Source organism: Coregonus clupeaformis, chromosome 21 (assembly GCF_020615455.1).
Source record: "Coregonus clupeaformis isolate EN_2021a chromosome 21, ASM2061545v1, whole genome shotgun sequence".
Lineage (NCBI taxonomy): Eukaryota > Metazoa > Chordata > Actinopteri > Salmoniformes > Salmonidae > Coregonus > Coregonus clupeaformis.
The window spans coordinates 47,349,581-47,421,669 of NC_059212.1; the positions used below are offsets into that span (position 1 = coordinate 47,349,581).

General features: G+C 42.6%; 1 protein-coding gene across 1 annotated transcript; it reads right to left on the bottom strand.

Moving 5' to 3' along the window:
* Positions 1-21,446: 21,446 nt before the first annotated feature.
* Positions 21,447-45,655, bottom strand: LOC121535376 (myosin heavy chain, fast skeletal muscle). The gene is made up of 40 exons (XM_041842396.2): positions 45,639-45,655; positions 45,279-45,506; positions 44,759-44,905; positions 43,782-43,938; positions 43,371-43,398; positions 43,004-43,112; positions 42,804-42,896; positions 42,572-42,632; positions 42,304-42,402; positions 41,568-41,671; positions 41,033-41,171; positions 40,727-40,845; positions 40,404-40,553; positions 40,139-40,309; positions 39,611-39,914; positions 37,566-37,630; positions 36,472-36,559; positions 36,245-36,362; positions 35,950-36,073; positions 35,465-35,601; positions 34,544-34,799; positions 34,107-34,349; positions 33,585-33,761; positions 33,341-33,486; positions 32,913-33,003; positions 32,243-32,632; positions 31,995-32,121; positions 31,700-31,818; positions 31,358-31,554; positions 31,050-31,233; positions 30,756-30,921; positions 30,325-30,449; positions 29,845-30,153; positions 29,430-29,633; positions 29,201-29,326; positions 28,881-29,051; positions 26,609-26,713; positions 26,429-26,524; positions 22,256-22,387; positions 21,447-21,589 (listed from the first exon to the last, which is right to left on the bottom strand). The coding sequence occupies exons 2-40, from the start codon at positions 45,492-45,494 to the stop codon at positions 21,569-21,571; spliced, it is 5,814 nt and encodes a 1,937-aa protein (XP_041698330.1). The 5' UTR covers positions 45,495-45,506; positions 45,639-45,655; the 3' UTR covers positions 21,447-21,568.
* Positions 45,656-72,089: the final 26,434 nt, after the last annotated feature.

Consider the following 72,089-nt stretch of genomic DNA (forward strand, 5'->3'; position numbering starts at 1 on the left):
GCTGAAAACTCAGAAATGCATCAGAAATCATCCTTATTTTCAGCATATCAAAAAGCTAGATCCGGATATGGACCTCAGCCAAGGGAAGCAAATCTGGAATCAATATAGCTTCATATATTTTTCAATCTTTACTAATGACATGCCGCTGGCTTTGAGTAAAGCCAGTGTGTCATTTACATTTTAGTCATTTAGCAGACGCTCTTATCCAGAGCGACTTACAGTGAGTGCATACATTTTTCATACTGGTCCACCGTGGGAAACGAACCCACAACCCTGGCGTTGCAAGCGCCATGCTCTACCAACTGAGCTACAGGGGACCATGTACTATGTATGCGGATGACTCAACACTGTACACGTCAGCTACCACAGCGACTGAAATGACTGCAACACTTAAAGAGAGCTGCAGTTAGTTTCAGAGTGGGTGGCAAGGAAGAAGTTAGTCCTAAGTATTTCAAAAACTAAAAGCATTGTATTTGGGACTAATCATTCACTAAACCCTATATCTCAACTAAATCTTGTAATAAATGATGTGGAAATTGACCAAGTTGGGGTGACTAAACTGCTTAGAGTAACCCTGTATTGTGAACTGTCATGGTCAAAGCATATTGATCCATAATAAAGCACTGCTCTGCCTTTTTAACAACACTATCAACAAGGCAGGTCCTACAGGCACAAGTTTTGTCGCACCTGGACTACTGTTCAGTCGTGTGGTCAGGTGCCACGAAGAGGGACCTCTGAAAATAACAATTGGCTCAGAACAGGGCAGCACGGCTGGCCCTTAAATGTACATGGAGAGCTAATATTATGTATTTCAGTCTCTCATGGCTCAAAGTGGAGGAGAGATTGACTTCATCACTACGTGTTTTTGTAAGAAGTGTTGACATGCTGAATGCACGGAGCTGTCTGTTTTAAACTACTAGCACACAGCTCGGACACCCATGCATACCCCACAAGACATGCCACCAGAGGTCTCTTCACAATCCCCAAGTCCAGAACAGACTTTGGGAGGCGGACAGTAGTACATAGAGCCATGACTACATGGAACTCTATTTCACATCAGGTAACTGATGGAAGCAGTAGAATCAGATTTTTTTTTTTAACTGGTAAAAATACACCTTATGGAACAGTGGGGACTGTGAAGAGACACACACAAAGGTACAGACACACTCATACACATGATAAGACACGCACTCTACACACACGTACACATGGATGTTGTATTGTAAATACAGTGGTGTGAAAAAGTGTTTGCCCCCTTCCTGATTTGTTTGTTTGTTTGCATGTTCGCCACACTTAAATGTTTCAGATCATGAACAAATTTAAATATCAGTAAAAGATAACACAAGTAAACACAAAATTTGTAGTTTTGAAATGAAGGTTGTTATTATTAAGGGGAAACAAAATCCAAACCTACCTGGCCCTGTGTGAAAAAGTGGATTTTGGAAAGAAAACATGGGTTTCCCTTGCATTTTCAACTCTGCTGATGGTTTTCTCACTCTGGTATAGACACCTGCGCTCTAGCCGACAGGTCGCAGATACAGTGCGGGTATAACCGTCATCAGTGGGTCCCAACCTTTTTCGGTGACTACCACCAGTACAGTTCCCCATGAACTGCCTCCTCATGTGCGTTTTACCAGTATGCCTACGGTTTCATGAGTCTTCTCAAGTACCCCCAGCCCCTGGTTGGGAACCATTGACCTACATGATGAGATTATTATGGACAAAAGCAAGATTATTTTTATTTGTCAAACGGCAGCCAAGTATCGATGATGATGTCACCAGAATAAGAGACCCTCCATATTTATTGGAAAGGAGCATCAAGCTCATCACCTTGCACTTTCACCACCCTGTGAAGTTCACCATAATTTATTTCATCTGTAGCCTAATAAACTGCACGCTTTTCCGACGAGTCATTGTGGGAGGACCACACAACATGTCATCGCGTGACTCCAAATTGACTTCATATGATGGTTATTATATCAATATTTGCACATAGAAACATTTCCACCAACATTTGTCGCGTAATTAATTTTACTGCCACAAACAGATCCCACCATGTCTATCGTCTTTTGTTTTGTCTACATTTTAAAAGTGTTTTGTTTCCATCAGGCCTTACATTACATTTTTTTATCCGACATGTACTTTACTCGCATAAAAAGGTCTGGCTATGGAAATGCAAAAATCCGGTCTGTTGTTTCCTAAGACCTTTGTTCTGAGAATTCCCCACAATCTCCAAAGTGTTCGCTTTCAATTGCGATCATGGTTATGCATATGTGTAGCGGGTTATAAATATTTGCGGTAGAACTAAAGGATATTCAGGGGATACCTTTTCTTATTTTGCTGGACTGAGTATATTCATTCCTATGCGGTCAGGCATACTGTATATTATGCAGTAGTTGAATTACAATCACGAGTTAGGACACAAGAGGGCGCTATTGTGTTGGAGGGAGTTCTGAACTGGCTTCATTATTAAAACCAAGTCACTTGATGAAGTTGATTCATTCTCATGGGCTTCCTTTTCCCACAGTGTTTCAGGTAAATATTCCTTTATTTGTCCAAACCGAGAGTGTTGAGAATTTATAAGGTGTTCAGGAACATGGTGTGACATTCTTTAAGATGGTTATCGGTAACAGATTTATATTTTTGACCAGAATGCAATGAAGCTAGTAAGCTCAGGAGACAAGATAGCTAGCTATCTAGAGGGGCCGCCAGTGTATCAAGGTATGCGTGTTCATATTCGAGCAACTATTTTGTAATACATATTGCAGTCAATGTATCAGACTGTATAATTGTATAAAAGGGAGAATATGTCATCTCATGGTTCAAGGGTGATGCAGACCGTAGTTGGGCTGGTTTTACAGTAATAGTTGGAGTAAAAGGATCTGTAACCAAACTGTTGCTTAGTAACTCACACACTTCCAGGGTGCACTTCATGTGAAGGCTGCTCTCTGTGATTGACTCCTGGCTCTGGTGCTCATGTCTGCTGTGATGGGACAATTTGTTGCCTAAATATCTCCCTTGGAGTGCCACATTCAAACACATACAAGCACAAACAGATACACACACACACTCTGCAGTGGTAGATGTCTAAGTGGAAAAGCATTATGGGTACTCAGCAGTAAGTGAGTTTCACTTCCCTCTCGCCAAATCAAACTAATTTTTCCTCTCCATCTTTTCAATTCAGCAATAAAGAAACTCCAAGGCCCTGCTTTGAAAAAACATTTCCTAATTCGAGTTCACCATGACAACCATTTATAAAGACGGGTGAAATTGTACAATTTGAATGGACACCCCTAACTGTCACCCCACATTACGCTATCATAGAAAGAAAATGTTGTCCTAGTGACAAAACACATACATTTCCTTCACAATATGAGAGTGAGGTTGGGTTGCACTAACATGGTTTAAATTAATCTAGGATTAGAGCTAATCTAGGTTTTGTAAATCAAGGTTTATAATTAAGCAGAGATGTGTTGCACCACTTAATTTTAAATCTGGATCAGTAAATATATGATTAACGTTTTTAAACTATGATTAGTGACATGTTACACCAATATATATGAGGTATTTCGTGAGTTGAAACGAAGTAGCTAGCCTACTTGACAAATGAGGCCACAAAGTTGCTGTTCCTTGATAAAATAATAACAGTGTAACGTTAGAACTGTCTGCAACTCCATCCTGAAAGGTTTTCATGGGTTGGCTGATTTGAAATAAAATCCGTTATTTACCAGTACTAGACAGAAAACTCATTCGATAGCTAACGTTAGCTACTGTAGCTAGCTAGTTTATAAACCAAGCTATCTAGCATAAAATGTAATGTATTGTCATTACTTAACGTTATTTAGCCGTTTATTATTTGTCCGCTAGCCACCTGATCATGGCACGTCAAAGAAGTTCAAATTTCTCCGCTTATGAAATAGACCTCTTGTCGGAGCTGATGGAGGAATTTAGTAACGTACTGGAGGATAAAAAAAACAGACAACACGACTGTCAAAAAGAAGGAAGACACTGTTGGTGAAACCATACAGGAGAGGAAGTACAGAACCAACGACGCTAGACGGAGAGGAATATGTTTAAGCAAAAGGCAGTTTATTAAACAACAGAGATAGCTGGTACTGCTCAAGCTACATGCATGGACCCATTCAGTTGCCTCTTATCGAGACAGTTGAAAAGGGATCAAAAACAGAGTTTTCAGCATTACTTTATACAATGCAACACAAAGGAAGGGGTCCTTCTTCTAGTCCCTTGATTGGTTCCCGAAGCGTAGGAGGCGGGTCTGCTCTGTCCAGAGTAGAAGCCCCATTTTGTGCACGGCAGAGTCCTCTGCCCTAGGCACCGACCAGTAGAAAGATGTGCAGTTTGTGTGTGTGCGTAACTCGTGAGGCATGAGGATGAGTGTGCGTATGCATGGAGATGTGTGTGTGAATGTGTGTATGTTCTCGTGGGGAGCAACCAGATTGTGGCCTGTGGCGTGGGAGTTGTCCTTGAGAAGATATTGGCTCTGTCCATTGTTCTTGCATAGGAACAGCATTGACTGAAAACAAGCTCCTAACATTAAAATGGGTCATGCACAAGATTTTAGTCAGACCAAGCTATAACATTTTAATATTTACTACGACAAATCCCCCTCTTCACGTCTCCCCAGAGACGTGACCAAGTAACAGTAAAGAAGGAAAACTTGAGACGTGACACAAGCTAACAGTGTAATTGGCAAAATAGGGAAAACTTTATCAGAAGATAAAGTTTTACATTCCCCCTCTTCACGTCTCACAAGAGACGTGACATAAAGCTTAAATGCTGCAATTGGCAAAATAGGGAAAACTTTATCAGAAGATAAAGTTTTACATTCCCCCTCTTCACGTCTCACAAGAGACGTGACAAAAAGCTTAAATGCTGCAATTGGCAAAATAGGGAAAACTTTATCAGAAGATAAAGTTTTACATTCCCCTCTTCACGTCTCACAAGAGACGTGACAAAAGCTTAGATGCTATTCATCATCCAGATATCCTTGGTCAGCATCGTCAATAGCAAGCAAAGGAAACATCTGACCGTTATCTGCAGGATTTGGATCAATAGCGGTGGTTATAATCCTGGTTGTCAGCGTCCGTATGCATGGAATGCAACAGCATCCACAAAGCACTAGAATTGCAGCAAAAACAGAGATGGATACAAGTATAGAAGAAACAAGCGTTTTATATTTACCAAACGCATCCATCCAAGAGTCCCACATTGAAGTATCCACCCCTGAGTGGCTCTTCATTTTACCATTAAGAGTCCTCAAACCTTCTAGAGCAATTGTCAAGCTTCCATCTGCAGCAGTATTATTAGGAATAAAAGTACAACATTGTTCCCCGAACATAGCACACACACCCCCTCTTTCAGCAAGTAACATATCAACAGCAATTCTATTCTGAAAAGCCATTAATGAAGTTGCAGCTAGTTGTCCATGAACAGCCTCAAAACCTTGTTGAGTCCAGTTTTCTAATTTCTGGACATTAATGTATGTAGTTAATTCTATCGACGTTTTTATTAATAGTACAACAGTCAGCACCCAAAAGACACCCCCAAAAACTGTACTCCATGTACCCATGTTCAAGGACAGTTTCACAGACAACAAAGAGAGAGTGTTCTTATCAGCCTGTTATGTGAAACAATCCATATCAGTACAGTGCTCCTCATTAATGCATTCCTTCCAAGCTATTCATCACATACAGATCCAAAAAATAAAACCCAACAATTTTATGGTGTCACTCTAAACAGAGTATAATCACCCTTAAGAATAACAGGATATGGAAATTAAATCACAACATTTAATGTTAATAAAAAATAAAAATAATAATTTTAATCCTCTATTCCTCCCCTACACCTAACATGTACTGAGTTGGCTACCAGCCACCCAGGAATCCTTTACCTTCACATCAGGAAGAATAAACAATCACAGTGGTTAGTAAAAACATAAGGTAATAAATGAGCAAGAACTGAAAATAAATGCGTGTATGTATTTTACTAGGCAAAACATGGATCATCCAGCTTGGTCTCAGAGTCAGTAGCAGAGTCACCTGCATCATCCTGGGCCGGTAACAACAGCATCATACCCGACGCCTGCACCACTCCTACCACTGACCTCCTGAGACAGGGGACGATGCAAGCAGCACAACACATTAACAGCAAAAACACAATCACTAGGGTCAGAAATCCAGTAACCACCATAGAAGAGTACTCACCAAACCAGTCACTCAGCCAGGAAATAAGGCAACATCCACAAAGAACAAGTATACCCATAGAGGCCATAACTTCACCCAGAATAGTCACAACAATAGTTTTCCATTTACCAAATATGTTATCAAACCAACCGTTTATGGAGCTATCAATACCAGAGTTCTCAACCAGTTCGTTCTCCAGCGTGGTGATGGTCACTCAAGCGCTTTGGTCACGGGGCCCGTCCGGTGCTATATTGTTGGAGATGAAAGTACAACACATATATCCAAACAGAACACAAACCCCGTCCCGCTCAGCCAAAAGCATATCTAAAGCTATTCTATTCTGCCATGTCATTAAGCTAGTTGCCGCTGTCTGCTCAGCTAATCCCTTTATTGCATCACGAGTGTGGTTAATAAATCTTTTGCTGGTTATATTAAATATAATTTATCCAATTTACATTTTTATTAATTGTTTGACCACCAGAAAATACTTGATTCAAACCCAGCTGCGATCTGATTGTGGATCCCATCAATATATATCCTTTCATCAAAGGATCCCGGGAGGAGGTCCTACTTTCTATGTGACAACTCACCAGTCTCTGACACGTTTGATTGTTTGCTTATGTAGGTGAGTTCACAATCAGTTATCACCACACATCCATCAGATGTCAGCACGGGTCTGGTTTTTTGGCTCCTATAATCCTCTGGCTGCAACAAAGAGGAGAGATTAATCATGGTCTCTTTTAGTTGTGATATTCTCTGTGTGGGAGCAGGAGCTAAGATGCCCTACCCTGTATCCTATCCTTACTAGTCCTAGAAAAACAATTTAGAATCCCCTGTGACTTCAAACTGAGGCAACCCAGGTCGGGATGATTTTGTTATCGGGGGAAACAGATAGTGCAAGTTACCATAAGACTCTTTCACCACATTCCCAGGTGGCTTGCATGGAGGAAAAACCTGACAGAGAGTTAAAGCCTGTCAAGGGGAACGGAGTAGTTGTTATCCCTGGTTTGGCTGTCCTACAGGCAAAACAGTCCTCTTTAGACATAGTTTTTTTCCGTATACTGAATCCATTCCAACCACAGGTTAAGATTTCTATACCCCGTTTCCACCTGTACTACTTCCTCCAGGTCCATAGTTTTGCACTATCTTTATCACAGCCCCGGTCTCACTACCTCCCTCAGAGAGGTTTACTCTAGAATTTCCCCTTTCCCTACGTCTAGCTGTCTCCTATGCCTTTTCAACTTGTGTTAGGTTAACTACCACTTCTGGCTGAAACAGGAGGGTCCGTGTGTGTTAGGAATATGGCCCCCACAATCAGACAGCTACCTACCGTCGGGAGACCTGTGAATCCCCCACCCTTGCCCTGAGAACATGTCAGATGCCAGAGGCCAACCCATTGCTTTACCTTCTATCGAACTCACACAGGGATGATCAGACAGGGTAAGGGAATCTTCGTTAAGGAGGCAACCCCCGAACCATAGTGGTGATCGGATCTTTCTCCTAACTCTGTGTTTGTTCGTCAGGTGTAGCTGGTTTTGTACAGTGTGTGACATGCACCCAGATGGATCTCTCAGCTATTCTGCTGGCAAAGGCAGTACTTGGTAGGGCCCCTTCCCGCCAGGCCTGATTCAGTCTCCTGGTTAGATAGAGTGGGTCACCTTCTCCTTTAGTTCACCTGTGGGGCACAAAACCTCTGACATACAGGTGTGGTTAATAAACTATCATACATGTTTTTTTTTTAAAGTATTTTGTCCTCTCCTTCGTATATATTTAATATTTAATCCAACCATCCCCCCTCTTTGACACATGATTTGGCCATGTGTCAATATTACCACCTACCTAAACAATCACTTTAGTTAATATTGGTATTTCATTATCCAATTGCCATTCCTCCACTCTCTCTTCTGTTATTTATGGTTCAAATCAAATATATTATTACCAAATTATAATATTCTTCACAATTTTCACAGTACTATAAATTACCCTCAACTTAGTAAAATAAACTATCTTAAAGTCTTCCTCTCATGCCTTTAGAATGTACTAGTGTGGATGATTAATTAACACCAGAATGTTAAAACAGAGTTCAGAGGCCATTGAAATCATTTAACGAACTGTTTAATCCCATAGTATACTAAACAATTACCATTATTCTAAATATTTCATAAATGTTAGTTATCCCAAGTGTTCATTAAGTCCTCATGACATTCATTCTCATAAGAAATCATATATACCCCAAACTCAGCCAAAACCTAAAAAATCCATAAAATTCACTGTGTGCACCTTTAAGACCTATAACCCTTGACCTGCTGAAAACCCCCCAAAATTGAAACAACAAGGCTTTATAAACATCATACTAGGTGTGTTGTTTTCTATTTGAAAACCCCAATTAAAAAACAACAACCAAACAGCCAGGTCATGAGGACTCCTGATTTCTCTCTTCCCCTTCTGCCTACAGTTTCTTAACTGGTGCCCTTTCCTTGCAGTAACTCCACGGTTCCTCACATTCTCTAGCAAAATGTCCCGTTTTGTCACAATTGTAACACTTCCACTCACTCCTGTCTCCACTATTACTATTTCCTTCTTGTCTGTCTTTGCTACCGTAACCTCTCTTCTCTCCTAGGTATTGACTAATAGTCTCACTGTCTCTAATTCAACACAAAACCCCATCATCCAATTAATTTTCATACCCATTACTGTCAATGCCAAATTAGGTTTCTCTGTTCCTGTTGAAGTGCTAAGTCAATAGTAGCCAATTCAAACACCTCACAATTTGGATCAAAGGGTTCCTTAGTCTTCCCCCCACTAGAGTCTACTATTTCTCCCTCAAGGACTAGTCACGCCTTATCTTCCTCTTTCTCACACTCAAAGCTGGGGGATGGACTTCTCTCTCCTCTCTCCTGTCTGATGGATTGCATGTCTCTCTGAGACTATTACACAATTCAGTTATTTTCCCAACATACTCTCCGTAATCGGCCCATGGCAAAAGTGTCCTATGGGCATCCCCTGAAACCCACTGCCCTCTAACGGCAGCCCAAACCTTACTATTCCTGTCATGGGGTGGGTCATTCTTTCTACCGCTCTGGCCACGTCCTCTGTGTTCATGGCCTGTCTGCTAAATGGCATATTATTATTATTACTGTATACATCTAAGGTTGCTGGGGCCCCTATCATTCCCCGCCAATAGATTAGGTAAGGCTATCAGTGGGTACTGGCCCCCTCCTACTCTCTCTCTCTCTCACTGCTTATTTCTCCTTTACACACCTTATGTATCTGTTTAAGCATGGATTCGAGTTTATCTGCGTCCAGACGTCCCTCAAAACCATACCTCTCCCTCCACCTCGTTATATAATGGAGATTTCTTCTATCTCTGGATTCCATTTTAATTACATCAAGCATTTCTCGTCCCCAGTAAATTCTGGGACCTCTTGTGAGGATTTCCCCCCCCATGGTTGGTACTGTTAAAAATCCCTTAGCCACCTCTTCTATATTACAAGTAAATTTAAAGTAATTCAAAATAGCTTCACACAACAACCCCTCATAAGGAGTGCCCAGCAGGAGTCCAATTCCTATCAGAAAACATACATACAAACATTCAGACACTCCCAATCTCTCCCAGGGGGAAAAAGTTATTCTTCACCCTGAGTGAGATTGTTGTTCCCATTAGGGTTTCTTCATTGTGTTGTCAGGATTGGTTCTCGCTGCTCAAATCAGCTCTTACTTCAGACAATGGTCTGGAAGGAGTGGGGGCTGGAGTACAGTGTGTTAGATGGTGCCAGGGTGCGCCTGATTTACCTCTGACCTGGACTGAGTGTGAAGTAACCTCCTTCACTTCGTACGGTCCAGTCCACCTGGGTTCCAGCCACTTTCTCTTGTGGACTTTAACCCTTACCCAGTCTCCCACGTTTACCTTCAGCGGCAGCGTACTTCCCGACAACTCCCCCTCTTGGGCCTTCTGCACCTGAGAAGAGAGTGCTGCAGAAAATTCCGTCAATTTCTACACATAATCAGTCATTTCTATCTGTTGTACATCAAGGGCGGGCATATGACCTCCCTCCCTTGGTGGACCTGGCATTACTCTCCCTGTCATTCGTTGTTCTAAGTATTCATTGAATTTGGGTATGGTTATGTTTGGTCCTGCCATCTTGCTTTCTCTATCTTGGATGTATTATCGGTATCAAATACAGACTTATCTCATGTACGACACCCTCGTATATAAAGAGGCTGATTGTTTTTATATTATGTGTAGTGCAATCATTATCATAAAAGTCAGAATTCCAGTCACATATACCAATGCAGTAATTTCTACACACAGCACACACCACACTTTAGTTATCTCACGCTTGTTCTAGAATCATTGCACAACTTCAATATCAGTCTCCCCAGTCCCTGGTTCCTGAAACCCTAGGTCAAATTCACTCAATTCCACAGATTGGTGTTCGGTCTCATAAGTCTCACTATAACTTCCCATCATCCATTACACGTTTAAGATATAACACAGACACGTTAAAATATAAAACACAGCAAATTCCACATAGATCTATACTATGATTCCACTATGCCTTCACATAGATTTAACTTCCACATAGATCTATACTATGATTCCACTATGCCTTCACATAGATTTAACTTCCACATAGATCTATACTATGATTCCACTATGCCTTCACATAGATTTAACTTCCACATAGATCTATACTATGATTCCACTATGCCTTCACATAGATTTAACTTCCACATAGATCTATACTATGATTTCCACTATGCCTTCACATAGATTTAACTTCCACATAGATCTATACTATGATTTCCACTATGCCTTCACATAGATTAATTAATATAAATCACAGTACGAGATATCTCATGTATGCCTTAATTCATTTAGGATGGAAATTATTTAACAAGTATTCATACTCACGCTCAGTACTTCTGATCAAAATTTGGTATTGGTCTATAATACAATATGCAAGATTTCGTTTTAACAGGCTCTGCATACCTTTTTAGAAGAGCGCGCTCTGATCAGGTTTCCTGAGCCAAGACGAATAGTTGATTTCTCCAGGATTTTCAGGTCACTCTTCCGTCTGTTTTTAGATCGATGATTTGCCTTTTCCTCTCGCACCAACTTTTAGATCGAATTAAAAACCATCCTCTGCTACCATTTTTGTTGGTGAAACCATACAGGAGAGGAAGTACAGAACCAACGACGCTAGACGGAGAGGAATATGTTTAAGCAAAAGGCAGTTTATTAAACAACAGAGATAGCTGGTACTGCTCAAGCTACATGCATGGACCCATTCAGTTGCCTCTTATCGAGACAGTTGAAAAGGGATCAAAAACAGAGTTTTCAGCATTACTTTATACAATGCAACACAAAGGAAGGGGTCCTTCTTCTAGTCCCTTGATTGGTTCCCGAAGCGTAGGAGGCGGGTCTGCTCTGTCCAGAGTAGAAGCCCCATTTTGTGCACGGCAGAGTCCTCTGCCCTAGGCACCGACCAGTAGAAAGATGTGCAGTTTGTGTGTGTGCGTAACTCGTGAGGCATGAGGATGAGTGTGCGTATGCATGGAGATGTGTGTGTGAATGTGTGTATGTTCTCAAAGGAAAGTCTCGTGGGGAGCAACCAGATTGTGGCCTGTGGCGTGGGAGTTGTCCTTGAGAAGATATTGGCTCTGTCCATTGTTCTTGCATAGGAACAGCATTGACTGAAAACAAGCTCCTAACATTAAAATGGGTCATGCACAAGATTTTAGTCAGACCAAGCTATAACATTTTAATATTTACTACGACAACACCTGGGCCGTTTTACGCGACAGGTTGAATGGATCGACACGGATTAAAGAGAAGAGGGGCCAGGTCAGATGAAGGCTGCTGGAGAAACTTAAAAGCGAAAGTCTAAAAGGATGCGGCAGAGGAGAGGCCGGGGCTCTTTCAGACCTGAGGGGGGCCTCCGTCCAAGGGAATTGATCCTCTCTCCCAGAAAATATGCGAGATGATTCCCCAGCAGTTTGCCCCTCTCCTTAACCCCTATGATGACGACGGACAACTTGACCCGCCAATATTTAGTAAGCATAAATAACTGGTAAATATCAATGACTATAATGCACGTTAAAACTAACGTTAATGCTACTTCACTACAATGTTACCGTAATCAGGCCCGTTACATCATGTTGCATAACGTCATCATTCGTACCAAGGCTGGGCATATCATAAGCCCAAATTCAATTGTTGTACATAAATAGCCTACTAATAATGAGTTAATTTTCTGTCTTTCCTTTCCTGTAGTTGAGCTGACACCCTGTGTCATGGAGAAACAGCAGTGCCTGGATCTTGCTCCAGCAGCAAAAACACCAGACAGGCCAAGCAAACGCCCCAGAACTGACATGAACCAAGCTCATATTGATGTTTTGGAGCTGGTGAGAGAGAAATATCTACTGCAGATTGAGGTCCTGAATTTACAAAAAGAGCTACTGCAAATTCAGAAACAGAAACTGCTTAAGGGAAAAAAATGCCCACTGTGTAAAGAATGCTGATCTTTTTTATTTATTTAAGCAATGCTTTCCCAAGCAATGTGGTGTCCTCCAGTCTTGTCCCCACTGTTGTGTTCTGGTGCTTCCAGTTCCACCCTGTATGGTATTGAGAATAACAAAGTCTAAATAATACATTTGAATACAGATAGCCTAATTAGGAATTGTTTGTGTCGATCAAAATATAATATTGCTTTTTACATGTTACCAATGTTACATTATATGCACCTTAGGCTGCGAAATGGTTCTCAATCAAGGTTCTCCTCACAGCATTCCCACTTGCATTGGCAGCATGTTGCACCTGGCCATCTTCTGCATTCTCCTCAGGTAGGACCTCCTCAGCCTCCTCAAGTAGCTCATCTCCTTGTCTGTTGCCAAAGTTATACAGAACTGCCACTGCAATAATGATTGTCAGTGTAGTGTCCATCTTCGTGCGGAGCCCCTCCTTTAGGCACGGGAGTCATTTTTTCCACATTCCAAAAACTCTATGAGATCTCTTGCCAGGATATGAGAGGTGGTGTATTATCTCTCTTCAGGTGTCTGGGGGTTTAAAAGAGGAGTCATAAGGTACCCAGGACAGGCATATCCATTGTCACCTAGTAGGTGGCCTTCATATGCCCCCCTTTCCAGCATTGCACACAGACGACTATTGTCAAAGATTCTGCTGTCATGGGTGGATCCTGGCCATCTAGCTACGATGTTGGTGAGCTGACCTTTGTCATTACAGACAGCCTGCACGTTGATGGAGCAGTAACCTTTACGATTACGGAATAGTTCTCCATTCTCATCACCAGGGTTGGGAATAAGAATGTGTGTACAGTCTACTGCCCCTAGTACACCTGGGAATCTAGCTCTCCTGTAAAATCCAGATGCTGTTTCCTCTCTAGGCTTGAACCTTATGTACTGATTCTTCAGACTGGCAATAGCACTGGACCCTCTGGCTACAATCCTGCAGACGGTTGACTTGTGGAGTCCAAAAAGGTCCCCATTCACCATCTGGAAACATCCAGTTGCGTAGAACCGTAGGGTCTCCCGAGTGGCCCAGTGGTCTAAGGCACTGCATCGCAGTGCTAGCTGTGCCACTAGAGATCCTGGTTCGAATCCAGGCTCTGTCGTGGCCGGCCGCGACCGGGAGACCCATGGGGCGGCGCACAATTGGCCCAGCGTCGTCCAGGGTAGGGGAGGGAATGGCCTGCAGGGATGTAGCTCAGTTGGTAGAGCATGGTGTTTGCAACGCCAGGGTTGTGGGTTTGATTCCCACGGGGGACCAGTATGTAAAAATAATGTATGCACTCACAAACTGTAAGTCGCTCTGGATAAGAGCGTCTGCTAAATGACGTAAATGTAAATGGGTCACCAAGAGCTGAAGTAGTGGGGGTACAGCCACGTTCCTATCACTCCCATGTTTAATGGTTGGTCCAACCTGTCTGTCCAGTTGCATTACAGAGTCCTTGGAGAAGCGGTATCGCCTTGAAAACTCATCATTATCATAAAATTCAACAGGATTTAACCTGTCTCTAATTATTCTCTGAGGAACTCTGTTGTTTTGGGGTCGCCACAGTAGATATGTTGCCATTTTATCAGTTAAATCACCTCAAGTGGCAGTTTAGAATTTAATCTCCAATCTAAATGTATGTTATTTTATTTTTTATTGAGCAACAGGCTTACAATTAATCTAGGTTTAAAGTGAAAAAATAAACTTAGATTAGAGGAAGGATTTAATTTAACTAGGATTAATTTAAAACCTAGGTTTAAAATTTGGTGCAACAAGATGAATAGATAAACCATGATTTAACCCAGTTTAAGAGTTAATCCATGTTGGGGCAGCCCACCCTATGTGAATGTTCTTAGTGTGTTCATGGATGAGATTGAAATACTGAAATGTGTTTTGTTGTATTTGGCAATGTCAATGATATTTCTGTTATTTAATAATAATAATAATAATAATAAATAAAAATAAAAACTCAGCTAAAACTACCGTTGGGCTATAGCACGAACTAGAATCCTATAACTGGACGAATCATGACGAAATGTAATGTTGTTGAAAGCCTGTGCAGAGACTACGTTCAGGCAAATCTTTTCTGATATTCCTTTCTGGTGGATCAGCTTCAGCATGGAACAGGTTTGTTTGTTTGTGTGCGTGGTTGTGTGTGTCTGTGGGAGCATCCCAATTGCATACTCCTCGCGCCCTCTCGCTTCGCCTCCTTCTCAAAACCCATTGGATGAGAAAGCCAGAGGTTCCGCCCGTCTGACCTTCTCCTCCAATGGGTTTTGAGAAGGAAGCGAGGCGAGAGGACACGAGAGGAATGCAATTGAGATTCTCCCAATGTCTGTGTGGCGCACACACGATGGACCAGTGACAGTGATGAGGAACGGTCTTACAGTAATGAGTAAAAGGCACTGCATGGTCAGTCCGTCGTCTGCATTGGGCCGTGCAGCATTTACAGTGATACAGACTCTGCAGAAGTCAGGGCAGTCATACTTCTTGCGCTTCGCGGAGCAGCAGCAGGGCTGTTGTCAAGGAAGTGAGTTTGTGTTTATACAGGACCTCCTGCCCCCACCTACCGTCGCCCAAACACGTCAATGCGGAGTTATACAGAGCCCTTCTGCATTGTTACAACATTTATGAGTCGCAAGGCGATGCGATATGGAGCTCAATTTGTCCTCTGCATGCCTCCGGAGGCTCCGCCTCCATATAGAGCCTCTAACCCCATTTTCTGATCATGCATAAGTTCACGTTTAGGTTATACATCATGGGGCTGGATAGAAGCAGTCTACCGTCCTCAGAAATTGATAATATTTGCTTTAAATGACTCATAAAATAATAGTAAATAAATCATATTGTTTGTTCTACATTTACATTTACATTTACGTCATTTAGCAGACGCTCTTATCCAGAGCGACTTACAAATTGGTGCATTCACCCTATAGCCAGTGGGATAACCACTTAACAATACATTTTTTTTTGGGGGGTAGAAGTATTACTTTATCCTATCCCAGGTATTCCTTAAAGAGGTGGGGTTTCAAATGTCTCCGGAAGGTGGTGAGTGACTCCGCAGTCCTGGCATCGTGAGGGAGCTTGTTCCACCATTGGGGTGCCAGAGCAGCGAACAGTTTTGACTGGGCTGAGCGGGAACTATGCTTCCGCAGAGGAAGGGGAGCCAGCAGGCCAGAGGTGGATGAACGCAATGCCCTCGTTTGGGTGTAGGGACTGATCAGAGCCTGAAGGTACGGAGGTGCCGTTCCCCTCACTGCTCCATAGGCAAGCACCATGGTCTTGTAACGGATGCGAGCTTCAACTGGAAGCCAGTGGAGTGTGCGGAGGAGGGTGGTGACGTGAGAGAACTTGGGAAGGTTGAACACCAGACGGGCTGCAGCATTCTGGATGAGTTGTAGGGGTTTAATGGCACAGGCAGGGAGCCCAGCCAACAGCGAGTTGCAGTAATCCAGACGGGAGATGACAAGTGCCTGGATTAGGACCTGTGCCGCTTCCTGTGTAAGGCAGGGTCGTACTCTCCGAATGTTGTAGAGCATGAACCTGCAGGATCGGGTCACCGCCTTGATGTTAGCGGAGAACGACAGGGTGTTGTCCAGGGTCACGCCAAGGCTCTTCGCACTCTGGGAGGAGGACACAACGGAGTTGTCAACCGTGATGGCGAGATCATGGAACGGGCAGTCCTTCCCCGGGAGGTAGAGCAGCTCCGTCTTGCCAGGGTTCAGCTTGAGGTGGTGATCCGTCATCCATACTGATATGTCTGCCAGACATGCAGAGATGCGATTCGCCACCTGGTTATCAGAAGGGGGAAAGGAGAAGATTAGTTGTGTATCGTCAGCGTAGCAATGATAGGAGAGGCCATGTGAGGATATGACAGAGCCAAGTGACTTGGTGTATAGGGAGAAAAGGAGAGGGCCTAGAACTGAGCCCTGGGGGACACCAGTGGTGAGAGCACGTGGTGCGGAGACAGCTTCTCGCCACGCCACTTGGTAGGAGCGACCGGTCAGGTAGGACGCAATCCAGGAGTGAGCCGCGCCGGAGATGCCCAGCTCGGAGAGGGTGGAGAGGAGGATCTGATGGTTCACAGTATCAAAGGCAGCAGACAGGTCTAGAAGGACAAGAGCAGAGGAGAGAGAGTTAGCTTTAGCAGTGCGGAGAGCCTCCGTGACACAGAGAAGAGCAGTCTCAGTTGAATGACCAGTCCTGAAACCTGACTGGTTTGGATCAAGAAGGTCATTCTGAGAGAGATAGCAAGAGAGTTGGCTAAAGACGGCACGCTCAATAGTTTTGGAAAGAAAAGAAAGAAGGGATACTGGTCTGTAGTTGTTGACATCAGTGGGATCGAGTGTTGGTTTTTTGAGAAGTGGTGCAACTCTCGCTCTCTTGAAGACGGAAGGGACATAGCCAGCGGTCAAGGATGAGTTGATCAGCGAGGTGAGGTAGGGGAGAAGGTCACCGGAGATGGTCTGGAGAAGAGAGGAGGGGATGGGGTCAAGCGGGCAGGTTGTTGGGCGGCCTGCAGTCACTAGTCGCAAGATTTTATCTGGAGAGAGGGGAGAAAGAAGTCAAAGCATAGGGTAGGGCAGTGTGAGCAGGACCAGCAGTGTCATTAGACTTAACAAACGAGGATCGGATGTCGTCAACCTTCTTTTCAAAGTGGTTGACGAAGTCATCCACATAGGGGGGGAGGATTCAGCAGTGAGGAGAATGTGGCAAAGAGCTTCCTAGGGTTAGAGGCAGATGCTTGGAATTTAGAGTGGTAGAAAGTGGCCTTAGCAGCAGAAACAGATGAAGAAAATGTAGAGAGGAGGGAGTGAAAAGATGCCAGGTCGGCAGGGAGTTTAGTTTTCTTCCATTTCCGCTCAGCTGCCCGGAGCTCTGTTCTGTGAGCTCGCAATGAGTCATCAAGCCACGGAGCTGGAGGGGAGGACCGAGCCGGCCGGGAGGATAGGGGACACAGGGAGTCAAAGGATGCAGAAAGGGAGGAGAGGAGGGTTGAGGAGGCAGAATCAGGAGATTGGAGGGAGAAGGATTGAGCAGAGGGAAGAGATGATAGGATGGAAGAGGAGAGAGTAGTGGGAGAGAGAGAGCGAAGGTTGCGGCGGCGCCTTACCATCTGTGTAGGGGCAGAGTGAGTAGTGTTGGAGAAGAGCGAGAGAGAAAAGGATACAAAGTAGTGGTCGGAGACATGGAGGGGAGTTGCAGTGAGGTTAATAGAAGAGCAACATCTAGTAAAGATGAGGTCAAGCGTATTGCCTGCCTTGTGAGTAGGGGGGGACGGTCTCATAATGCTCTCATAATGCTCTGATTGAGAATATCCTATGTTTAGGCTATAGAACTTTAGGACAGCACCTTCTTAAGCTAGAATATTTGGGAAATAAGCTACTGTTCATAACTTTAAAAGGTTAACTTTACCTTTTAAAGGTACTACATGTAACAGACCCACCTCTTTTTGTCAAATTGACTGGGGCCAGCAAATCTGTTGTTGTCAAATTGACTGGGGCCAGCAAATCTGTTGTTGTTAAATTGACTGGGGCCAGCAAATCTGTTGTTGTCAAATTGACTGGGGACAGCAATTCTCTTGTTTTCAAATTGACTGGGTCAGAGCGATTTCTACATGTTTGGGGCTTACCCTTTGCTGACCCCAGTCAATTTGACAACAACAGATTTGCTGGCCCCAGTCAATTTGACAACAACAGATTTGCTGGCCCCAGTCAATTTGACAACAGATTTGCTGGCCCCAGTCAATTTGACAACAGATTTGCTGGCCCCAGTCAATTTGACAACGAGATTTGCTGGCCCCAGTCAATTTGACAACAACAGATTTGCTGGCCCCAGTCAATTTGACAGCAACAGATTTGCTGGCCCCAGTCAATTTGACAACAACAGATTTGCTGGCCCCAGTCAATTTGACAACAACAGATTTGCTGGCCCCAGTCAATTTGACAACAACATATTTGCTGACCCCAGTCAATTTGACAACAACAGATTTGCTGACCCCAGTCAATTTGACAACGAGATTTTCTGGCCCCAGTCAATTTGACAACGAGATTTGCTGGCCCCAGTCAATTTGACAACAACAGATTTGCTGGCCCCAGTCAATTTGACAATGAGAGACGGTCTGTCGTTTGTTGACCAATAAGAAGGCTGCTCCATTAGAATGCAATTTTGTGTGGGAAAAAAAATATAGATATATTAAGGACATTTTCTGAAATTACAATGCAAAAATATTACATATAACTCCTTTAACTTTTCTTAAAGCTTTTATGATAGGCCTACTAGGAGGATAGGTTATTGCATGGAGGGATTTTCCCGGCCCGCATGGATAAATTCTTTCTTAATAAGCTTAAACTTGATTAAACTTGTCATTAGATTTTTTCTACAGGCTATTGAGATAGTTTGTTCTCTCTCATGGCTAACTTAAATTTTTAGACTATTCAAATAACTTTTTAAGATGGAACTCTGTTACATTCATTGTTTGATCGAGATAAAGCCATGCATAAGATGGTAAAAGTGTAGCCTATAGCCCAAAGTCATATTCATAGTTTATAGTCTATCGAATGGAGAGAGAAGGGAATGCAGACTGGGTTTTTAAACAGCTAAACAAGATAGTTGTTTATTTCAGGGTAGTGGGTTCGAACCCCGGGACCACCCCATACACAAAAATGTATGCACGCATGACTGTAAGTCGCTTTGGATAAAAGCGTCTGCTAAATGGCATATTATTATTATATAGTTAAGGAGTGTCCGTTATTTTAAAATAATATATCGATTTAGGCTATAGTCTAAGGCCCATGCATTCGACAGAGAGAGAAACAATGTTTTCTGACTGGACATTTAGCGCTGCTTTGGTGGAATTCGCCGCTCTGTCTGGCCTACATTACTCTTGCTTTCTGTATATAACATATGCTCTGTCTGGCCTACATTACTCTTGCTTTCTGTATATAACATATGCTCTGTCTGGCCTACATTACTCTTGCTTTCTGTATATAACATATGCTCTGTCTGGCCTACATTACTCTTGCTTTCTGTATATAACATATGCTCTGTCTGGCCTACATTACTCTTGCTTTCTGTATATAACATATGCTCTGTCTGGCCTACATTACTCTTGCTTTCTGTATATAACATATGCTCTGTCTGGCCTACATTACTCTTGCTTTCTGTATATAACATATGCTCTGTCTGGCCTACATTACTCTTGCTTTCTGTATATAACATATGCTCTGTCTGGCCTACATTACTCTTGCTTTCTGTATATAACATATGCTCTGTCTGGCCTACATTACTCTTGCTTTCTGTATATAACATATGCTCTGTCTGGCCTACATTACTCTTGCTTTCTGTATATAACATATGCTCTGTCTGGCCTACATTACTCTTGCTTTCTGTATATAACATATGCTCTGTCTGGCCTACATTACTCTTGCTTTCTGTATATAACATATGCTCTGTCTGGCCTACATTACTCTTGCTTTCTGTATATAACATATGCTCTGTCTGGCCTACATTACTCTTGCTTTCTGTATATAACATATGCTCTGTCTGGCCTACATTACTCTTGCTTTCTGTATATAACATATGCTCTGTCTGGCCTACATTACTCTTGCTTTCTGTATATAACATATGCTCTGTCTGGCCTACATTACTCTTGCTTTCTGTATATAACATATGCTCTGTCTGGCCTACATTACTCTTGCTTTCTGTATATAACATATGCTCTGTCTGGCCTACATTACTCTTGCTTTCTGTATATAACATATGCTCTGTCTGGCCTACATTACTCTTGCTTTCTGTATATAACATATGCTCTGTCTGGCCTACATTACTCTTGCTTTCTGTATATAACATATGCTCTGTCTGGCCTACATTACTCTTGCTTTCTGTATATAACATATGCTCTGTCTGGCCTACATTACTCTTGCTTTCTGTATATAACATATGCTCTGTCTGGCCTACATTACTCTTGCTTTCTGTATATAACATATGCTCTGTCTGGCCTACATTACTCTTGCTTTCTGTATATAACATATGCTCTGTCTGGCCTACATTACTCTTGCTTTCTGTATATAACATATGCTCTGTCTGGCCTACATTACTCTTGCTTTCTGTATATAACATATGCTCTGTCTGGCCTACATTACTCTTGCTTTCTGTATATAACATATGCTCTGTCTGGCCTACATTACTCTTGCTTTCTGTATATAACATATGCTCTGTCTGGCCTACATTACTCTTGCTTTCTGTATATAACATATGCTCTGTCTGGCCTACATTACTCTTGCTTTCTGTATATAACATATGCTCTGTCTGGCCTACATTACTCTTGCTTTCTGTATATAACATATGCTCTGTCTGGCCTACATTACTCTTGCTTTCTGTATATAACATATGCTCTGTCTGGCCTACATTACTCTTGCTTTCTGTATATAACATATTTATTCAAATAGGCTATAGCAAATAGGAATAGTCAAATTACTCTCACTCTCAAACTATAATTTTGATGTTATGGATGGTAAGTCCTTGAATCCATAGCTCAGTCTATACATTTGAAAGTGGTTACATTTCTCAAGCCTCATTCCACAGCTGTTTACCAAAACAATTATATTTATTGGGGTGCCCGTTTTGTTGTTGTTGGAATCCCAGATTGCTCCTTTAATTAAAGTACAATATTTTTTATGGTATGAAAAATCTGTCTGCTGAGTAATAAGTCCACAGTCACAAAGGAAGGGTATGCAGGCCTACATGTTTTTAATCAATGATCATTTTCACCATGAAAATCATATTTTATGCAACACAGGAAAATGATATAAGACTTTGCTCTTGTTTATTCAGCAAATTCTTCTCTTGTTTATTCAGCAACTTCTTTTCCCTGTAAGAAGAAACAAAAGAAAAGAATGGATCAGTAGTAATAATGAATGTGCAATATATACGCTATATATTCAAAAGTATGTGGACCCTCCATTTCATGAAGCTCCCGACAAACAGTTATTGTGCTGACGTTGCAGTTTGGAAATTGGTAGTGAGTGTTGCAACCAAGGACAGAAGATTTTTACGCGCTACGCGCTTCAGCACTTGCCGGTCCTGTTCTGTGAGCTTGTGGCCTACCACTTTGAGGCTGAGCCGTTGTTGCTCCTAGACGTTTCCACTTCACAATAACAGCACTTACAGTTGACCGGGCCAGCTCTAGCAGAAATTTGACGAACTGACTTGTTGGAAAGGTGGCATCCTATGGCGGTGCCATGTTGAAAGTCACTGAGCTCCTCAGTATTGCCAACGTTTGTCTATGGAGATTGCATGGCTTTGTGCTCGGATTTGATACACCTGGCAGCAACTGGTGTGGCTGAAATAGCCGAATCCACTAATTTGAAGGGGTGTCCACATACTTTAGTGTATATATATATATAGTGAATCTTAAATACGTATGAGTGAGTGTAAGACATTAGTATTGACTTCTGTGAAGACTGAATCATAGGTGGTGTTGACGTGTTGATATTTTAGCATGAGTCAGGTATAGGTTCAGGCAGCAGCTCTGTACCTTTCCAGTGTCGCGGGTCTTGGCTCTGAGCTTGTTGACCTGAGTCTCAGCGATGTCAGCACGCTCCTCAGCCTCCTCCAGCTCATGCTGCACCTTCCTGAACTTAGACATGTGGCTGTTGGCTTGTTCCTCCTGGGTGAGGAAAAGAGAGAGAGCATAACATTAGCATTCAAAGTTTGAAAATTAATGATTTTTTTAGAGGTGTTTAAAAAATATATGTACAGTGGGGAGAACAAGTATTTGATACACTGCCGATTTTGCAGGTTTTCCTACTTACAAAGCATGTAGAGGTCTGTAATTTTTATCATAGGTACATTTCAACTGTGAGAGACGGAATCTAAAACAAAAATCCAGATAATCACATTGTATGATTTTAAAGTAATTAATTTGCATTTCATTGCATGACATAAGTATTTGATACATCAGAAAAGCAGAACTTAATATTTGGTACAGAAACCTTTGTTTGCAATTACAGAGATCATACGTTTCCTGTAGGTCTTGACCAGGTTTGCACACACTGCAGCAGGGATTTTGGCCCACTCCTCCATACAGACCTTCTCCAGATCCTTCAGGTTTCGGGGCTGTCGCTGGGCAATACGGACTTTCAGCTCCCTCCAAAGATTTTCTATTGGGTTCAGGTCTGGAGACTGGCTAGGCCACTCCAGGACCTTGAGATGCTTCTTACGGAGCCACTCCTTAGTTGACCTGGCTGTGTGTTTCGGGTCGTTGTCATGCTGGAAGACCCAGCCACGACCCATCTTCAATGCTCTTACTGAGGTAAGGAGGTTGTTGGCCAAGATCTCGCGATACATGGCCCCATCCATCCTCCCCTCAATACGGTGCAGTCGTCCTGTCCCCTTTGCAGAAAAGCATCCCCAAAGAATGATGTTTCCACCTCCATGCTTCACGGTTGGGATGGTGTTATTGGGGTTGTACTCATCCTTCTTCTTCCTCCAAACACGGCGAGTGGAGTTTAGACCAAAAAGCTATATTTTTGCCTCATCAGACCACATGACCTTCTCCCATTCCTCCTCTGGATCATCCAGATGGTCATTGGCAAACTTCAGACGGGCCTGGACATGCGCTGGCTTGAGCAGGGGGACCTTGCGTGCGCTGCAGGATTTTAATCCATGACGGCGTAGTGTGTTACTAATGGTTTTCTTTGAGACTGTGGTCCCAGCTCTCTTCAGGTCATTGACCAAGTCCTGCCGTGTAGTTCTGGGCTGATCCCTCACCTTCCTCATGATCATTGATGCCCCACGAGGTGAGATCTTGCATGGAGCCCCAGACCGAGGGTGATTGACCGTCAACTTGAACTTCTTCCATTTTCTAATAATTGCGCCAACAGTTGTTGGCTTCTCACCAAGCTGCTTGCCTATTGTCCTGTAGCCCATCCCAGCCTTGTGCAGGTCTACAATTTTATCCCTGATGTCCTTACACAGCTCTCTGGTCTTGGCCATTGTGGAGAGGTTGGAGTCTGTTTGATTGAGTGTGTGGACAGGTGTCTTTTATACAGGTAACGAGTTCAAACCGGTGCAGTTAATTCAGGTAATGAGTGGAGAACAGGAGGGCTTCTTAAAGAAAAACTAACAGGTCTGTGAGAGCCGGAATTCTTACTGGTTGGTAGGTGAACAAATACTTATGTCATGCAATAAAATGTAAATTAATTACTTAAAATCATACAATGTGATTTTCTGGATTTTTGTTTTAGATTCCGTCTCTCACAGTTGAAGTGTACCTATGATAAAAATTAAAGACCTCTACATGCTTTGTAAGTAGGAAAACCTGCAAAATCGGCAGTGTATCAAATACTTGTTCTCCCCACTGTATATATATATATTATATATAATATATTGACAGATTTAGGATAGCAATGTATATAGGGAGATAGACGATACAGCAGAGAAAGTGAGTGGTGGAACGGGGAATCAAACCACTGCCTCCAGGGGAATACAGTGCCTATGTCCCCTTGCATTTCTTGACATTTATAGTCTTACAAATTGGGATTAAAATGGATTTAAATGTTATTTCTGTCAACGATCTACACAAAATACTCTGGAACGTATGCAAAACCATATGGAGGATGTTGTTTGTTGAACTGGTAGCATTTTGAGTTGGTTTTGGGTTTATTTTTCAACTCCTGTTATTTCTTTCACTATGTGGTTTTTCTCTTTACATTTTTTATGGAGAAATATTCTGCAAACTGTTTTGGAAGGGATCATCACGTAAGTGTTAATTAATTGTACATAAAACTGGCAAATATATGAATTATTGTTGATGATGAACCAATGTTATCCATTCCAAATTAATGACATAATTGCGTTCTGGGTTTGTTTTGTAAATTAACTTTATATGATTATATATTTGATTATCTGATGGAACATCTTTTAAGAATTATTGAAAAATAAAACACTGTATCTGGACTATATAAGTATTCACCCCCCTGAGTCAATACATGTTATAAACAAACAAATTTGGCAGCGATTACAATTTGAGTCTGTTTGGGTAGCCTAAGTCTATGAGAGTTTTGCACATCTGGATTGTGCAATATTTGCCCATTATTATTAAAAAAATTATTCAAGCTCTGTCAATTTGGTTGTTGATCATTGCTAGACAGCCATTTTCAAGTCTCACAATAGATTTTCAAGCAAATATATGTGAAAACTGTAACTAGGCCACTCAGGAAGGTTCACTGTCTTCTTGGTAAGCAACACCAGTGTAGACTTTGGCCTTATGTTTTAGGTTGTCTTGCTGAAAGGTAAATTCGTGTCTGGTGGAAAGCAGACTGAACCTGGTTTTTCCTCTATTATTTTGCCTGTGCTTCGCTCCATTCCATTTCTTTTTATTCTGAAAAACTCCCTAGTCCTTGCCGATGACAAGCATACCAATAACATGATGCAGCCACCATCATGCTTGAAAATATGGAGAGTGATACTCAGTGATGTGTTGTTGGATTTGCCCCAAACCTAACGCTTTTTATTCCGGACAAAATGTTTATTCCTTTGCCACATTTTTTGCAGTGTTACTTTAGTGCCTTTGTTGCAAACAGGATGCAGGTTTAGGAATATGTATATTCTGTACAGGCTTCCTTCTTTTCACTCTGTCAATTAGGTAAGTATAGTGGATTAACTACAATGTTGTTGAGTCATCCTCAGTTTTCTCATATCACAGCCATTCAACTCTGTAACTGTTTTAAAATCACCATTGGCCTCATGGTGATATCCCTGAGCGGTTTCCTTCCTCTCCAGCAACTGAGTTAGGAAAGACGCCTATATCTTTGAAGTGTCTGGGTGTATTGATACACCATCCAATTATATAATAGTTTGACAACCCTTTTTGTAAGCTTTTAAATGTTATCAAACTCAACCGTTTATCTTTACCAGTGAGGAAAACATGGATGTCTCATGGTAGTGTGGGGTATGCAAAACGGGTCAAATTTGAGCACCTCTATCGCCATAATGTTTTGGTATTCCGTTCCGAAAAGTCACTTTCTGACCACTTCTACCATGGGCAAATATGTATGGCAAGTTTTGTTCAAATCAAAAGGGGTCAAAAGGTTATTTAAATGAAATGGAACGACCCAGGAAGAACTATACAAAGTTTAACGGATTAAAACTGATGGACATTTTACCATCATTCTCTTACAAACTTTGCATCAGTTTTTCCAGTAAATGTGTAACTTTTATTTATTGTGTAAATTGTTGAAAATAGTAATTGTGCATAGAGTTGTATGGTTTTGTTCAACTTTGAAATCAATGGTTTTTGTTTGGCATACATTTTAAATAAAACAATTCTGACTGAGCGCAATTCCATATTTTCTTTTCACTTTGAAATTATGGAGTATTTTGTGACAAAAAAAAATCACAATTAAATCAATTTCAATCCAACTTTGTAACGCAAGAAGAAAGAACATCTTATAAGAGGCACTGTATGTGATCCAGAGGTGGCAGCACTACCACTGGACCAGTCCCCCTCCTTTAGGTTGGGAGCACATAGCCTAGGCATAGTAGGCACTCAGAAATGTGCATCAGTTCTTCAGCAACTTGCAGTATCAATTGAGTCATTGTTTGCTGATGTGCAGTAGCAACACTTACTTCAACTTGTAACGTCTACTAGGGAAAGAATAGGTTTTCGAATGTATGCTTTGAGAGTATTTGACGTGATGTGGCTCACCGCTTCCTCAGCCTGTCGCTTGTAGGCCTTCACTTTCAACTGCAGCTTATCTACCAGGTCCTGAAGTCTGACAACGTTCTTCTTATCCTCCTCAGTCTGTGGGAGAAGATCAATAGTTTTATACACAAACCTGTCTGTGTTAGTGTCAAGTGTGTGTAGATAAGAACGCATTTCTCTTACCTGGTAAGTGAGCTCCTTGACTCTGCGTTCATACTTGCGGACTCCCTTGACCGCGTCTACACCTCTTCTCTGCTCTGCCTCCACCTCAGTCTCCAGCTCACGCACCTTTTGTGAAATAAATTAACGTAGGCATTTGTTTGAGGGGGTGAAATCAGACGTAACAAATCTTTGTAAAACAGAGGTATATTCTTCTACTCAGTCAAGGAGGCACAATTGTTGTCTGTTCCTATGTAATTGTAAAATTTTAATTGAAGGGGTCTGTAATGATAACAGCTTTTCATTATCTAGGTGGTTTATTGCTCCTGTGTATTTTTGCAGTGCATTTACAGTGTTATGTTACAGCCTTATTCTAAAATTGATTAAATAAATGTTTTTCCTCATCAATCTACACACAATACCCCATAATGACAAAGCAAAAACTGTTTTTTTGAAATCTTTGCAAATGTATAAAAAAACAAAACAGAAATACCTTATTTACATAAGTATTCAGACCCTTTGCTATGAGACTTGAAATTGAGCTCAGGTGCATCGTGTTTCCATTGATTATCCTTGAGATGTTTCTACATCTTGATTGGAGTCCACCTTTGGTAAATTCAATTGATTGGACATGATTTGGAAAGGCACACACCTGTCTATATAAGGTCCCACAGTTGACAGTGCATGTCAGAACAAAAACCAAGCCATGAGGTCAAAGGAATTGTCCGTAGAGCTCTGAGACAGGATTGTGTCGAGGCACAGATCTGGGGAAGGGTACCAAAACATTTCTGCAGCATTGAAGGTCCCCAAGAACACAGTGGCCTACATCATTCTTAAATGGAAGAAGTTAGGAAGTCTTGGTGGTTCCAAAAGCTGGCCGCCCGGCCAAACTGAGCAATCGGGGGAGAAGGGCCTTGGTCAGGCAGGTGACAAAGAACCCAATGGTCACTCTGACAGAGCTCTAGAGTTTCTCTGTGGAGATGGAAGAACCTTCCAGAAGAACAACCATCTCTGCAGCACTCCACCAATCAGGCCTTTATGGTAGATTGGCCAGATGGAAGCCACTCCTCAGTAAAAGGCACATGACAGCCCGCTTGGAGTTTGCCAAAAGGCACCTAAAGGACTCACAGACCATGAGAAACAAGATTCTCTGGTCTGATGAATGCCAAGCGTCACGTTTGGAGGAAACCTGGCACCATCCCTACGGTGAAGCATGGTGGTAGCAGCATCATGCTGTGGAGATGTTTTTCAGTGGCAGGGACTGGGAGACTAGTCAGGATTGAGGGAAAGATGAACGGAGCAAAGTACAGAGAGATCCTTGATGAAAACCTGCTCCAGAGCGCTCTGGACTTCAGACTGGGGCAATGGTTCACCTTCCAAAAGGACAACAACCCTAAGCACACAGCCAAGACAATGCAGGAGTGGCTTCGGGACAATTCTCTGAATGTTCTTGAGTGGCCCAGCCAGAGCCCAGACTTGAACCCGATCGAACATCTCTGGAGAGACCTGAAAATAGCTGCGCAGAGACGCTCCCCATCCAACCTGACTGAGCTTGAGAGGATCTGCAGAGAAGAATGGGAGAAAATCCCCAAATACAGGTGTGCCAAGCTTGTAGCGTCATTCCCAAGAAGACTCAAGGCTGTAATCGCTGCCAAAGGTGCTTCAACAAAGTACTGAGTATAGGGTCTGAATACTTACATAAATGTGATATTTCAGATTTTATTTTCAATAAATTAGCAAACATTTCTAAAAACCTGTTTTTGCTTTGTCATTAGGTGGGGTATTGTGTGTAGATTGATGAGGAAAACAACAATTTAATCCATTTTAGAATAAGGCTGTAACGTAACAAAATGTGGAAAAAGTCAAGGGGTCTGAATACTTTCCGAATGCACTGTATATAACCAAATACATTTCCAGCAATCAGTCTTTCAATCCACCCTAACCTCATTGAGAACCAGGCTTCCCTAATCGGAAAGCCTGGTGAAAATGACAGAAATTAGCTAAAAAAGTGTGGAAACCCGTTGTAAATCAGTGACGCCTCGCAACACGCCAAAACAATCAAATGCCTTTGCTTGGGCAGAGAGTGTTCAAGCAAAGGAGTTGTAATTCCTTCATGTGGGGGGAGGGTTCTGGAAATGTAACATCCAATAAAAATGGAGCTTCCAGCGGACCATTCTAGCCGTTTCGGCTCATACAAAATTATCCAGACCTCCAAAGGAGGTGTAACGACAACGTGATTTCGAAGTATAGCTACGCAAGACTTAATCCACCCTAATCCACCCTGCTGTTAACTCACCCTGGACTCCAGTTTCTGGAGCTGCTTCTTGCCTCCCTTCATGGCCAGATTCTCAGCCTCATCCAGGCGGTGCTGCAGGTCCTTGACTGTGACCTCCAGGTTCTTCTTCATCCTCTCCAGGTGAGAGCTGGTGTCCTGCTCCTTCTTCAGCTCCTCAGCCATCATGGCCGCCTGGAATGGTAGTTTGTTTAATTTATCCACCAATTGGCACCAATCATAACGTCCCTCTGAGATCTTTTGTTGTGGTAAACCAGCCCAGCTACCATTGGCCCTTGTTGACAAATCAAGTGGATGTAATTCAATAGATCATAAGGACTCACGTCAGTGATGGCCTTCTTGGCCTTCTCCTCTGCATTCCTAGCCTCCTGGACGATGTCCTCCACCTCTCCCTGCACCTGCACCAGGTCAGACTCCAGCTTCTTCTTGGTGTTCAGAAGGCTGGTGTTCTGGAGGAGGAAACAAGACAATTTGTTTGAATCCCAAGAGAACTTACAAGCCAGAAACTGTATGCTTGGTTGAGTTTAATTAGAAGTGGCTTTTGACCCCTACCTGCGAGTGCAGCAGTCCAACGCGCTCGCTGGCGTCTACCAGCTCAGTCTCAGCCACTTTGCGGCCTCTCTCTGTCTGCTCCAGAGCAACTCTCAGCTCCTCAATTTCAGCAACCATCAGACCGTTTCTGCGCTCCACCATGGCTACCTGCTCCTTCATATCATCTGAGGCGCGGACAGCATCATCAAGGTGCAATTGGGCATCCTGGGGTTCACAATGACAGGTTCATTAGGACTTGTGGAAGTAGAGTCGATAGGATGGGTGATAGAAATGTTAATTGGTAAGAATTTCCCCATTATCCCTACCTTTTCTACAGTATATTAGTTAATTCCTCTGTTCTATTATTTGCTACAGTTTCACAAACAAATCGATCCCCATGTTTAGTTTTATGAGCCTGATGTCCCAGTCCCTTTACCTTGAGCTGTCCCTGGACGTTCCTCAGCTGTTTCTGAGCCTCAGCGGCCTGCCTGTTGGAGTGGCTCAGCTGGACCTCCATCTCGTTCAGGTCTCCCTCCATCTTCTTCTTCACCCTCAGGGCGTCATTCCTGCTCCTGATCTCAGAGTCCAGGGTGCTCTGCATGGAGTCAACCACCCTCTGGCTGTTCCGCTTGATCTGCTCAATCTCCTCGTCCTTCTCAGCCAGCTTCCTGTCCACCTCACCTTTGATCTGGTTCAGCTCCAGCTGCACACGCAGAATCTTGGATTCCTCGTGCTCCAGTGTTCCCTGGACAAAGAGAAGCGGTCGGGTGAATTGTGTTCAATACATTTGGATGTGTATAACACAAGGAATTAAATGTGTACGACTACAATAAACACCAATACAGGGAGCATTGGACTGAAGCTGGCATTGACTAGTGTTATACTGCTTTTCCCATCAAACAGCTGTAGTTTGTACCTCAGCCTCCTCCAGAGCGGTCTGGATCTCAGACTTCTCTGTCTCCACTGTCTTCTTGGCCTTCTCCAGCTCATGGATGCTCTTGCCATTCTCTCCGATCTGCTCAGTCAGGTCAGAGATCTCCTCTGCACACACAAACACAGGAGCAGTTTAGACTTGGGAGATTTTCAGTGGATATCGCCAATGCACTCAAGTTGACATTGAATGATAATTTATTAATTAATTAATTATTTAATCTGTAGTTCATATGGTCTTGCAAATCTAATTGCCCCCGCTTCCTTGGGTTTTTCAAAGGAATACCGATTATTAGTTCAAAAAAGTATATTTTATACTGTTCTAAAATAGTGTAATAATTTTGATGATTACAGTTCTCTCCATTTTCAAAACCCTAGTCAAACATGAGCCAAATAGATCTGCCGTTAAATGCTCACGTTGCAGGTTCTTGTTCTCTCGCTTCAGAGTCTCCAGATGATCCAGAGCCTCCTCGTAGGAGTTCTTCATCTTGAAGAGTTCAGTGCTCATAGAGCGAGCCTCCTTCTGAGCTCCTTCCAGCTCAGCCTGACCCTCCTCATACTTCTGCTTCCACTCTGCCAGAACCTAAGGAAATGCATGGGATTTTCATTAGAAGTGATTGATGAAGAGTTTTGAATCAGAAATATGGTACCATTATACTACAATTGATCATATAGCAGACAGAAAATGTAAACCTAGGGTGAGGTTTTCACCTTGTCAAAGTTCCTCTGCTTCTTGTCTAGGTTGGCGGCCATTGCATTGGCTCTCTCAACGTCAATCATGAGGTCCTCCACCTCTCCCTGCAGCCTCTGCTTGGTCTTCTCCAGGGAGGCGCACTTGGAGTTTGTCGCCTCAATGGTCTCCTCAGCCTCCTGCAGACGCTGGGCCAGTTTCTTCCTTTTGGACGACAGAAGTTGTAGAAATGTTACAATATATATGGACGTAAAAACATGTTTCAGCCCCCTACAAGCCTCACCATCCACACCCTATATTTGAGTTTTTTCTGTTGCGTGTGACTCACTTGGCCTCCTCCAGCTCTTCTGTGCGCTGGATGGCATCAGTTTCATACTTAGTCCTCCACTGAGCCACCTCGCTGTTCGCCTTGGACATACCACGTTGCAGCTCTACCTTGGCTTCCTGCTCCTCCTCAAACTGCTCTCTGAGGAGGTCACAGTCATGGCGGGCAGACTGGACACCGTGGGCCAGTGCATTTTTTGCCTGTGAAATAGAAAGACAACGAGAGAGATTAGAGTGATAGTAAAACAAATAACAGTAAAAGTCTCTGAGGGTGGCGTAGTCACCGTCTATATGAAGAAATGGCTCTAAACTCTGTGGTCGGTGGTATCCATTTTGGGTTCCTTACCTTGACCTCCTCCTCAATCTGCCTCTTCAGCTCCTCAACCTGTTGGGTGAAGGCCTGTTTTCCTCTGGTCAGCTGAGACACCAGGGCTTCCTTCTCCTCCAGCTGGCGGCCAAACTCACCTGTAGGGAAAGAGGGACCTCTTGTTAATGGGGTCTCTGACCTCTAAGATTGAAAATGTATTTTTAGGTATCGTAGGGCAATGTTAGGTGGTGAATAGTACAGTAGAAACTATGTGGACTGGACTGTCTGGATATAGCCCCCAATACATGTTGTTGTTGTTGTTTGATGATTGTACCATTTTCTGTCAGGAGTCTGGCCCTCTGTCCACTGATGTCGTTGATCTGGCGAGCATTTTCATCAGTCTTAGTCTTGAGCTCACTCAACTGGTCCTCAAGAGTACGGCACATCTTCTCCAGATTGCCCTGTTAGTGAAACATGTTCCATCATTACTTTATATATGACACTCCTGTCAACTTCAGTTCACTTGAATGGTAATATAGTTGACCCTACTCAACACTGCTTGAACAAAACATCACTACTCACCTTAGCCTTGGCGACGGCCTCCATGTTGCTGGAGAGGTCATCAATCTCCATCTTGTACTCACTCTTCTCCTTCTCTAGCTTCTGCTTGACGCGCTGCAGGTTGTCGATCTGCTCCCCGAGCTCAGCCACACTGTCGGCCTGCTTCTTGCGCAGAGCGGCGGCTGTGGCCTCATGCTGCAGGGTGGACTCTTCAAGATCACGACGCAGCTTCTGGAACTCAGCCTCACGCTTCTTGTTCATCTCAATCTGAGCAGCAGTGGCGCCTCCGGCCTCCTCCAGCCTCTCGCTGATCTCCTCAAGTTCCCTGGAGAGATCGGCCCTCTGCTTCTCAACCTTAGCCCTGGCAGCACGCTCAGCCTCAATTTCCTCCTCCAGCTCCTCGATACGGGCCTAGAACAGGGGGCAGGAGCAGGGGGGATGAACACTACAATGCAGTTGAAACAAATGAATGTGTTCATAAAAAGCCAGTTCCACTAATATATTACGTAGACAGTGTCCCATGCAGGAACCAAAACCACAACGGTAAGAACCACCATCTTTACAATGGTAAGAAGCACCAGTATAAAGCACCATCTTCCATCCTACTGAGCCATCAGAAGCCACCAGGAAAAAATGTGTGCTACCAGAATAATTGTTTTCAGGAACTGAAAGCTTAGATCCTGTACTGTACCTGGAGTTCCTTGATCTTCTTCTGCAGCTGAGCTCCCAGAGACTGCTCATCCTCAACCTTGCTGAGGAGCTGGGTGGTCTCAAACTCCTTTCTGAGAAACACAAACACGTAGATTGCAGAGAGAGAGTATCATACCATTTCAGTTTGCTGTTAAGAATCACGTGAAAATTAGTCAAGAACAGGGCGGCAGGTAGCTTAGTGGTTAAGAGCGTTGTGCCAGTAACCGAAAGGTCGCTAGTTCTAATCCCCGAGCCGACTAGGTGAAAAATCTGTCGATGTGCCCTTGAGCAAGGCACTTAACTCTAATTGCTCCTGTAAGTCGCTCTGGATAAGAGCGTCTGCTAAATGACCAATTATTATTAATTATTTAACAACCATTATTTAGATCAAAATGGCAGCTAATGCCGTCGTCATTTGTTTGTGTTTACTTCTTGATTTTCTCATCAGCCTGCTGCTTGTCATTCTCCAGGTCCATTATGGACTCCTGGGCCAGTTTCAGATCTCCCTCCAGCTTTCTCTTGGATCTCTCAAGGTCCATACGGAGCTTCTTCTCTTGCTCCAGAGAACCTTCAAGCTATATGATAAAAACACACAGATAATGTTCAAATCTAAACAACTGAAGATAATTTCATTTTATATACTATCATGGGCAAAATGTCAAACTCCACTCACGTCGTCCACTTGCTGTTCCAGCTTGGTCTTGGCCTTGGTCAGAGTGTTGACTTTGTCCTCCTCTGACTGCAGGTCGTCCAGTGTCTGCTGGTGGGCCTCTTGGAGGGCTTTCTTCTCCTTGGTCAGCTTGGCAACACTCTCATCCATAGATGCCATCTCCTCTGTCAGGTTTTTAACCTGAAAACGGCCACAACAAAATGAGTCTTTGGTCACTTCATCATAAAGGAGAGATTTAGTTTGATAGATATTGCATTCACTTCATTTAGATTAGAAATGTGTCAACAAGTACTCTACTATATATTCAACACTAGATGGCAGTGTACACCATGCCAGTGTACTGATTGGAGGTCATAAATGAGGGGGAACAGAACATGCAATGAATGTGGGGAGTACTCCGCAACTGAAATTCCATAAATTTGTGTCTAAAATTTTCCTGCACCCACAATACAACTGGAATTCCATTTCTGTTGAGATATGTTTTGATTATTGTTTGGTTAGACTGTCTCTGGTAAAACACAATACCTTGTTTTCAGTGGCATGCTTCTCCTTCTCCACTTTGGCCAGGGTGAGCTCCAGGTCATCAATGTCCTTCTTCAGCTCAGAGCACTCATCCTCCAGCTTCCTCTTCTTGGCAGTCAACTCAGCATTCATCTCCTCCTCATCCTCCAGCCTCTCGGTCGTCTCTTTGAGTTTGGCCTCCAGCTGGATCTTGCTCTTGATGAGCCCCTCACACCTTTCCTCAGCATCATTCAGATTCTCTGATTCCTGGTTTCAGAACAGGAGAAAATAATCAGCCGCCTCAAAATATAGACTTCATTTAGTCAGAGCTCATAGCAAATCAATATAAATTCATGAAATATATTTATAACATGGGCTGTAAAAATGTGTGAGTTAGCCACATACTTCACAGTGTGTGTGTGTGTGTAAATGTTTCCTTATGAGGGTCGTAGGTCACTCACAGATGTGACTTGGAGCGCCAGGTCATTTTTCTCTTGTAGCAGGGACACCATCTTTTCCTCCAACTCCTTCTTCTTGGCCAGAGCCTTAGCCAGATCTGTCTTCATCTTCTCATAGTTCTCCTTCATGTTGGCCAGCTCCTTCTCAGTCTCTGCACTCTTCAGCAGGGGCTTGATCTTGAAGTACAACTTCATCCATGGCCAGGTTTTCACATTCATGAATGAGCGGATGTTGTACTGGATGGAGAAGATGGAATCTCTGGTTGACAGAAAGGATAGGGCGGCATGGTGAGTGACATCCTTAATAAAGCTACATTCTGGGAGTCAAAAAATAACAAAACAGAGCCCTGTCCCACTTTTGGTATACAGCTGAGGAATGAGACTAGAGAAATGTAACCAGGCAATTCCACGGTAATGGAAGGCATTTCACTTTAAAATGTATACCAAACAAAAACCATTGATTTCAAAGTTTAACAAACCATACAACTCTATGCACAAGGACTACTTTTACAAAAACACATTCACAGGAAGAACTGTACAGATACAAAGGTAGTTGACAGAATAGAACTACGGGCGATTTTACCGTAAGGGAGATTGGTAATAGAATTACGGTGCAAACTTCGCATCGGCACAGTTTTTCCAGTAAATGTATTTTTTGAAATGTACTATGTAAATGTAACCTCTGTTAAATTCATAGACAGCGCTCTCGATGCAAGGACTGACAGGTTATGCTAAGCTCTTGAGGCATTTTGTATTCTTAAAAAATGAATGCTTTAATATCCCAAATTTAAAGGACAATTGAACAGCTTTCCAAACATACTTTTCTCATTGTGAACAACTCACAGCATATACAGTATGTTATCATAATGCATTAGATACAGGTGGTTGACAGAAAGCTTTGCCAAGATGTCTAGTATTCCTCACCTCCTCTCCATCATCTTGGTGAACTCTCTCCTCATGAGGAATCCACGGCTGAGAGCCTGGACCATGCCGACCAGAGCGGCCAGCTTCTCATCTCTCATCTCCTCCAGGACACCCAGCAGACCGGCTTTGAAGAACACCTGACACAGGTAAACATGGTCAATGGAACCACAGTCAGATGGTGACAGAGAGAAATGGTTGAATCAAAAGAGGTGAACAACACCACTAGAGGGGAACAACGCCACTAGAGGGGAACAACACCACTAGAGGGGAACAACACCACTAGAGGGGAACAACACCACTAGAGGGGAACAACACCACTAGATTGATTTGAACAAGTTTAGTTTATCTTCTATATTTGTAATGTTTGACAACAAATAAAGAAAAAGCGGTCTAATGTTTTTCCACCTTTTCCATTAGTTAAATCGGGGTTTAAATGATTGAAGTTGTGTTTTGTTGTCAGCCATGGCTGGGGGTATTTGACTGACCTTGGTGTGTCCGAACTTGTAATCATCGTGATTTATATCAATGGACCCAAGCAGCTTCTCAGAAGCCTTCTTGTTATCCATGAACTGGCCCTCGGGGATGACACTGGCGTTCAGTACTTTATACCTGAATGAGGAGACATTTTTTAACATAATGTCAAGTTGTAATAGGTTGGTTATATTACGTGAACGGTAAGCCTATTCTGATGCTGGGAAAACCTTTGGAGCAGGTGTGTGTGTGTGTTTGTGTGTGTGTGTGTGTGTGTGTGTGTGTGCATTAGTGTTTCTATACATCTACCTCTGTTTGAAGTCAGCATAGATGATTCTGCTGGGGAAGCCCTTCCTGCAGATCCTGATACCCTCCAGAACACCATTACACCTGAGCTGGTGGATAACCAGGAAGTTCTCCATCAGACCTGGTAAAACAAACCAAGTCTCTTTTAATACTCATAAACAGGTTAAAGATTCGGGTCGTTAAGGTTACTGATACTGTACTGATAAGATAATATTTAACTCAATATTTACCCGGAGTCTTTGACTCGTTGGGGATCAGGCAGCGCACAAAGTGAGGATGAGTGCTCCTCAAGTTGGTCATCAGCTTGCCCAAGTTCTCCTGTTAGAGGATTACAAACCATTCTCTCAGACATCATTCATTATCAAATCAAATCAAATTTGTCACATGCGCCGAATACAACAGGTGTAGACCTTACAGTGAAATGCTTACTTACAAGCCCCTTAACCAACAATGCAGTTTTAAGAAAATAGAGTTAAGAAAATATTTACCAAATAAACAAAAGTAAAAAAATAAAATAAAATAAAAGTAACACAATAAAATAACAATAACGAGGTACCGAGGCTATATACAGGGAGTACCGGTACCGAGTCAATGTGCGGGGTACAGGTTAGTCCAGGTAATTTGTACATGTAGGTAGAGTTAAAGTGACTACGCATAGATAATAAACAGAGAGTAGCAGCAGCGTAAAAGAGGGGGGGTAGATAGTGCGGGTGGCCATTTTATTAATTGTTCAGGAGTCTTATGGCTTGGGGGTAGAAGCTGTTAAGGAGCCTTTTGGATCTAGACTTGGCGCTCCGGTACCGCTTGCCGTGCGGTAGCAGAGAGAACATTCTATTACTAGGGTGGCTGGGGTCTTTGACAATTTTTAAGGGCCTTCCTCTGACACCGCCTGGTATAGAGGTCCTGGGTGGCAGGAAGCTTGGCCCCAGTGATGTACTGGGCATTTCACTGTCTCCCGAGTGGTGCAGTGGTCTAAGGCACTGCATCGCAGTACTAGCTGTGCCACTAGAGATCCTGGTTCGAATCCAGGCTCTGTCGTAAATGGCCGCGACCGGGAGACCCATGGGGCGGCGCACAATTTGTCCAGGGTAGGGGAGGGAATGGCCGGCAGGGATGTAGCTCAGTTGGTAGAGCATGGCGTTTGCAACGCCAGGGTTGTGGGTTCGATTCCCACGGGGGGCCAGTATTAAAAATAAATCTATAAACAAAAATAAGAATGTATGCACTCACTAACTGTAAGTCGCTCTGGATAAGAGCGTCTGCTAAATGATGTAAAATGTGCGCACCTTTTTAAGGACTGAATATACACATTTTAAAAGCTCACCCTGAACTGGGAAGACACAGTCTGCATGGAACCACCCTTCTTCTTGCCTCCTTTCTTGGTTGTATCTGTTAAAATATGGGGGAAAGTAAAAGATAACTATGAACGCGATAAACACACTTATCTTAATGCAAATGCTGCCAATGAGTATTTGTCACAAGCTTCGTAAACAACAGGTGTAGACTAACAGTGAAATGCTCATTCACAGGCCCTTCTCAACAATGCAAAAAATCAACAAAAATATAGAATAACTTGGCTATATACACGTGGTACCGAGTCGATGTGCAGGGGTACAAGGTCATTGAGGTAGATATGTACATATAGGTAGGGTTAAAGTGACTAGACAACAGGATAGATAATAGACAGAAGCAGCAGTATACTGTAGGTAGGGGTCAAGTGACTAGGCAACAGGATAGATAATAGACAGTAGCAGCAGTATACTGTAGGTAGGGTTAAAGTGACTAGACAACAGGATAGATAATAGACAGTAGCAGCAGTATACTGTAGGTAGGGTTAAAGTGACTAGACAACAGGATAGATAATAGACAGTAGCAGCAGTATACTGTAGGTAGGGGTAAAGTGACTAGGCAACAGGATAGATAATAGACAGTAGCAGCAGTATACTGTAGGTAGGGTTAAAGTGACTAGACAACAGGATAGATAATAGACAGTAGCAGCAGTATACTGTAGGTAGGGGTAAAGTGACTAGACAACAGGATAGATAATAGACAGTAGCAGCAGCGTATGTGATGAGTCATAAGAGGTTCCATGCAGATAGTCTGGGTTGCTTTGGTTAACTATTTAGTAGTCGTATGGCTTGGGGGTAGAAGCTGTTCAGGGTTCTGTAAAGTTGAACCGTTTTTGTCTCAATATCAAATAATTTCTGGGTAACAATTAAGTACCTTACTGTGATTGTTTTCAGTTAAAATGGTCAAAAAGGAACAAAAATGGCTCCTTAGTAAAGAGCAATTTCTGAAGCAAGAATTTAGCTAGGACTATCTGGGAGTGGTCTGAATGGGGAGAGGAAAACTAGCTGCTATTGGCAGAGATGTTTGAAACTCTTTTTCTTATTGGTCTATTAACTAGTTTACCGCCTGGTGATGTAGTCAGAGTCAATATAAACATGATAATATTGAATTCCCCCTCGACCACACCAACAAATTGGGGAAAACAAACATTCTTTCCCATCCCAGTGTAAGATATTTGTTGGTTATACAGAACTAACAAAACATGCTGAAAAGCTCCTGTGTTGTTGTACATGTAACCAGGTCAAACATCCCGACCTATGGTTCACAACACTCCCACATAGGGAAATAGAGCCTGCGACTTCAGGCTATTCGGCGTGGAAGAGTGGGAACCTGATGTCCAAGTAGGCTACACGAAGCTATGTGTGTGGAAAATATTTATTCACCGGTAAGACATTTAACTTGTTATAGGGTAGTCTGTTTTGTAACGCCACTCACTACTTGTAGCTGTGTAGTCCGTTTGTTTGTGTTGTTGGTCCTGGCTAGCTTAATGTTCCGGTTGGTAGCTAGCTAGCGCTTACTCACGTGGCTGCTAGCACCGTCATGAAACGGAGGGACAATATTAAGTTATTTGAAGTAGTGAGAACACAGGCAGTGTTGAAAAGTAATCTTTAAACTTGTTGAACTTTGCATAAATGTAGTTTTGTAATTGACTAAAACAAGAAGACAAAAAGAAAATTGCCTTTGAAAAAGGCCAAGTATTTGCTTTGAGCCAATGGGGTAACCTAGGTAACGACAGGTTGTTTTCCCCACAGGCGGGTGGTGCGGTGACGTTCTATCTAATACCGACTGGGTCTATAGGTAGGGGTAAAGTGACTAGGCAGCAGGATAGATAATAAACATAACTAACTTCCTTCATACTGGACACAGAGACATAAAAATGGTATCCACGAGTTCATCTGACTCTGGGGAAGTACATAAATGGTATCATTGCGAAAATCCTGAAGTAATCCTTTAAAGAAAATGTGGGTCTGACTTGTAACTAGTGCTTGGTTAAATCTTTTGACGTGATGCTGGTCTTACCCTCAGGTGGGGCAGCAGGGTACAGAGCAGCCAACAGTTTGACTGAGGCCTTCCCGTACATCAGAATAACTGAATCGTTCAGGGGGTCCTTGTTCTTCTCTAGCCAGCCAGTGATGTTGTAGTCCACAGTGCCGGCATAGTGTACGAGAGAGAAGTGGGCCTCTGCCTTGCCTTTGGCAGGCTTTGGCTTCTCAAACGCCTTGGTTTTGCCAAGATGCTGGTCGTTGAGCTTGTTCTTGAAGGTAGTGTCTGAAGCCTTGGGGAACATGCACTCCTCTTCAAGGATGGAGAAGATGCCCAATGGCTTTACGAAAAGAGATATCAAATGAGTTACATTTACATTTAGGACCACATTTATTCCTTTATCAAACATGGTAATATAGGATGCTATTCCTTCAGGGTCACATAATAGGAGACATATTGAGTTCTTAACCGTCAGATACGTTGTACCACTGTGATAATATATCACATATCGCTCCCTATGAGCTTTGCTGTTGTGATCCATTATAATCCTCACAGACAGCTTACCTTCTCAATAAGCTCAATGCAGGCAGCCAAGTCCATGCCGAAGTCAATGAAGGCCCAGACGATTCCCTCCTTCTTGTACTCCTCTTGCTCGAGGACGAACATGGTGTGGTTGAAAAACTGTTGCAGTTTCTCATTGGTGAAGTTGATGCACAGCTGCTCCATGCTGTTGTACTGTTGAAGGAATTTCAAAAAGGCTAATTTCATCGTACAAGGCTGTAATCCCTCTCAATCACAACTAATTGTCTTGTTCTGGTCTCATACTCACATCAAAGATCTCAAAACCGGCAATGTCGAGCACACCAATATAGAACTGCCTTGGATTCTTGGTGTCCAACATCTCGTTGATACGGATGACCATCCACAAGAACATCCTCTCATAGATGGACTTGGCCAGAGCCATGACTGCGTTATAAACCTGCAATGATAATACCTCAAATTAATACATGAGTTATTGACCAAATATAGTGATAAGGTGATAAGCGCTTGGGAAAAACAACATTAGGCCTACTATTGAAAAAAAAGGCAACGTTCTCCTCCCCAAAAGAATTCCGGTGCTCAGAAAATGGTAGATGCTGTGTTTCACCTTACCTGAGGCACAGTCTGTCCCTTGGTCACATACTCGTTGCCAACCTTCACTCTGGGGTAGCACAGACATTTCAGCAACTCAGCTGAGTTCAGGCCCAGCAGGTAGCCGATTTTATCAGCCACTGGAGAGAGAACCAACATCAACAGACTCAGGCACACAAGATCGCTTGTTTCTGATGTTACACTGACAAAATAGTTTGTATCTCCTGCCTGACTTTCATGTGGTACTGTCTGTCTAACGTATCCTATCTCTATGTTTAGGAATAGGACTAATGCTTTACATATTGTATATCTATGAGTGGGACTCACCCTCTGTGCCGTCTGGTTCGGCCTGCTCCTCACGCTGCTTCTGCTTGAATTTCAAGTTTCCATGGTGCATTACAGCTCCTGTCAGCTTGTAGATAGACATCTTCTCATCATTAGTGAAGCCCAGGATTGTAATGGCATCCTGGCATTAGAGAGGAAGTACAACAGTGATGAACTGAACGGTAGTTTGCTCAGTTACAATACACTACAGTTCTGTGCTCACTCCAGAACAAATGGGATGGATAGATTTGACTGGCTACTCTGTTCCACATGATTACTTTTGGCCAGCACACTAGTATGTCGCACCACAAAATGAGTTTTACACAGTTCCACAAGGCACTTAGTGGCACTCTCTTGTGGATGTCTTACATGTACCTAAAGGTGAAGTGTGGAGGCATGACGACTGCCTTGAGACACATGCCTAACTAACACAAAGGTGCCCAGCTGCCACAAGTTAGAATTGCACAGTGCATTCAGTGTGTATGGTGGTCCTACCCATTCCATATCTAGAGTTTGGTTAACCCTTTGTATGACTCACGTCTGTGGCATCCAGCTCTTCCTTGTCGTTGATGCTGGCCACAGTGATCTGACCCTGGCTGATCATGGGGTAGTCGTAGGGGTTGGTGGTGATGAGCGTCATTTCTGTGGACAACGGAGAACGGCTTGTCATTTAAGTCTTGTAGAATTCCACTGTCCTACCTTTACGGTATCTCTCCCTCCTTTACTCAGTAGATGGACTCAAGGATACATGTAGTATATAATAAATAGCATCAACAGACTGGACTGAGCCTCCTGGAGTAGTGCATCACAGTGCATTACTTGATAGATCTTTCCCATAAAATACCTTTAAAGACCTGACCCATGTCTAGGTGCCTTGTTACCTTGGATGTACTCATTGTAATAGTATTAATAGTGTGGACTATGAACTTTCTAAGAGACGTTTCTAAATTGTTCATCTTCATATTCATCATGTCAGAATCTTCCTTCCTCAACATGATATAAAAAATAAAATAAAGCTCCAACGTCAACATAAAAGAAAATGGCTGTTTGTTATGTTTTAAAAAAGAGCGGAAGAAAAGGTTTTCCAATGACATCATCGATGTGCATCATGTGATTTGAACCTACTAATTGTCTACTAATTGGTTGTTGATGTCATTGGAAACATTTTCTCTATATTTTTTACTACAAAACACAGAAACGCGCCATTTTCGCATAATGTTGATTTCCCAGATAGAGCTGGGAATCATTTCACCTCAACCTCTCCTTTGCCTTACCAACTAGCTCAGGTTTGTGGCCTGTCATCATCTGGTAGAAGATGTGGTAGCCTCTCTCATCGGGCAGCTGGAAGGACACTCTGGACTTCTCCAGCAGGTCTGAGAGAGAGAGATAGAGATCGAGTGAGACAGAGAGTGTGAGAGAGCGAGAGCGAGAGAGAGCAGGAAAAGGGGAGAGAGAGTGAGAACATTACATTTGATTATATGATCTCCGAAAAATATTCAGTGAATTAAGGAAAGCATTGAGAAACTATCAAAACCAACTTACAGGTCTCAATGTCAGCTTTAGCCAGTTTGCCTGCTTGGAAGTGAATCCTGATGAATTTACCCTATAGTAGAGCATGGGGGTTAGAAATATGTATACAAAATAATTATATTTACTTTGATAGACCCCTTGAAATGTTAGTTTGTTGGACATCTATTGATATAACTATAAGGAACTACTGAAATGTTTTTCCCCCAATATAAGGTCACTTCCACAGTATGCCCTTCATACTTACAAAGCGAGACGAGTTGTCGTTCCTCACTGTCTTGGCATTACCATAAGACTCCAGCAGAGGGTTAGCTGCAATGATCTGATCCTCAAGAGACCCCTGATTGAGACAAACACAAGTTGCTTAGAAACTGGTAAACACTTTTCTGGAAAATAAAAGTTTACACAGCCCACCGAACTGAAATGTGTTAAAAATGCACAACCTACCTGCATTTTGCTTGGGTCTACTTCCTTCTTGGCACCAGACACTGCAATGGTGGCGAAGTACTGGATGACACGCTTGGTGTTGACAGTCTTTCCTGCACCGGATTCTCCACTGGATAATATGACAGAGATCGAGGGGTTTTACTCACAGATTGTGTCAGATTTGGCTTTCACTACGAAATAGCATTGAAAAATACACTGTTGGCCTGTTTTCTAACATAAGTAAATAATTAACAAATATTCCCACTCATCGACTCATTATTATGCATAGCCTTATCCATTCATAATGTCATGTATTTTATAACACCCAGTGACCCAACATATTACAATAGAAACACCTTCTCAATTGACATGATAGTAAATAACTTACGTAATCAGGACGGACTGGTTCTCCTTATCTGGAACCAAAAAACATCATGTTTATTATACTCAAGCAACATCATGGGTACATTATTGCATTCATAGCATCATCATGAATTTAATTTTGGAAAATTTTCCATTGGAGGCTAATGAAATCAGAAATTCCCAGCAAACTGTTCTAACCTAGATGAGAAAACAGTAGATTCCCTCCATCCATCCATCCATCCATCCATCCATCCATCCATCCATCCATCCATCCATCCATCCATCCATCCATCCATCCATCCATCCATCCATCCATCCATCAATGCATCCATCCATCCATCAATGCATCCATCCATCCATCAATGCATCCATCCATCCATCCATCCATCCATCCATCCATCCATCCATCCATCCATCCATCCATGAGAGCTCGTACCAATCATCATGAACTGAAAGGCGTTGTCAGAGACGGAGAAGATATGGGGTGGAGCCTCCATCCTCTTCTTCCCTCTGTAGGCGTTGACAACCTCTTCGTCGTACACGGGGAGCCACTTGTAGGGGTTCACCGTGGCACAGAAGAGCCCAGAGTAGGTCTGGATGAAAGGGATTCAATTAAATTAGGGGATTAGTAAATCAGACTTTTACCTGGATTTATGTGAGGATGTGGGTGTACTTTGGTATACTGGGCTGCTGTGTTCTGCCCTTCATTTACAGTGAGTTCCAAACGTATTGGGACAGTGACAAATGTTTTGTTGTTTTGACTCTGTACTCCAGCACTTTGGATTTGAAATGATACAATGACAATGAGGTTAAAGTGCAGACTGTCAATGTATCATACCCACAAGACATGCTAACCTCTCACCATTACAATAACAGGCAAGGTTAGCGTTTTATGTGGGGGGTATGATATTTGTGCGTCTGTAACTTTCTCACTCATCATTATTCACGATTTATTCAAGATTATCCGTCATCATGGTAGCATCCACATTAAGTGTTTAGAAACATATTCTATTCTTATTTACAATAAAAGTGACTCCAAAATGACACAATACATTATTTACCATCGATTTCTATTGGGCACAAAGTAATCTGAAACATAACCAAAACAAACAGAAAATGCATCCAACAACTTTGTAGAGTCATAAGCCTGATGTAGTCATTGCGTGCGATGAATATGGGACCAAAATACTACACCTTTTACTGCTTTAATAAGGGAATTTGTCCCGATACTTTTGGTCCCCTAAATTTTAGGGGGACTATGTACAAAAAGTGCTGTAATTTCTAAACGGTTCACCCGATATGGATGAAAATAGTCATTGTATAATTTCACTGTCCCAATACCTTTGGAGCTCACTGTATGTATGTGTTTCTTATGTTCATGTATGTGTGTGTATGTTTATGCAGGTTTCTTACATAGATCATCCATGCTGCATAACGCTCTTTGAGGTTATACAACACAGAGGCTTCATTCAGGTAGGTCATCATGGCCATGTCCTCAATCTTGTCGTACTTAGGGGGGTTCATCTGATAGATGTCTGCTTCTTTGAACTCTTTTCCTTCCTGAAACAGTCAGAAATCTACATTACACACAGCTCAAACTGGACGTGACTGAATGCTTTTTGCTCATTAATTAGTTCAATCTTTTTTTAAATGCATACCGCCATTTAATCCAACTACCCTGTTATCACCCATTGACACATACATGGTTATTCTTGACTAATCAATATCAATAATGCCATACATTTTTAAAAAGCAGTAAGAAAAATGGTGTGCTTGAAGGTTTTATTCTGCTTACAAAAAAACAAAAAAATGCTAATCTATCTTTTGTTACTGATTTCACATTGTTTGGTTTTTTAATAGTTTTTATGATTTTTTTCAAGGAATAGAGTAATTACACAAACATTAACTTGAATACTTTGCAGATCAGGCTTACCTGCTTAGTCCCGTCAGGATTTGTGACTGTCACAGTACACTTTCCCTCTTTCCTTCCAGTGATCAAACCCTTTAGGTACAACTCCTTGACATCTGTCACATAGCAGGCGTTCTTTGAATCAAAGGGTGCGGCTTGTGCCTCAATCCTCTCCCTCTCAGGTTTACGGAGGTATATGGCAGCCTTGCCGTAGATTTTCATCTCTGCGTCCGTACTCATGGTGACGGATCACTATGAAAGAGATGAAACAAGAAACATGATTGACTCTGTGGTGCTTCGTCCACAGTCAACAGAGTTAGATGAGCGGTATCCCTCACAGAATATTTTCGTAATTTTTACATGAAGACTCAAACCATGTCTCACCTTCTTTTTCCCCTCCTACAGATGAATTTGTACTGCTTGGAGGACCCTGGGAAACATTAGGGTGTTGTGAATATGCAAAAGTCTTATTATTTAGCCTCCGAAGGGCTAGAAAACATTTTGAATGGCATCAATTAAACCCAAATCATTACAGCCATGTCCAATTCAACTACAGGTGAAACTGTTAACTTTCATTTTCATTGTGGCAACTCACTTTACTAGACATTCTGTCGAGAATTCAAATTAATACCCCTGAAAACCCCGTTACATTCTAGACCATCCCCTCAATTTACAAACAAGTGCAGGAGCACCACTTTTGACTGTACATTTTAAGTAAAAAAAAACAACAAAATTTTTATCAATGCCACTTCATTGCATATTGTCAAATCTTACAAGAGACAGGCAAAAACATTTTTTGATGCAAAACTCAATTCAGACAGTGCAGTTAGCTACTGCCTCAGATGCTGAGCGCAAAGATGAGACAAATGTACAGATTTTAGGAGGTAGCGAGTCTTACCACAGAGGAAGAAGGTATCTGGCTTATGGATGCCGGGGCCTCAGCCTCCTTATATCTGGTTGAAAGTGCCAACCAAGCAAAAGTTAATTATGGACCACTCTGGTGAAGGAAATGGATTGGATGAGAGACTTCTGTATTTCTGTGTCTCACTAGCCCCACCCACTTCCAGGAGCACCACACTCATTATTTAACCATTGATATGTGCTAGGCTATTTTGAGACTTTAATTAAGGAGCGTCAGGTATCCTACTGCAGGAATGTCCACAAATGGCATGTCCATCATTTTGTGCGCAATTACACTGGTCACTCAAAACATTTTATAAAGTATAAATAGCCTTCACTTTAGGTTATGCAAAAATACTTAACTAATGATTAGTAAATGGTTCACAAGGACCTATATTAAACGTCTTACAAATCATTATGACATACTTTAAAAGTGGTTTATAAATGTTTGAATAACTAGCTTACTAACATGTACAAATGTGGGAACAATTATTAATAAATCCATTATAAATGCTTTATTACAAGGTGTTATTATAAAGTGCTGCCCAATAATCTTATCCACTCATATTGCTGACAGCAATATAGATGCCTCCAAATGTTATTACGCTCTGAAGTACACCGCTTAGCAGCTGAGCTGAGCTTCAATAAAACGGCTATAAAATGAATAGGGGATAGTTACAATGAAGTCTTATTCCTTTACGTTGACATCAAATGTCAGTTCATCCTTTACTAAAGCCTATATGCATAAGCTTGTGGCAGTAATGCTAGTCTCAGGTAAGGTTAATTAACACGTTACAATAGCATCAATTGCTCAGGTCCACACCTGGGTTCAAATTGAGTTTGCTTGAGCCTGCCTTGAGTGCCAGATGGGTGGGGTTTGCACTTTTGGGACTTTTCATTGGTTTCATTGCGCCTGGAAAGTTAAATGAAGCTAATCTAGCAAAACATTTTTTTTAAATATACTATTTAAACCTAGGTCGGCCTCGAGCAAGGGATTTAACCCCTAACCTGCTACAAGAGTAAAGCTATGTGGCTGGACCCTGTGTCGCTGTACACACTGAAGTTATAGACGTTGTAATTTACGTAAATAGAATACAGAGCTTTAGTTTAGAACGTGGCCTACCGCTTCTCCCACCATCTGCAAGCGTGGCCAATGGCATGACATCTTATTGGCATGTAAATTCAACCAACCGATCATAAACATTAGATTACTGAATTGGCAAGTAGAAGCATAAACAACCCTGTTACATTTACAATTTAGTCATTTAGCAGACGCTCTTATCCAGAGCGACTTACAGGAGCAATTAGGGTTAAGTGCCTTGCTCAAGGGCACATCGACATATGTTTTACTCGGCTCGGGGATTAGAACCAGCGACCTTTCGGTTACTGACACAACGCTCTTAACCACTAAGCTACCTGCCGCCCTGTTACAATGCCCCCAGCCTGTTGAATGAATAGTCTGTCTGTCAGGGGGTTGGGTATTGTGACAGTAAAAATACACGTTTTCATTGTTTCAATGGATAAATAAAGACTTGTATTTTGAACATTCCACATGAATGATGTTGAACGCGTGTTCTGAATGCTGCTATAAATGGTACTACAACACTTCTTTAAAGTGTTTCACAAAATGGTTTCACCAAAGTTTTATCAATGCTTTATGTATATCCCCATAATACCAAAATAACCAAAAGTCCTGTGGCCAAAACAATTAGTTTATTTTTCCAAATTGAAGAACTGAGATTTATCCTTAAGATTTGATATAGTAGTGCAATTTGTAGTTGTTAAGAGACATGTTCATGGTATCAAATCATTTTTTTTTTTTCAAGTCAATCATTTCACAGCTTTTAATATCCATTGCATATTTTCTGTCAAACTTCTGCAATCAATTGTTGTTTAAAAGTTCGTTATTTCCAATTGGTTCAGCTAAAGTAATGTGGCATTCTGTTTATGTAAGGTGAAGCGTCTCACCCCAACCCCTACTAGCAAAATTATGTTGTCACAACGTTCTCCCAACCTATGCTGACCTACGTGGTCCTCTGTAACGCCAGGGTAGTGGGTTCGATCCCCGGGACCACCCATACGTAAAAATGTATGCACACATGACTGTAAGTCGCTTTGGATAAAAGCATCTGCTAAATGGCATATTATTATTATTATATTATTATATGTGACAATGTCATGTGTTAATAAAGTCATCGTTGGAAACTCCATAGGGGGCGCTGCAGGAGACACATGTTGAGCAGGAGGGCAAGGGAAACGATCTTTTAATTTATTGGGCTATGCTGTTCTCATCTCTGCAGTCCAGGCTTATTGTTTAAGCCTTTGAAGTGATAGAGTATCAGCCAACTATTGCACACAGCTAAGTCTGGCCGAGATGCCACTGTTAAAAGACACAACATATTTTCTGGATGCGTTTGTGGATAGAGAGAGCCTTCGCACCACGCAGATTATTACAATGGAGTTCATGACATTAAAGATATTTTAATGGGAAGAGAGGTATCTTACTTGATATTTGACATTTTATCTGAGGGACATGTTTCTCCAAGATCCACAGTTGGGTAGAAGCTTCCCTTAGAATCAGTTTACCAAATCTTCAACTTAACCATTACGGGGGGAAATTACAAAACAGATCTTAGATCAATGTAAAAGTAATTATGTGCGTACCTGTCACTCCAAGCCAGATGGCATACCCATACACTAGGCCACAAAGGCCAAAACTGACTTCACAGCCAAGGGAGGATTCTCATCATGGAGTGAGCAGTGTAACGGAGTGGAAAAACGGTACCTGGACAGGAAGGGGTAAAGGTGTGCTGACGATGAATGCAGTGGACCAAGCCCGGGACTGGAACGGGAAAGGTAAAGGGGGATACCTCGTCAGTTGTACAACTGAATGCATTCAACTGAAATTCGTCTTCCGCATTTAACCCAACCCCTCTGAATCAGAGACGTGCGGAGAGCTGCCTTAATCCACATCCACGTCGTCGGCTCCCGGGGAAACAGTGGGTTAACTGCCTTGCTCAGGGGCACAGATTTTTACCTTGTCAGCTCGGGGATTCGATCCACCTGACTGGAGAGCTGCTGGCAGTGTGCACAGGCTTTCTTCCCATCCCAGCACTAACACACCTGATTTAATCTAAAGGAAAACTATGAGCTGTGATCAACCCACTATCACAGATTATTGTGAAAAAGACGCAAATTACTTATTGGAAATTCGTCAAAGGCGTACAGAAAAGTCATTTATTTTGTGTACAGTACACTAGTTGCAGTGCATTTCAATCAGATAAAGACAGTAGGTTACTTAAGGCAGAAACGATAGGAGGGCGGTGGTCGGGAAGGATAACACAAAGGTTAACTACTTTGCTTGCATGTTATCTTACCCAAACCTAACCTTAACCCCTAACCTAGCTAACGTTATTGGAATTCGTAAGAACAATTGTGTAATGTACACGACTGTGTTATGAAGAAAATTGTGTAATGCACACGAAAAAAAGGAATTTCAAATAAAGTAGGCTAATTTGTCTATTCCACAATAAGCTGTGATAGGGTGTCGCTGTGATTGTGCTGGGTTGGGACATAAGTCTGCACACCTTGCAGCTGTCAGAACCATTGCCATACCCTGATGGTATTGTTAACCGTCAGCTGTCAATAAGTATGCTAAACTGTCATTACTGTCATTCTTAAAAGTCAGATACTTTGACAGTGGAGCCTTTATGGATTTGCAAAGTAAAGTCTTGATCCACGACACTTTTAAGCATGCTTTAAACTACAACTACGCTCACAAAGTGGTTTTATTACAACAGGCATGAGCCGTTGGCTCACAACAGCATTTCTTTTGTAACATGATTTAATCCATTACAATGTCCCCACGGTAAAGGTCTATATTGGGATGTGTAATGTCACATGCGGTGTGGCAGGGATCCACATAACACCCCTGGTCCCCTTTGAAAGAATTGGAGAGGCCAGAGCAAGGCTCAGCTCATTCGGAGCTTGTTTTCCAGGCCATACCTCTGTGGTAAATCTATTACAGTACCCAATGTCAGCAATGTGAGGACAGGGTCGACTAATATGGTCAAGATATTGTGCTGTCCTGCACCGGATCCCTCTGCTCTATAGGTTAGATTGTCCCGGGCTTTACTTTTACAGCAAGTCTGAAATGTATAATTAAACATATTGCACAAAAGTAAAAAAAAAAAAAAATCTATCCAAAAGGTGAGTTATTGTGTCTTTCAGAAAGATTTACATCCCTATAACCATCCAATCAAACACATCTGTTAAACCTTAGGGGTAACATCTTTCTTGGAAATCTGGTTCAATGTCATGAAGTCAAAGACAGAGTTATATAAGCAGTAGACCAAAACAGGATTATTTACAGGCCCTATCAGTTACCTTGTCTTCAATATGTTCACAAACTGGGTGTCAGAAATAAACGCAGCCACCACAGCACAATGGCTTAATTACCCCTCCCCCCCCCCCCCGCCATAGTGATGAGTATGAAACCACATCTGCTGCAATTTGAGCTGTGCTCCAGCGGGATACGGCCATATACAGACCAGACATGGCCAAATACAGACCAGTGTCAAATACAAAAGAGAACATTGATGAAAGCGGTAATCCCATCCCCTCCCTTCCTTCAAGGTCGCTGCAGCTGTTGGCAGTACAAACGTCTTGGGTAGCAGGCGACTGGTCCAGACCAGCCTTAGGAAAGAGTGACACCACAGTCCTCTAGAGTATAGTCTCTCGTGACAGACTGTTAACGTAAATGTTTATAACATTAAAGATCCACCACCATATTTTACAGTAGCTATGAGGTTCTTTCCTGCATATGCATCCATTTTTCTTCGACGACAAACCCACTGCTGGTGTGCATGGCCGAAAAAATGTAGCTGAGTATTATTGTATTAATTATTTTATACAGTCTTTTCTGCTCATCTTTATCAAGGGTGTCAATAATTTTTGGACCCGACTGTATATTTCTCCCATCTGCGACACAGCAGAGCAGAGATAGACGACATACATTAACATTGATATGGGACTATTTTGCTTCCACTGGTCCTGGGGCCCTTGTTAAGGTCAATGGCATCATGAACATTTTGCAATGGCCATCTCAGTCTCTGGACCTGAATCCCAATGAAAACCTGTGGTTTGAATTGACGAGGGTAGCCCATAAGCGCAGACAAAGGATATCAAGGATCTGGAAAGACTGTATGGAGGAATGGTCTAAGATCCCTCCCAATATGTTCTCCAATCTCAGAAAACATTTAAGAAAAAGGCTCATTGTCGTTATCCTCCCAAGGGGAGGGTCCTGGAGTATTGAAACTAGGGCTGGACGGTATACGTATTTATATACACTACCGTTCAAAAGTTTGGACACACCTACTCATTCAAGGGTTTTTCTTTACTATTTTCTACATTGTATAATAATAGTGAAGACATCAAAACTATAAAATAACACATATGGAATCATGTAGTAACCAAAAAAAGTGTTAAACAAATCAAAATGTATTTTAGATTTTAGATTCTTCAATGTAGCCACCCTTTGCCTTGATGGTAGCTTTGCACACTCTTGGCATTCTCTCAACCAGCTTCATGAGGTAGTCACCTGGAATACATTTCAACTAACAGGTGTGCCTTCTTAAAAGTTAATTTGTGAAATGTCTTTCCTTCTTAATGCGTTTGAGCCAATCAGTTGTGTTGTGACAAGGTAGGGGGGTATACAGAAGATAGTCCTATTTGGTAAAAGACCAAGTCCATATTATGGCAAGAACAGCTCAAATAAGCAAAGAGAAATGACAGTCCATCATTACTTTAAGACATGAAGGTCAGTCAATACGAAACATTTCAAGAACTTTGAACGTTTCTTCAAGTGCAGTCGCAAAAACCATCAAGAGCTATGAGGAAACTGGTTCTCATGAGGACTGCCACTGAAATGGAAGACCCAGAGTTACCTCTGCTGCAGAGGATACGTTCATTAGAGTTACCAGCCTCAGAAATTGCAGCCCAAATAAATGCTTCACAGAGTTCAAGTAATATACACATCTCAACATAAACTGTTCAGAGGAAACTGCGTGAATCAGGCCTTAATGGTCAAATTGTTGCAAAGAAACCACTACTAAAGGACCCCAATAATAAGAAGAGACCTGCTTGGGCCAAGAAACATGAGCAATGGACATTAGACCAGTGGAAATGTGTCCTTTGGTCTGGAGTCGAAATTTGAGATTATTGGTTCCAACCGCCGTGTCTTTGTGAGACGCGGTGTGGGTGAACGGATGATCTCTGCATGTGTATTTCCCACCGTAAAGCATGAAGGAGTAGGTGTTATGGTGTGGGGGTGCTTTGCTGGTGACACTGTCTGTGATTTATTTAGAATTCAAGGCACACTTAACCATCATGGCTACCACAGCATTCTGCAGCGATACACCATCCCGTCTGGTTTGGGCTTAGTGGGACTATGACCCAACACACCTCCAGGCTGTGTAAGGGCTATGAGGAGAGTGATGGAGTGCTGCATCAGAAGACCTGACCTCAACAATCCCCCAACCTCAACCAAATTGAGATGGTTTGGGATGAGTCGGACCGCAGAGTGAAGGAAAAACAGCCAACAAGTGCTCAGCATATGTGGGAACACCTTCAAGACTGTTGGAAAAGCATTCCAGGTGAAGCTGGTTGAGAGAATGCCAAGCTTGTGCAAAGCTGTCATCAAGGCAAATGGGTGGCTATTTGAAGAATCTCAAATATAAAATATATTTTGATTTGTTTAACACTTTTTTGGTTACTATGTGTTATTTCATAGTTTTCATGTCTTCACTATTATTCTACAATGTAGAACATAGTAAACAATAAAGGAAAATCCTTGAATGAGTCGGTGTTCTAATACTTTTGACCGGTTGTGTATATACCGGTATTGATGCAAGGACCAGTTTGGGTTTTTACTTTACCTTCTATAACGGTATTTGATTGTTTGGTGTCTTAAATGTGATACGCCGTGTGTAACGTCCATTTTTATAGTTTACTCCGCTACTTGAGTCATCCCTCTCCGCTCTCTCCATGCCGCTTCCCACACAGACCTAGCCCCGCCCCGTCACTCAAGGAGCGCATTTGTCGTTGCTTGACGAGACACTCGCGTTCAGTCTGCATAGTCAGCTAGAGAAACAGGGACTAGAGGAGCAGGGTCCAGTCAGCACTAAGGTTTAGGGTTTAGAGGAACAGGGACTAGAGGAGCAGGGTCCAGTCAGCACTAAGGTTTAGGGTTTAGAGAAACAGGGACTAGAGGAGCAGGGTCCAGTCAGCACTAAGGTTTAGGGTTTAGAGAAACAGGGACTAGAGGAGCAGGGTCCAGTCAGCTCTAAGAAAGAGTAAGATACAGCACTGTCCATTAGATCACAATGGCCCCACCAACTAAATTATGATATGTTTAGAAGTTACACATTTAAGTATTTTTACACATTTGGCATACAGTCGCACACTTGATTGATTGTGTTCCTGTCTATCAAGTTGTCCCTGACTGTTCGGTGTCTGTAGCAATAGCTTGATTGCCTTGACCTCTATGGCAGCTGTTGTTTCTGTTGGACACTGGGGATACCAGTTTGACTGAAGACGTGACGAAAGGATCTATTTGGTCCTGACATCCACCCCACGAACAGAGACACATTCTGAGGGACTCACTGTAATAGCTGTCAACTGACATCCACCCCACGAACAGAGACATATTCTGAGGTACAAAACTGTCATAATAACCGTCAATGTAATTTAGTGATCATCTTAATAATGTTGTATGGAACAGACTGTGAAATTGAAGTAATGTTCATTTCTTGGGTCAGAATCAGATGTGCTGCATTCATTGGCCTGGCATCACTGTGAGGTTGTCATAGTGTAGTAGCTATAATACTGTGGGATAAAATGCACTTTGATTATCAGCCCTCCTGTAGCTCAGTTGGTAGAGCGTGGCGCTTGCAACGCAAGGGTTGTCGGTTCGTTTCCCACGGGGGGCCAGTACGAAAAATTTATGCACTCACAAATTGGAAGTCGCTCTGGATAAGGGCGTCTGCTAAATGACTAAAATCTTAAATGTAAGTTATCCATTAAATGCTTCCTCTTTTACATTTGTATAATTTTTTCCCCTCATATTTACAAGCTGAACACTCCGATTAGCTGAATCTGAAACTATGACAACACAGTTTTTCAACACTTGAAGCCAACGTATAATGTATTATGATATGGTTATAACACCTTGTAGGACCCCCTTGTTATGAAATTGGATGATATTTGGATGAAACCAGTTCAAAGTAGGGTGACCCAAGTACGAAAAATGACTGTAGCTGGTACATTGATCAAGTTTGATCATAAAGGTAGTGGTCCCCTCCCCCCGTGTCAAACACTTGGATTCAGGAGGCAGGCATTACCAAGGATTTACTTCCAGCTTTATGCAACGTCACATAAAGCCGGACATTTTATACAACAATGGTAGCGTCTTATCATCTTAATTAATTTAAATATGTACCACCTTAAAACCATCATCACATGTGCGCCTACGTCTTGCTTTGGCTTTGTTTACAAACCGTAAGCTAGCTACTAGTAGCTAGCTCAAGCAGAACGTATGACCAAAGATGCTGGTAACCTTTCATCTGTGGTGTGACTGTTAGCTAGCAAGCTACTTACCAGCATGCCGGCAAAAGCTCACTGTGTTGTGACTGGATGCCATAGTGTAACATTAACCTTACACTATTTTATGAAGAATGAACACATCTGACAGAAGTGGCTGCTTTTCATTTCTGGTGGACAGGCTGCACCGAATATTGTGCAGTGTGCAGTGCACATTTCAAGTGAAGTTGCTTTATCAATTAGGGAGAACATTCGATGGGTGTTGCCAGGAAGCTAATCCTGAAGACGGATCCTGTACCATCACTGACAGTGGGTTAGTGGATCTTGCAAGCGCTGGCCATAGGAGGTCAGAGACCTGGCAGTGTGGTGCCAGGACAACAACCTCTCCCTCAACGTGATCAAGACAAAGGAGCTAATCGTGGACTACAGTAAAAGGAGGGCTGAACACACCCCCATTCACATCGACGGGGCTGTAGTGGAGGAGGTCGAGAGCTTCAAGTTCCTTGGTGTCCACATCACCAACGAACTATCATGGTCCAAACACACCAAGACAGTCGTGAAGAGGGCACGACAAAGTCTATTCCCCCTCAGGAGACTGAAAAGATTTGGCATGAGTCCTCAGATCCTCAAAACGTTCTACAGCTGCATCATCGAGAGCATCCTGACTGGTTGCATCACCGCCTGGTATGGCAACTGATCGGCATTCGACCACAAGGCGCTACAGAGGGTAGTGCGTACGGCCCAGTACATCACTGGGGCCAAGCTTCCTGCCATCCAGGACCTCTATACCAGGCCGTGTCAGAGGAAGTCCCTAACAATTGTCAAAGAATCCAGCCACCCTAGTCATAGACTGTTCTCTCTGCTACCGCACGGCAAACGGTACCGGAGCGCCAAGTCTAGGTCCAAAAGGCTCCTTACATTTACCCCCAAGACATAAGACTGCTGAACTGTTAATCAAAATTGGCTTCCCAGACTATTTGCATATTTACATTGCTGCTACTTGCTGTTTATTATCTATGCATAGTCACTTTACCCTTACCTACATGTACATATTACCTCAATTACCTCGACTAACCTGTACCCCCACACATTGACTCGGTACCGGTACCCCCTCATTATTTAAATTTTATTGTGTTACTTTTTTTTTTTTTTTTTTTTTACTTCAGTTTATTTAGTCAATATTTTCTTAACTCTTATTTTTCTTAAAACTGCATTGTTGGTTAAGGGCTTGTAAATATTTCACGGTAAGGTCTACACCTGTTGTATTCAGCGCGTGTGACAAATACAATTTGATTTGATTCGATTGGACTGAAGGCAAGTGGGTGACTGAAGCCAAGTGGGTGACTGAAGTCTGCTTGATTGAAGCGGGGTGCATGGACCCCCTCCTTTCCCGATCCCCTCCCCATCAATCTCTGTAGTTGGTTGCATTTTCTAAAGTCTAAGTAATTAACTTTAATGTGATATGATATCACATTTTGTTACCTTGTGGTATTCCTTTTTTCAAGCATTCGGACGGGTGATGAGTGTTACAAATTGTACAAATCAGTCCTCCACACTGAAGCCTTGTATTGCCTAGCATTAGGCTTATGGCTCTAATTATAATGTCTCATCATTATTTCTCACCTTTATTTCTCTCGAGTGTTCATGTTGATAACTATTTTGGTTATGCTGGCCTATTGTGAATGATCAAATAAATGTCTGATCAATACATACAATTCTGAACATATTGTAATTTATAATGTCAATGCAGAGACTTCAATCAATTCTCCAGTACACTAATTGTGTGCTGTTTTCATGTACAGTCCCTTATTGTCACGACTTCCGCCTAGGCTGCCTCCCCTCCTTGTTCGGGCAGGTTTCGGCGTTCGTCGTCACTGGAGTACTAGCTACTGCCGATCCCATTCTCATCACTCCACTTGTCATGTCTTGTCAATCACACACACCTGGTGCTCATCCCCCTAATTAGTCTGTGTATAAGTGTTCCCTCTGGACCCCTTGTCTTTGTGAGTGATTGTTCTATGTGGGAGGAGAGTAGCTCGGTTGAGATACTCTCGCATTTATTTTGCCAGGGTTGATTTTCCCCTGCGTCATTACATTTATTGTATTTTCTGAGACTGTGTTTGGTCAGGGAGGATTGTTTCCCCTGTACCTGTTTCGATTGCCGTTGTAGGCGCATTGTATGTCTGGAACGGCAGGTAGCTTAGTGGTTAAGAGCGTTGTGCCAGTAACTGAAAGGTCGCAGGTTCTAATCCCCGAGCCGACTAGGTGAAAAATATGTCGATGTGCCCTTGAGCAAGGCACTTAACCCTAATTGCTCCTGTAAGTCGCTCTGGATAAGAGCGTCTGCTAAATGACGTAAATGTAATGGAAGGAATAAATCTGCATCCGGTTATTTGACTCCTGCACCTGACTCCGTCCATCATTCACCACACTTATGTCTAAGGTGACTTGGGCTTTACTAATTCTTGTGAAGAAGTGTATCAGTGAACTGTATTCTGTAATTATACTGAACAAAAATATAAACACAACATGTAAAGTGTTGGTCCCATGTTTCATGATCTGAAATAAAAGATCCCAGAAATGTTCCATACGCACAAAAAGCTTATTTCTCTCAAATTTTGTGCACAAATTTGTTTACATCCCGGTTAGTGAGCATTTCTCCTTTGCCAACATAATCCATCCACCTGACAGGTGTGGCATATGCAGAAGCTGATTAAACAGCATGATCATTACACAGGTGCACCTTGCGCTGGGGACAATAAAAGGCCACTCTGAAATGTGCAGTTTTGTCACACAAAAATGCCACACGTCTCGAATTCTGAGGGAGCGTGCAATTGGCATGCTGACTACAGGAATGTCCACCTAGAGCTGTTGCCAGATTTCTCTACCATAAGCCGACTCCAACGTCATTTTAGAGAATTTGTCAGGAAGTGCAGCTGGCCTCACAACAGCAGACCACGTGTATGGCGTCGTGTGGGCGAGCGGTTTGCTGATGTCAACGTTGTGAACAGAGTGCCCCATGGTGGCGGTGGGGTTATGGTATGGGCAGGTATAAGCTATCAGTAGAGGATGCCTGGTTGTTCTTTAAAAGTAATTTCCTCTCAATCTTAAATAGACATGCCCCATTCAAAAAATACAGAACTAAGAACAGATATAGCCCCTGGTTCTCCTCAGACTTGACTGCCCTTGACCAGCACAAAAACATCCTGTGGCGTACTGCATTAGCATCAAATAGTCCCCGCGATATGCAACTTTTCAGGGAAGTCAGGAACCAATATACACAAGCAGTTAGGAAAGCAAAGGCTAACTTTTTCAAACAGAAATTTGCATCCTGTAGCACTAACTCCAAAACGTTTTGGGACACTGTAAAGTCCATGGAAAATAAGAGCACTTCCTCCCAGCTGCCCACTGCACTGAGGCTAGGAAACACTATCACCACCGATAAATCTACAATAATCGAGAATTTCAACAAGCATTTTGCTACGGCTGGCCATGCTTTCCACCTGGCTACCACTACCCCGGCCACCAGCTCTGCACCCTCCGCTGCAACTTGCCCATGCCCCCCCCGCTTCTCCTTCACACAAATCCAGACAGCTGATGTTCTAAAAGAGCTGCAAAATCTGGACCCCTACAAATCATCTGCGCTAGACAATCTGGACCCTTTCTTTCTAAAACTAGCCGTCGAAATTGTCGCAACCCCTATTACTAGCCTGTTCAACCTCTCTTTCGTAACGTCTGAGATCCCCAGAGATTGGAAAGCTGCCGCGGTCATCCCCCTCTTCAAAGGGGGTGACACTCTAGATCCAAACTGTTACAGACCCATATCCATCCTGCCCTGCCTTTCAAAAGTTTTTGAAAGTCAACAAACAGATCACCGACCATTTCGAATCCCACCGTACCTTCTCCGCTATGCAATCCGGTTTCCGAGCTGGTCATGGGTGCACTTCAGCCACGCTCAAGGTCCTAAACGATATTATAACCGCGATCGATAATTGACAGTACTGTGCAGCCGTTTTCATTGACCTGGCCAAGGCTTTCGACTCTGTCAACCACCGCATTCTTATTGGCAGACTAAATAGCCTTGGTTTCTCAAATGACTGCCTCGCCTGGTTCACCAACTACTTCTCAGATAGAGTTCAATGTGTCAAATCGGAGGGCCTGTTGTCTGGACCTATGGCAGTCTCTATGGGGGTGCCACAGGGTTCAATTCTTGGGCCGACTCTTTTCTCTGTGTATATCAATGACGTCGCTCTTGCTGCTGGTGACTCTCAGATCCACCTCTACGCAGACGACACCATTTTGTATACATCTGGCCCTTCATTGGACGCTGTGTTAACAAACCTCCAAACGAGTTTCAATTCCATACAACACTCCTTCAGTAGCCTCCAACTGCTCTTAAACACTAGTAAAACTAAATGCATGCTCTTCAACCGAACGCTGCTTGCACCCGCCCACCCGACTAGAATCACTACTCTCGACGGGTCTGACCTAGAGTATGTGGACAACTACAAATATCTAGGTGTCTGGTTAGACTGTAAACTCTCCTTCCTGACTCACATTAAGAATCTCCAATCCAAAGTTAAATCTAGAATCGGTTTCCTATTTCGCAACAAAGCCTCCTTCACTCATGCTGCCAAACATGCCCTCGTAAAACTGACTATCCTACCGATCCTTGACTTCGGCGTTGTCATTTACAAAATAGCCTCCAACACTCTACTCAGCAAATTGGATGTAGTCTATCACAGTGCCATCCGTTTTGTCTCCAAAGCCCCATATAATACCCACCACTGTGACCTGTACGCTCTTGTTGGCTGGTCCTCACTACATATTCGTCGCCAAACCCACTGGCTCCAGGCCATCTATAAATCACTGCTAGGCAAATCCCCGCCTTATCTTAGCTCATTGGTCACCATAGCAACACCCACCCGTAGTCTGCGCTCCAGCGGGTATATCTCACTGGTCATCCCCAAAGCCAACACCTCCTTTGGCCGCAATTCCTTCCAGTTCTCTGCTGCCAATGACTGGAACAAATTGCAAAAATCTCTGAAGCTGGAGACACTTATCTCCCTCACTAACTTTAAGCATCAGTTGTCAGAGCACCTTACCGATCACTGCACCTGTACACAGCCCATCTGAAATTAGCCCGCCCAACTACCTCATCCCTATATTGTTATTTATTTTGCTCATTTGTACCCCAGTATCTCTATTTGCACATAATCTCTTGCACATCTATCATTCCAGTGTTAATACTAATTGTAATTATTTTGCACTATAGCCTATTTTATTGCCTTACCTCCATAACTTGCTAAATTTGCACACACTGTATATATATGTATTTCTGTTGTATTTTTTTGACTTTGTTTTGTTTTACCCCATATGTAACTCTGTGTTGTTGTTTTTATCGCACTGCTTTGCTTTATCTTGGCCAGGTCGCAGTTGTAAATGAGAACTTGTTCTCAACTGGTTTACCTGGTTAAATAAAGGTTAAATAAAAAATAAAAATAAAAATAACGAACACAATTGCATTTTATCGATGGCAATTTGAATGCACAGAGATTCAGTGACGAGATCCTGAGGCCCATTGTCGTGCCATTCATCCGCCGCCATCACCTCATGTTTCAGCATGATAATGCACGGCCCCATGTGGCACGGATCTGTGCACAATTCCTGGAAGCTGAAAATGTCCCAGTTCTTCCATGGCCTGCATACTCACCAGACATGTCACCCATTAAGCATGTTTGGGATGGTCTGGATCGACGTGCACGACAGCGTGTTCCAGTTCCCGCCAATATCCAGCAGCTTCGCACAGCCATTGAAGAGGAGTGGGACAACATTCCACAGGCCACAATCAACAGCCTAATCAACTCTATACGAAGGAGATGTGTCACACTGCATGAGGCAAATGGTGGTCACATCAGATACTGACTGGTTTTCTGATCCACGCCCCTACTTTTCTTTTAAAGGTATCTGTGACCAACAGATGCATATCCCAGTCGTGATATCCATAGATTAGGGCCTAATGAATTTATTTTAATCGGTCTGATTTCCTTATATGAACTGTAACTCAGTAAATTATTTTTAATGGTTGTTCAGTATAGTTACAAAACAATAGAAAATGAAATTGTGTATTGCTGCTGTTTGTCTAATATCCAACAGCCCATGATCAGCTCTGTTGACCTATGAGAGCATTTTGCAGACAAAATGGGTTGAGGCATAACATGTGGCCCATTGTTTACCTTCTCATCAATGACATGTGGCCCATTGTTTACCTTGTTACCTGGCAACGACCACAAGGGCGTTTCAAAGAGGTGTCAGTCAAGGTGAGCTCATGAATATAAGCTCCCCGCCCACAGCCTGTTCTTTCAGGCTTCATGATAGTTAGAGATGAGAGAAAAAGGTACAATTTCTTCAATTCTGAGGATTTTAAATTAATATTATTATGGGTGACGTTTTGGTCAATCAAAGGCTATTTTTACTTAGCAAGTAGGATGACTGTGCGGGACCTTTAAGTAAAGACTTACCGACAACACTTCTAATAGACATGGATATGTCATCCATATTAGACCAATCATCTTTTCCAGATGATTTGTCATTCTATGTCTCTGAATCTTTTCTCCTTCTCTGATCTTCTTTGATCCCCAGGATCATTATTTGTGGAGTTCACAGGTGTGTCTAAGAACCATTGTTCTCACACAAACAATGTAAACTGAGGTTAACAAAAAAAAATAAAAAAAATAAAACACCCATGGCTGTGTTATTTTAACTGCAACTGTCTGCTTGGCCTTGAAGCCAACCTTTCCCGCCAAACTGGATTCTATTTTTTAGCTGGCCCATACATGTCTGAGGCCTCCACTATGTATGTCGCATGAAAGACATAGTGGAGATCTGAGATCAGACGATTTGTATGTAATACCTGCTGACTGGGCTCATTGCAACTTGAAGCCCCTGGAATGTAGATAAGTGTAACATTACTGAATACATGAAATGCTTTTTATCTTGGTCTTAAAACAGGTATAGACTAATGGTATCGTTATAGGAGCTTGGTTCAAGTGAACCCTGACAGCATCATTTTGACAAATGCTATAATATATTAATAATAATTTTATGATTTACAATCTGAGGAGAGTGGAAGGCAAGTTAATAAATACATTTTGATGGGATAATTGAGAGTTAATTTCACAAAACAATTGTGCTGAGACTAGATTGCACTGGTCATGCTGTTCCTAAAGAGTGCATCCACACAGGCACATACTCTCTCTCTCAGCCAGGCACACACTCTCTCACACAGCCACACACACTGGTAGACCAAGAATGCAAAGTACCAGGCAAAGCTCTGGCAGCATGCTGACTACTGCAGTGATCCCCAGTTTCCTAAAGAGCGCACACACACTCTGACTGAAAAAGATGCTGGCAGGTCTGGTGAGGGTGCCAACTGGGACTCTGTCTGAAGAGTCTGCTTGGGGCCTCAGGTCCAAGCCAAGCATGTCTGTTCCGGCCCCGGCCTTGGCGTGTGAAGAGATGCCCGCCATTGCATCGGTTTTGGTGGCAGCACTGGCTCCAACTCTGGTGGCTTCTGGGCGGGCTGGCTCGCTGGGGGGGGGGGGCAGATTAAATAGTCTGATGGGTGAGAATATTATCAAGTGCTTGTTAAATTGTGAATGAGAGACTGATTAAGTGTGTGCAGCCTGCACAAGAAAGCAGAGCTCATGCCTTTCATGCAACTTTTTTCAAATAATCATTAGAGCAGGGGCGGTGTGTTCATTAGGGCGATATGGGCGACGCACTGCCAAACGGGAAAAGGAAGGGATTTTTTTTCTAATCAATTATATCACGGCAACAGTAGTTATCAGTGTTCTAATCTAGACGTCTGATCTGCCACTAAATGTCCAATCAGGCTAAAGTCGTGCTTCAAATGGCCCCGCCCCTTTTGGGGCGATTTCAGTCAGGTTGAAAATCGCCCCAGAAGTCTCTCATAGACTGTAATGTAAAATCTTTTTTTTTCAAATATCAGAGCTTTCAATACAATCTCTATGGGTTTCTGAGGGCTTGCACTTACGCGCTTTCATCATACGTAACATAACCATGAACGTAACTAAGAAAAGAGCGGGTAGCAGCGTCAATCAATTCACGTACTACTCTCTCACTCAAGATGGCTAGCGTTCAGTGCAACTCGATTGTCTCTTTGAAAGAAGTTCACATCAAAGACCATTCAAAACGAGCTACTGGAGTGTATGCTAGCGGTCATGAGGGAACATATTGTGGAGGAGGTGAAGTCGGCGAACTTCGTAGCTATCCAAGCTGACGAGACCACGGACGTTTCTACACAGACACAGCTGGTGCTTGTGCTGAGGTACATAGATAGCAACCACAAAGTGCAGGAGCGCTTTTTTGAGTTCCTTCCCATCTCGGAATCAACCTCAGTCTCAATCGCCAGTGTGCTTTTGGAGAGACTGAACGGTCTTTTGCCGACGACGAGAAAGTCAAACTGTGGTGCACTGGCACTGTACCAGGTTCTCATGAGCTACAACCTCCAGGAGACGTTCTCTGAGACTGTGACTCTGTTGAACATCCTCATAACTACTCCCATGACAACAGCTGAAGCTGAGAGATGTTTCTCAACTTTGACACGAGTTAAGACATTCCTGCGAAATTCAATGGGCCAGGAACGTCTGAATGCACTGGCCATGCTTTCCATGGAGAGGGAACTAGTCCTCAGCATGCCTGATTTCAATGAGAAAGTCATTGACCGCTTTGCTGCATTGAAAGAGAGAAGAGAACAGTTTCAGTACAAGTAATGTAGCCTCTCTCTCTCTTTGTCCCTCCCTGTCTGTCTCTGTAACACACACACTCCCAAATCAGTTCACAGTTGATGTTGTTTAAAATAGTTATTTTTCATTTTTTTTTAAAGTAAAAAAAAAAAAAATATCTGTTCATGTTCATTTTTACAAATCTATACAATTGGCCAGAATATGGTTGTTCATATTTACAAATCTATACAATTGGCCAGAATATGGTTGTTCATTTTTACAAAGCCATACAGATAGCTGTGTTTACCTTTTCTATAAATTATTTTCAAATTCTGTTTTCAGGCAAAATGTCTATCACTGTTCATTTTCACAAATCTATACAAGAGGGCAGAATATGGAAGTCTATAAAAATTTCTTTTTACCAATAACTTGCATCAATGTTTTCAGTAGCCTCTATCAAAAGCTCCTGCTTGCTTGTTGTGAATTATGCTCAGGTGCACATATTTCCAATTCAACCATGAGGCAAAAAATGTGGTAAAAGCTCTTGTTGATCCTGCAATCTGAACAAATACCAAGATGCTGTATTTTCAGCTGATATTTCATTTGTTTATGGAAATGCATATTGTTTATGCAGTGTTGAGGAATGTGAAAGAACACCCTTGATTATTTTTACTGTGATAACTTATTTTGCTTTTGTAAGCCAACACTTTTGAGATCAGTCAATAAATGCTTCTGGCATTGACTTATATGCTGCCCCTGTCTTCATGTTGTTGCTGGACATATCTTTTTTAAAATGTGTGTAGGTCACCTAAATCATCAGAAAAATTGCCCCCCCTGATAATTTTTTCAGGAGCCGCCACTGCATTAGAGTCACATTATGCAGCCTTAGAATATATTTGAAATCAGAACACAGTGCATTCGGAAAGTATCCACATTTTGTTACTTTACAGCCTTATTCTAAAATGGATTAAATCGTTTTTTCCCTTCATCAATTTACAGACAATACCCCATAATGATGAAGCAAAAACAGGTTTTTAGAAATGTTTGCAAATGTATAAAAATAAATAAATGGAAATATCACATTTACAGAAGTATTCAGCCCCTTTACTCAGTACATTGTTTAAGCACCTTTGGCAGTGATTACAGCCTCGACTCTTCTTGGGTATGACGCTACAAGCTTCGCACATCTGTATTTGGGGAGTTTCTCCCATTCTTCTCTGCAGATCCTCTCAAGCTCAGAAGGTTTGGATGGGGAGTGTCACTGCACAGGTATTTTCAGGTCTTTCCAGAGATGTTTGATCGGGTTCAAGTCCGGGCTCTGGCTGGGCCACTCAAGGACATTCAGAGACTTGTCCCGAATCCACTCCTGCGTTGTCTTGGCTGTGTGCTTAGGGTCGTTGTCCTGTTGGAAGGTGAACCTTCGCCCTAGTCTGAGGTGTTGAGCGCTCTGGAGCAGGTTTTCATCAAGGATCTCTCTGTACTTTGCTCCGTTAATGTTTCCCTCGATCCTGACTAGTCTCCCAGTCCCTGCTGCTGAAGAACATCACCACAGCATGATGCTGCCACCACCATGCTTCACCATAGGGATGGTGCTAGGTTTCCTCCAGACGTGACGCTTGGCATTCAGGCCAAATAGTTTAATCTTGGTTTCATCAGACCAGAGAATCTTGTTTGTCATGGTCTGAGAGTCCTTTAGGTGCCTTTTGGCAAACTCCAACGGGCTGTCATGTGCCTTTTTTACTTACACTTAGGTTGGAGTCATTAAAACTTGTTTTTCAACCATTCCACACATTTCTTGTTAACAAACTATAGTTTTGGCAAGTCGGTTAGGACATCTACTTTGTGCATGACACAAGTAATTTTTCCAACAATTGTTTACAGACAGATTATTTAACTTATAATTCACTGTATCGCAATTCCAGTGGGTCAGAAGTTTACATTATCTAAGTTGACTGTGTCTTTACACAACTTGGCAAATTCCAGAAAATGATGTCATGGCTTTAGAAGCTTCTGATAGGCTAATTGACATAATTTGAGTCAATTGGAGGTGTACCTGTGGATGTATTTCAAGGCCTACCTTCAAACTCAGTGCCTCTTTGCTTGACATCATGGGAAAATCAAAAGAAATCAGCCAAGACATCAGAAATAAAATTGTAGACCTCCACAAGTCTGGTTCATCCTTGGGAGCAATTTCCAAACGCTTGAAGGTACCATGTTCATCTGTACAAACAATATTATGCAAGTATAAACACCATGGGACAACGCAGCCTTCATACCGCTCAGGAAGGAGACGCGTTCTGTCTCCTAGAGATGAACGTACTTTGGTGCGAAAAGTGCAAATCAATCCCAGAACAACAGCAAAGGACCTTGTGAAGATGCTGGAGGAAACCGGTACAAAAGTATCTATATCCACAGTAAAACGAGTCCTATATCGACATAACCTGAAATGTCGCTCAGCAAGGAAGAAGCCACTGCTCCAAAACCACCATAAAAAAGCCAGACTACGGTTTGCAACTGCACATGGAAACATAGATCGTACTTTTTGGAGAAATGTCCTCTGGTCTGATGAAACAAAAATAGAACTGTTTGGCCATAATGACCATCGTTATGTTTGGAGGAAAAGGGGGTCGCTTGCAAGCCGAAGAACACCATCCCAACCGTGAAGCACGGGGGTGGCAGCATCATGCTGTGGGGGTGTTTTGCTACAGGAGGGACTGGTGCACTTCACAAAATAGATGGCATCATGAGGAAGGAAAATTATGTGGATATATTGAAGCAACATCTCAAGACATCAGTCAGGAAGTTAAAGCTTGGTCGCAAATGGGTCTTCCAAATGGACAATGACCCCAAGCATACTTCCAAAGTTGTGGCAAAACGGCTTAAGGACAACAAAGTCAAGGTATTGGAGTGGCCATCACAAAGCCCTGACCTCAATCCTATAGAACATTTGTGGGCAGAACTGAAAAAGTGTGTGTGAGCAAGGAGGCCTACAAACCTGACTCAGTTACACCAGCTCTGTCAGAAGGAATGGGCCAAAATTCACCCAACTTATTGTGGGAAGCTTGTGGAAGGCTACCCGAAACGTTTGACCCAAGTTAAACAATTTTAAAGACAATGCTACCAAATACTAATTGAGTGTACGTAAACTTCTGACCCACTGGGAATGTGATGAAAGAAATAAAAGCTGAAATATATCATTCTCTCTACTATTATTCTGACATTTCACATTCTTAAAATAAATTGATGATCCTAACTGACCTAAGACAGGGAATTTTTACTAGGATTAAACGTCAGGAATTGTGAAAAACTGAGTTTAAATGTATTTGGCTAAGGTGTATGTAAAATTCCGACTTCAACTGTATATTGCTCCCAAGGAAATTGCTCCCAAGGATGAACCAGATTCCGGCGCCTTCTTCCCTAGGGGCTAACAATTCGAAATCGGATCCGGAGGACATTACAAGGCTGCTTCCGACCGTTCTACGACAGATGCTGTCGTAGTACATGTGGGGTCAAACGACATCAGGAGGGCTGAACTCTGAACTTCTGAAAATTGATTTTTTAGAACTAATTCTAACACTGAAAGATTCCAAAAAGCGGGCAATCATTTCAGGTCCGGTACCATCATTGGGCCACAGTTGTGAAATATTCTGCAGGCTACTGGCATTACACACCTGGCTAAAATATTACTGTAGCTCTGTTGGAATCACTTTTATAGATAACTTTGACACCTTCTGGAAACAGAAGATACTCTACAGGAATGACGAGGTCCATCCAAATCATCTTGGCTCCTGGACTCTGTCCACGCATTTCAAGGCTGCGTTGAGACAATGACTTATCAATGACCCAAGACCAGCTCAGTTAATCCCTACCATTGTGACGTTGAGTTGTCATAATGCTGCATCAAATGTACATTTTCCCAGGGGCATTGGCAGACACAATGTAAGTAACCTAATTCATGTCCCCCTAACTGCCCTGAATACCTCTGTTGATCCTACAGCTATTGAATGCAGTAATCATGTGCCTCTCACCAGATTTACACTGTTAGCACTGAGGCAGTGTACCCTAGTAGGAAGTCCACTGTGTGCAGCTCACCATGCACTATCAGCTCCAATATAAATAACATGAACAAGTCTACTTCTGATAAGCTTCCCAGTAAAGCATTAAAAACAATCAAGCAACCCAGAAAAGTGCTAAAAAATAGCCCATATGGAGCCTAAGAAACAAGGTTCATGAAGTCAATAACTTGCTTGTAACAGATTACATTCATATTCTGACTATCTCTGAAACTCACTTAGATAATACCTTTGATGATACAGTTGTAGCAATACACGGATATAACATCTACCGAAAAGACAGAAATTCCAATGGTGGAGGTGTTGCGGTCTATATTCAGAACCACATTCCTGTAAAGCTTAGAGAGGATCTCATGTTAAATACTGTTGAAGTAATATGGCTACAGGTTCATCTGCCTCACCTAAAGCCCATTCTTGTGGGAAGCTGCTATAGACCACCAAGTGCTAACAGTCAGTATCTGTATAAGATGTGTGAAATGCTTGATAATGTATTGTGATATCAACAGAGAGGTATATTTTCTGGGTGATTAAAATATTGACTGGCTTTTATCAAGCTGCTACCAAATACTAATTGAATGTATGTAAACTTCTGACCCACTGGGAATGTGATGAAATAAATAAAAGCTGAAATAAATAATTCTCTCTACTATTATTCTGACATTTCACATTCTTAAAATAAAGTGGTGATCCTAACTGACCTAAAACAGGTCATTTTTACTAGGATTAAGTGTCAGGAATTGTGAAAAACTGAGTTTAAATGTATTTGGCTAAGGTGTATGTAAACCTCCGACTTCAACTGTATTCACCCCCTTTGCTATGAAGCCCCTAAAAAAGATCTGGTGCAACCAATTACCTTCAGAAGTCACATAATTAGTTAGATTGCATATAGGTGGACTTTATTTAAGTGTCACATGATCTGTCACATGATCTCAGTATATATACACCTGTTCTGAAAGGCCCCAGAGTCTGCAACACCACTAAGCAAGGGGCACCACCAAGCAAGCGGCACCATGAAGACCAAGGACCTCTTCAAACAGGTCAGGGACAAAGTTGTGGAGAAGTACAGATTAGGATTGGGTTATAAAAAAATATCAGAAACTGAACATCCCACGGAGCACCATTAAATCCATTATCAAAAGATTGAAAGAATATGGCACCACAACAAACCTGCCAAGAGAGGGCCGTCCACCAAAACTCACGGACCAGCCACGGAGGGAATTAATCAGAGAGGCAACAAAGAGACCAAAGATAACCCTGAAAGAGCTGCAAAGCTCCACAACGGAGATTGGAGTATCTGGCCATAGGACCACTTTAAGCCATACACTCCACAGAGCTGGGCTTTACGGAAGAGTGGCCAGAAAAAAGCCATTGCTTATAGAAAAAAATAAGCAAACACGTTCGGTGTTCGCCAAAAGCCATGTGGGAGACTCCCCAAACATATGGAAGAAGGTACTCTGGTCAGATGAGACAAAAATTGAGCTTTTTGGCCATCAAGGAAAACACTATGTCGGGGGCAAACCCAACACCTCTCATCACCCCGAGAACACCATCCCCACAGTGAAACATGGTGGTGGCAGCATCATGCTGTGGGGATGTTTTTCATCGGCAAGGACTGGGAAACTGGTCAGAATTGAAGGAATGATGGATGGCACTAAATACAGGGAAATTCTTGAGGAAAACCTTTTTTGTCTTCCAGAGATTTGAGACTGACGGAGGTTCACCTTCCAGCAGGACAATGACCCTAAGCATACTGCTAAAGCAACACTCGAGTGGTTTAAGGGGAAACATTTAAATGTATTGGAATGGCCTAGTCAAAGCCCAGACCTCAATCCAATTGATAATCTATGGTATGACTTAAAGCTTGCTGGACACCAGCGGAACACATCCAACTTGAAGGAGCTGGAGCAGTTTTGACTTAAAGAATGTGCAAAAATCCCAGTAGCTAGATGTGCCAAGCTTATAGAGACATACCCCAAGAGACTTGCAGCTGTAATTGCTGCAAAAGGTGGCTCTACAAAATATTGACTTTTGGGGGGTGAATAGTTATGCAGGCTCAAGTTTTCTGTTAATTTTTTTGTCTTATTTCTCGTTTGTTTCACAATAAAAAATATTTTGCATCATCAAAGTGTTGTGTAAATCAAATGATACAACCCCCCCAAAAATCAATTTTAATTCCAGGTTGTAAGGCAACAAAATATGAAAAATGCCAAGGGGGGTGAATCAGGAATTCCCCTGGGCAGCTGTTTAGGCCCCTTACTTTTTTCAATCTTTACTGATGACATGCCACTGGCTTTGGGTAAAGCCAGTGTGTCTATGTATGCGGATTACTAAACACTATACACGTCAGCTGCTACAGCAACTGAAAAGACTGCAACACTTAACAAAGAGCTGCAGTTAGTTTCAGAATGGGTGGCAAGGAATAAGTTAGTCCTGAATATTTCAAAAACTAAAAGCATTGTATTTTGGACAAATCGTTCACTAAACGCTAAACCTCAACTAAATATTGTAATGAATATTGTGGAAATTGAGCAAGTTGAGGTGACTTAACTGCTTGGAGTAACCCTGGATTGTAAACTGTCATGGTCAAAACATATTGATACAACAGTAGCTAAGATGGGGAGAAGTCTGTCCATAATAAAGCACTGCTCTGCCTTCTTAACAACACTATCAACAAGGCAGGTCCTAAAGGCCCTAGTTTTGTCGCACCTGGACTACTGTTCAGTCGTGTGGTCAGGTGCCACAAAGAGGGACTTAGGAAAATTACAATTGGCTCAGAACAGGGCAGCATGGCTGGCTTTTAAATGTACACGGGAGCCAACAGTAATGATATGCATGTCAATCTCTCATGGCTCAAAGTGGAAGAGAATTTGACTTCATCACTACTTGTTTTTGTAAGAAGTGTTGACAAGCTGAATGTACCGAGCTGTCTGTTTAAACTACTAGCACACAGCTCGGACACCCATGCATACCCCACAAGACATGCCACCAGAGGTCTCTTCACAGTCCCCAAGTCCAGAACAGACTATGGGAGTACTACATAGAGCCATGACTACATGGACCTCTATTCCACATCAGGTAACTGATGCAAGCTGTAGAATCAGATTTAAAAAACAGGTAAACATACACCTTACGGAACAACGGGGACTGTGAAGAAACACACACAGGTACAGACACACGCATACAAGCGCTATTACACACACTCTACACACACCTACACTGTAATATTGTTGTATGGTGGTATTTTACATTTTGTATTGTAGATATGTAGTTGTGTAATAATGTTATATGATGTACTCTTTATCTTTTGTTTTATATGTAATGTAAGTGCCTTAATGTGTTTGGACCCCAGGAAGAGTAGTTGCTGCATTGGCAGAACTAATGGGGATCCATAATAAACCCCAGGAAGAGTAGCTGCTGCCTTGGCAGGAACAAGTGGGGATCCATAATAAACCCCAGGAAGAGTAGCTGCTGCCTTGGCAGGAACTAATGGGGATCCGTAATAAACCCCAGGAAGAGTAGCTGCTGCCTTGGCAGGAACTAATGGGGATCCGTAATAAACCCCAGGAAGAGTAGCTGCTGCCTTGGCAGGAACTAATGGGGATCCGTAATAAACCCCAGGAAGAGTAGCTGCTGCCTTGGCAGGAACTAGTGGGGATCCACAATAAACCCCAGGAAGAGTAGCTGCTGCCTTGGCAGGAACTAATGGGGATCCGTAATAAACCCCAGGAAGAGTAGCTGCTGCCTTGGCAGGAACTAATGGGGATCCGTAATAAACCCCAGGAAGAGTAGCTGCTGCCTTGGCAGGAACTAATGGGGATCCGTAATAAACCCCAGGAAGAGTAGCTGCTGCCTTGGCAGGAACTAATGGGGATCCGTAATAAACCCCAGGAAGAGTAGCTGCTGCCTTGGCAGGAACTAGTGGCGATCCACAATAAACCCCAGGAAGAGTAGCTGCTGCCTTGGCAGGAACTAATGGGGATCCGTAATAAACCCCAGGAAGAGTAGCTGCTGCCTTGGCAGGAACTAATGGGGATCCGTAATAAACCCCAATACAATATAAGAAAACTGGGCTAACAGTACATGTGCAGATGTTTGAGCAACATCAGACTATAAACAGGCTATAAAAGCAGCTCGGACATCCTACTACTCCCAACTGATCAACAACAGCAGTAGAAACTCCCGGGTGCTGTTCTCTACTGTGAACAATCTTCTCCAACCTGTGAACAACACTGCTACCTCAGCCTCCCTGAACGGTACAATCAATACCCGTGCTTGTTTAAAAGCAAAATTGAAAACATCAATAACAACATCCTGTCCTCTCCAGCCCCTGTAATTGAGCTACCTAGTCCTACACTCCCTGAGTCAAGGTTCTTCACCTTCTCCACAGTCATTTCAGCTGATGTAACCCTTGAGTCAAGGTTCTCCACCTTCTGCACAGTCACTGCAGCTGATGTAACCAAGCTGGTTAGGACAATGAGGCCCACCACTTGCTCACTTGACCATATCCCCACCTCCCT

Coding starts and splice junctions, on each gene's coding strand:
- LOC121535376 (XM_041842396.2), bottom strand. CDS start 45,494: ATGAGTACGGACGCAGAGATGAAAATCTACGGCAAGGCTGCCATATAC. Junction 31,234..31,357: donor GAAGAGCTGGAGGAGGCCAA/GTGAGTCACACG, acceptor GTCGTCCAAAAG/GAAGAAACTGGCCCAGCGTC. Junction 21,590..22,255: donor AGACCCGCGACACTGGAAAG/GTACAGAGCTGC, acceptor TTCTTCTTACAG/GGAAAAGAAGTTGCTGAATA.